Here is a 72,089-nt window from a genome sequence, read left to right as displayed (position 1 = left end):
TTTTAATATATTATCTTTGCTTTTTAGTACTTTGGATTTTGTTTTAACCAATGAGAATAATTTTCATTAATTTTGTTAATGATTTTTTTTAATTTTTGAAATAAGTCTTGGAGAATATAATTTATTTATGCTATTTTAATCCATTTCTAAACCTGCTGGGACAATAAGCATAAATTTTAGCACTTTTAAATTTTTTGAACTAGTATCAAAGCACCAGTTATTCTATTCCTAATTTCATCACTGTTTTGATGCTCAGAAACCAGTAGTTGTGGTCTCATACGTACATGATCCTGAAAATGTTTCTCCTTTATGAAAGAACTTTAAGATCATGACCTCAACTGCAGAGGAAATGAAATTTCTTAAAGTAGACAGATGTTTGCCAAGAAAATATTTCCTAACCAATTGTCAGGGGGACAAGGGAAAAGAAGAAAACCCAAACACTACAGAGGAACAATTGTTAGCAAATATCATTTTGCACAGGAATAGATCAGAGTTTCCATCAATATTAGAAACCTAAGTGATTTCCATGACTCAAGAATTTCCTAAAAAATTTCTTCCTTGTCTCTAAACAATTAGTTGCTCAAAGTTTTACACTAAAGACAAGTGTAATATTATTGAAGTGGTAAATGTCTCCGTGAAAAGTATTAAATTTACATTTTGTTTCCATATACTTTTTTGAAAAACGATTTTAAAAGATTTTTTTTAGTCTTATGCATTTATTTTATGTACAAAAATGATCTCATTAAAATAGAAGGGACACCAATATAGCAGAGGAAGTGGGTAGACTAGGGGGAGGAAGGAGGGAAGGGAAAGAAGAGATATTAGGGAATGAAAATGACTAAATTGTACTGTTATATTGAATGCATGCATGGATATTGTTTAGATACGAGGTGTTTCCTAAAAAGCTCATGTATAGGACAATGTACAAATTTTCAGAAGTGAAATAATTAGATTTCAAGAAGTACAAACTAATCAGTGCCTTAATCCACTGGTAGGGGTTAACCCAGAGGTAATTATAGGCAGGTAGGGTGTGACAAGGAGGTGTATCTTTGGGGTTTATATTTTTGTTCATGGTGAGTAAATCTCTCTCTGCTTCCTGGTTGCCTTGTCCAGAGCTACTTTCTTCTACCATGCCCTTCCATCATGATGTAATGCCTCACTTGGGTCCAGAGCTATGGAATTGGTTAATCAGGGACTGAACCTCTGAAATTGAGACAAAAAAAATAAGCATTTCTTCTTCTATATTGTTCTTGTCAGATTTTTGGTCACAGTGATGAAAAAGCTGACTAAAACACATTCATAATAAGAAATCCCATTATTATGAAAAATTATAATGCACCAATAAAAAGAAAAAATTAAAGAAATAACACCACCAACAAAAAGGAAATGTGTATCAATAAATGTAACAGTTAAAATTCTGTAAAACTCAGTATTCTGTTTTTCTTTTGGGGAGAGGTAAATTTACCATCATCTGCTCTATGCAAAGTAATATCATGCATTAGTAATTCATATTAACATTTTCAGCAGGGCATTCTTGATTTTTAATATAATATTGATTATATAGACGTTTGTATGTGTGAGTAGATAGGTAGGTAGGCAGATTTGAAATAAAATATACATGAACACTGCTTTTAGAGAAAGTGGGTTTTGGGAATTATTTTAAGGTGATACTTGATTTGTGAGACACATAGAAACTTAGTCTATAATGACATGGAAATTTGAGATAAGATGATTCTTTTTTTTTATAATAATCTAAGGCACATTGATTTCTTGGTCAGTTAAATAGAATCTTGACAGGGAAGAGGGCAAGAGAATGACCTGAATAATAGCTGAATAATATTGCCTGAGCCTATTGTCTATTTTTACAGGATTGTAAATTTCTGAGAGACAGTTTAAAGTGGACATGGATTCATGCTTTTTTCATAGTTTTCTAGGTTTACAGATTGGCTATCTGACAGCTTGTTGCTCTCATGATGTATATATTTTCCTTCTCCAGTAGACAAAAAGCTTATTGTAATTACATAATCTGCATTGTAATTGCTAGAAAATATTACCTATGTTGTATTCAATGTTTGGTAACCATATATAAGTTAGATTTATACAACCATGTTAATTAGTAAGTTAGTTTGTAAGTAAGATATTTTTAAATACCCTTTTGATGTATTCATTATATTTTGGGGACAGTAAAAAATGTATTATTCCTTTTGTCTCAGTTTTCATTCTTTAAATGATTTTATAAAGTTATCATTTTTATGAATATTTTTTAATATTTATTGTTAATGAAAAAAATGTGTCATTTATATAAAACAGCATCTAAAACATTCAAAAGTTAAAAAAATAGAAGAGCTAAGCATGGCATGTGCCTTTAATCCCAGCAGCTCAGGAGGCTGAGGCAGGAGGATTGCAAGTTCAAAGCCAGACTCAGCAAAAGTGAGGTACTAAGCAACTCAATGGGACCCTGTCTCTAAATAAAATACAAAAATAGGCCTGGGGATGTGGCTTAGTGGTTGAGTGCTCATGAATTCAATCCCTGGTACTACCCCCCCCCCCCCAAAAAAATATTGAGAAGCCAATTTAGTTGTATTAAAATTTAATCTCATATTTAGACCATATATTCCAGTGACTATTTTGTCTTTGTTTTCTAATCAGTGTTATCAATTAGTTCAAACACAGAATCCAAACATTGTGGCTGAACATGATCTCATTGAGACAATATTCTGCATTTCCATGTTCCTGTACTTGAGTAAAAGGAATAGGAAAGACTATGGGAAAAGGAGAATAAGGAAAAGGGGGGAGGGAACTAAATATGATAGAATAAAATATGAAAAGAAAAAAATGTTACGGAATAGGCAATACCATGGGTATTCCTCACTCAGTGCTTATGGTACATTTAGGTGAATTTATAATCATGAAATAAATATATGTTATTTATCATTGTAGGAAAATGTATACTAACAATAGAATTGTATACAAAATATATGCAATCATCAGGAAGATAATAATTTGAGAAATACAACATGGTTACAAAGATTCTGTAAATAAAGTATAATTAATTATAGACTAAAACCAGGAAAATAAGTTATTAGAATTAAACACTAAATAAAATTCAGGTACAAAAGGCATTTTGTTTAAAAAAAAATACAGACTCTGGAGTCAATCTGCTTACATTTCAAAAACCGTTTTCAAAACTTAAAAGATGTGTTTTTCTCCACTACAACTCTTCAGAATTCATTTTAAACACAAGAAAAAAGATAATAATTAAATACAAAATCATAGGGTTTTTAGAAGATTTTTATGTGCACTGTTAGTATAAATGTGATTATGTGATTGTACATGTGTATGTGATTATCTGTAGGTAAATGATTACATATATGTATTTGATTGTATATATACATGTGATTATGTCGGTATATATTATTGTATATATAATTGTCAGTATGTGTATAAATATTTATTAGTAAAGGCATGTATGTAGGTATTTGGATTAATGGATGTGATTTTGTTTGTGTATATAAAATTATGTTGATAGATGTGATGTGTGTGTATGTGTGTATGTGCATGCAAGTATGAAAGTATGCATAAAATTTTTAGAGTAATTTAAAAAGCTGCTAAAAATAAGACAAAGAAACAAAAGTAACATCTCAGAGGGAGGTAAATTCTAGTTTCAGATACAAGCAGTTCATAAATGAATGAATGAGAAAATGATTTAGATCTCTCAAAAGAAATTCTTAAAAATTTTATTCTAGGTCCATTACTCTAACTTCTCTTAGATGATTTTAAACCATTGAGCTTTTTCTTCATTTGTCCAGTAGGTCTGTATGTTCATGCTCCAAAAACATTTACATTATATGGAGCTAATGGGGAGCTTCTGGAACTTTTCAGCAATGCTTTAGTAATTCTTTTTCTTTTTGAAGCAACTTATGTGAGTGTATTATGCTGGCTTGTGAGCTTTGACATTAATCTTGGAAAACATTTATTACATGTTTGTACCAGAAGACTTTATGTCACTAGGAGAAGGGTAAATATACAAGTTAAGATGGTGCACAATTGGTAACTATCTTTTTTTCTTCTATTTGCAGCAAACTTCACATATTACATATAATCTAAATTCTAGATGAAGAAGCAAATCTGTAAACATGGTAAAATGTGTCCCATTATGTTTCTAAGATACAAATTCTTCTTGATCTTTTCTAATGCACTTTGAAAAATAAATTTTCTGTTTCAAGAAACTCTTAAAAGGAGTTCAAATGACTTCAATAGGTCTATTTATAAAGATAACCGTGGAGGAAGAAGTTAGTACAATGATAAAAAATATATTTGCTAATTTTTTAAGTTTCTAAAATATGTTAAAACCACTGACCAATTAGTTCACAAATTAGTACATCATAGGCAGTATTATTCTCTTAATCTTTTCACCAAAGACAAGACTTGTGATTATTTAAACATCTTTCTTTTGAAGAACAACGTGACTTGCTGAATTCCATATCATCGTCATAAATCTGGCCAGATGGGAAGCATTAGCATTTTCGTATCATGGCTAGGAGCAGAACTCAATTTGAAGTGGAAGAACTAGACCAAGTTCTGCAATGAACCAGTGGGACTATGGTGATGTGGGTTCCAAGTTCAGTCATCATCTGAGTTAAAATATCATTTTGAGAAGGACAATGAGGAAAGGATTCATCAGATTGATTTAGTGTAGCCTGGGTCAAATTTTACTTTATATTCTTTTATAAGTTTCCTCAAACATGGAAAAATATTGCCTAGAGATTTCAAAGCCAACCAGTTAATATTTAAACATTTTGCATATTTAATCACCATACACAAAGTAAAACATATTCCTTGGCATTGCCCAGAGATGTTAGAATAAAAGTCAAATTCTGTTTCTTTTATCTAACAGCACCATTGTGTGTCCAGAGAGATACTTGGGAAGATATATTTATCTCTTATATCTCAGAAGGCATGAACTTCTAATCACCTTTACAACTGAGGCTTCTCCTAAAGAAATCTTCCTTATGGCGCTTTTCTTTATCTGTCCAGAAGGTTGGAAGTTCAGCCTGTGTGTATAAAATGGGTTAAGGGTAATTCAACACACAGCTCACAGTCAATATTGTCTTTCATGGTGGTGATTTCCTTATAATCTCATTAATTTTAGAGAGTATTAACTGAGCATTGAAAGTCAGACTCCAGAGGTATTAAGTAAAAGAAAGGCAGGACTTTGCTGAGTGGGCTTATGATTCATCTTGACAGTGACAAACTATATTTGAAAATAGAGCTACTAAATGAATTGGCATATGTTAAGCACTGAATAAGTGGTCGAACCAATGCAGGTCACTAGAATTTAATACGGTGAAATTAAAATAAATTGAAGTAGTTGGTGGAAAGTTACATTTACAAAGGTAACAATAGGCTTGTCCTCAAAGAAAAGTATCACCTAGAGCTGAATTGACAATAGATTTCAACTTGAGTGAGATGTCTATTAATAAGAAATGGCTTCCTAGAGTCCATGTTGAATATTGCAAAACTAAATCAATATATTAAAATATCACATTTATTGATAGGAAAATTGGATTACAAAATGTGGCTTATACTTGAGGTCAAAATGTTACTTCCTAGTAGTTCTCCCTTAAAAATTAAGCCATGAGAACTGGCTGTGGAGAGATGTGAGTACAGAGAAAAAAATTCTCATCCAGTCAGTGGCATGGAGAACTGCAAAACCCTGTAAGGTCAGAGAGAGAGAAATTCAGAGAGAGTGACAGTAGAATAAGCATGTGTTCTATATGTGTGTAGCCACTGTCATCTTGTTACATGTTTGTATGTGAATGCATTATGATCTTTCAAATTGTGACTGTAATACTGAAAAATCAGGGATCTTAAGCAAATCATACGTCTCTGAAACTCAGAGTTCATATGTTCACTTATATGCTAGGGTCAACACAATCTGCCTTGCCTACCTTAAAAGTTTTTGTGAGAATAAAATGTAACAGTGGAAAATTAGAAACTGCTTTATAAATTTAAGTAAACTTTTATAACATGTCTCAGACAATTAAAATAGTCTATAAGATCATTCATGATCTAATCTCTAATTAAGAAATGCCCTTTCCTGCAGGAACTGTATTAATCTCAATTCTGTATTCATGCAAAACCATCCTCTGTGTTTGAAAAGATCACAGACAATGGCGTTGTCTTAATTATCAACAACCAGTGTTGATAGCCTAGTGGTTTGCAACCAATAACAATGGTTGGTGCTAATTTAGACATACCATTGTCTGTGACCTGTGCAAACAGAAGATTAAAGAAAAATGCACGTTTATGGGGCCAATTGGACTTCATTGACAATTAAAGTATGTAGAAGTATTACGACTAGAGTTTGTTTTTGGTAGCAATATTTTCTTTGTTCAACTATGGAAAAAATGTATGAGTTTTATGAGTGCTAATCTTAAGAGTCTTTTCTATTTATACATTGCTACTTGATAACCTTGGAGTATAGAACTTTTATAAGAGGTTGGATGTTAGTGTTGAAATGGAAAATATAGCTCATTTGTGTGTTTCATAGCACACTTGCCACTCTCTGTGTTGGTGATATTAAAGTGTCAGTGTATCAACTCCCAACTGCTTTCAACCATGAGCTGTATATTCTTTTAACAACTAGCCTTTATTCACACCTCTATTTTTAGTAGATACTGTTTAATCTTGAAGAGTAAAAAAAACCATAACACAGTCATTATTCTTAAGTACAGCTTTGAAAACACATTCCTGTGAAAATACTCTCCCCCAAAGTGGACTTTGGACACAGATGCATTGACTTGGGAACAGATTGATAATTGTGTTGCCCTCACAGAGAATTATTTGATAACTAAGTAAGATATGTTGATTATGTTGTATAAACACAGCAGGATCCAAAGTCTGACATTTATTTTCTATTAAAATATTTTTCAGTAATGTAATTAATAGAGTTTAATGTGCTAATAGTTGATCAATATAATAATGAGTCAGGTATATAGCCATTTCAAACACACACACAGACACACACAGACACACACATGCTTGTTGTAATTGTAAAAAGTTATGTTGTACAAATTTTTTTTTTAAAAAAGAAAGCTACATGAAAATAGAAAACACTCTGGTCTTGCTTAGCTTTTTGCCTCACTGAAGATTGTCATTTTGGCATTTAAGAAATACATCTGGTTCTCAGGTCCTGTTCTTTACTCTTATCAGCAAACCTTAACACAGGTCTATTTTCTCTAAATTGGTTACTATTCATTCTAACTCCTTATTTCCCAGGTCCTTATTGACCCAGTCAATATTGTCTATGGCAGTGGCTAGTCCTTATTTTTCCTTACTCTATGAGGCCTGGTGCTTCCTTGTCTACCACCCTTCTTTTCCTATATAGAATGATATATGTCAAATCATTAAAAGGAAAAATGCACCACACCAATGGATCTGTGAGAGGAACTCCATTTAATACAGCTTTCTTGTTTTGAAGAAGACACGCAATTAAATAAGAGCTGCTGGAATCACCAACACAGAGAGCCAGCTCTTTGCCCTATACTGGAGGCAGAATGTCACAACTTCTATGATATAGCAATCGCAACAGGGCAAGCCAGCAAGGGGCTGGGTAAGACCTTTCCATTTTCAGAGGTCACCATTACCCCAGATCCAATCCTGGCTTATATATTACTGTATCATCACATGTACATTTAAAGGTAATAAATGTTCTCATGTCAAATCAATTTGTTATGGAGATTGTTACTATTATTTTAGACAAAAACATAAAGAGCAAGATCGAATCCATATTTTTTCATGAGAAAGAAATATTGCTGCATATTAATACCTCCTTTATTCATTTAACTAATGTGTGTTCCCTTTTAGAAACATTGTACTATAACTCAGTTTTATTCTTCAAGGAAGGCATTTAATCTATTTTGTATAAAATCAGAAATACTTGTTGCTGTTGTTATCATTTTTAATATTATTACTAAAATTTATAAGAATATATGAAATCTAAAGAAAACTTTCATAATAAGTAAAACCAATTTTTTTTCCTATTCTTATATACCACTTGACAAAACACTCTGGCAACAAATATATGGATTTTTTCTTCCAATATACAAAGCAATACTTCAGGAAACATTAACTGTGTCCTATAATTTAATTCAGTTCTGATACTATCTACTTGAAGATAGTTTTGAATCCCACAGACTGAGGACTCACTCCCCAAAGACTGCTCCCTTTCAGATTTCAACAGCAAACTGCAAATGCCAACCTCTATTTGAGACCAACTGATTGGAAATCAGGTTCCCATTACCCACTCTTTGAACAGCTCACAGAATTCAGAGAAACATTCAACATTTATCCCTTTATCGGAAAAGACATTGCAAAGTATATAGATGAGTAGCTAGGTGAAGAGATATCTTGGATAAGGTGTGGAAGGGAAGGGTCACAGAGTTTTCAGATCTTCCCTGGGCACAGCACCCTCCAAGAACATCCAGGTGCTCTGAAAGAGAGACACTCTCTGGAACACTGTCCTTTTGAATTTTTAGAGTCCTTATTACATTGACATAATTTATTATACTACTGGCAATCGATGATAGACTCAACCTTTAGCTCCTCTCTCTACCCAAAGATTGGGGTAGGACTGAAAGTCCAAATGTCTAATACATGGTTAGTTCCTTTGGGAAATAGCCCTTACTCTGAGGCTGTCCAGAAGACACCCTACCACCCCATGAGCTACCCCATTAGAACAAAGGGCTACTATCACTTAGGAAATCTTCAGGGATTCAGGAGCTCTACATAAGATGCTCCTACCACTCAGAGAACTACAAAGATCTTACCAGCACTGTTTCAGAACCATGTGTCAAAGACCAAATACTAGAACAAAAGATTCTCCTAAAATCCCTATCTACAAAGGTTTTAAGAACTCTTATGTTAGCAAGTAAAGGCAGACAAAAAAAAAAAAAAGAAAAAGAAAAAAATGTATTTCACATATGACAATATCATACCCTTACATATAAATCTACTAAAGTTATTTAACTTTAGTCAATAATTAATTTCAGAGATATATCACATTTTAATTCTGGGTAACAACACATCTTTAAGATTTCTTGGGATGGATTTTATTTCAAACTCACATAGTTAAGTTCATTCATGTAGATCCACATGAATTCTTCTACTACTAAGATATCATTGAACTCTTATGAATACAAAATAAGGTACTTTAGCATGATCAGTGCAGGAATATTTGAGCCTGGTTAGCCTCAAACAGAAACTGGAAATGTCGTCCACGTCCACTGAGGATGATGTTAAGATGTTAATAGACAATGATATCATTTCAAGACTATGTAGATAGAAGCCAGACAAAGAAAGAAAGAAAAAAAGAGCTGAATCATGCTAAGAAAAGAAAATCCTAAATAATAAGGCAATGGCCTCAAAGCAGTGATCAGGAAATTACTTTCTGAGTAAGATGCTTTAGGGCAAATGTCTTTCTTTAACAAATACTTTTTAAGGCAGTGAAATCTGTTTGCCATCATTTCTATCCTTCCAGGTGATTAAATGCAGAAGAAAAATAGTTATTTGATAGCCACAGAAGCTATTTACTCAAAGTATATTCAATCACCATAAACATTATTTTTACAACAAGACTAGCGAAAGATACTGTGGGGGATCCCATAAAACATTTTTAAAAAGAATAAAGTGATAGTTCCATATATTTTTATGAGGGTTATAGAGTGATCTGTATGCAGCTGTTCCTCCCAAGTGCTGCCCGACATTGCAAGCTCTCGTTTGGGAACCAGATGGCATAAAATTCAGTTCCCAAATGGGGAAAATTTTTATAGGCTAAATAATAGGGTCAGGGCTTTTTTGTTGTGACTTAAAAATGATTCTAGGGAATCTATTATAACACAAAAGGTAACTAATTGTAAAGCATTTTATGAACTATACATTTTAAATAAATAACCTTCCTAATATTTCCCCCAATTGCATTTTTGTCTCCTCCTGTTAAAGTTTTTTTTTAATTAATTTTTTTTCCTTTTAATGATTTGACATGTATCATTCTTTATAGGAAAAAATGAGGACACTGAATTCTCCAATGTTTACAGGCAGGAGCTGAAAGACTTAATGTGAAAGAAAAAGTTCAGACCTAAACTTTGAAGATATAGCCTGGCCACATCTCAGCTAGCAGCATCCAGAAATATGGAGTGATTAAGGAAAGTTGCTGTTGGATGCAGTGAGGCACACCAGCTAGCACAGTCCCCTGTGGAGGTGATGAAGGACATTCATTTGTAGTGCTGGGATTCTCTACTGCAGCTGACTTAAGTGACGACTCTGCTCCCTAATGCTGGATCAATTCTCCTTTCATGGTCCTTGGGCTCTGACATATCTCCATCATGTACTTTCATCCTTGCCTTCTCTTCTAGGTACCTCTTCATGTCTCCTATCTTTTTCCAGTGCAGAGGTAGGAGTTCCCTCTTTAAACCTTCAAATTTTGCCTTACAGAACTAAACTTTGTAAGCACAAAGAAAGGAATAAATTCAAGATTACTGTTTTTCTTTTTTTTCTTCCCTGTCCTGCCATGTTACTTTCTTGAGGCAATAAACAGATAATCGTTTCTTTTCTTTTTTTTTCTTTTTTCTTTTTTTTTTAGAGAGAGTGAGAGAGAGAGAGAGAGAGAGAGAATTTTTTTATTTTTTATTTTTTTTTATTATTTATTTTTTAGTTCTCGGCAGACACAACATTTTTGTTGCTATGTGGTGCTGAGGATCGAACCCAGGCCCCAGGCATGCCACGCGAGCGCGCTACCACTTGAGCCACATCCCCATCGTTTCTTTTCTCAACAGTGGCTGCAGGAAAGAATCATCTGGGGGAGTTTTTGTATAACCCCATACAAAAAGGCACATTGCAGGCAGGAATGGTTTTTAAAAGTGTTATAGTGAAACTAAGTTGGAGAATATCCACCTAGCTATTTGATCAGGGAGGGCAGAGATGAGAAAATAAACGAATAAGAAAATTATTTTGCATACAGTAATTGTTTTAAATTATAAACTATGTTTATGGAGTTCTTTTAAAACATCAAACACACCTTCATAAAAACTGTCACCACTCTAAGTACTCCAAAGAGTGGTGCTTGGATGATGTTTTAAGGGCACTTTGAGTCTTAACAGCATGACTGGGATATATTGTATGTGACTTTTACCAATGTAACCACACTGAAGAAGCAATATAGAGCTGAACCCACAATTCTGATATGTTAAAAAAATAATAACATAATCTTATTAATTTAAGCTCATGTCCAATTAGCAAACATTGTCCAAAAACCCCAATGTGCATTGGGTAAAACTTTCAAAAACATCAATGACAAAGTCTTTTTCGTTTGAAGATAAAATGATTATTTTCTTACCTTCCTTTCCAGGTTTATTACACTGTGACTTGTCACGGAAGTGAGGAACCCTGGAAATTTATCTGAATTACTCAAAGCTTCACACATACTCTGACACATGGATTGTCTGACACAGTAGGTGGCATTCCCCAAGCTTTAGACATTAGCCTAGTGGTTTTCTTTTATGATGTTTGTGATTGGAATTTTTTTTTCCTTTTCAATACTTTCAATTTTACTATTAGGTAGATGACATTCAAATCTGATTCAACTCCTTTATTTTACAAAATTTTCAGTCTTCATTTTCAATTAGTTGCTGGATCATTCTGGATGAAATATATTCATGATATGAATATAGGAGGGCAGTCATCTCTAATTCCTTTTCATATGGGAAACTTAAGAAAGTATATATTGGATTTTAATGGCCTCTTTTTCTCTTTGATGTTGTTATTGAAAACAATATGAGTAGCAGAAAAAAAAAACACATAATAACCAAATCAATGTGTTTTTCTTCATTATATCAAAGGAATCCAGGGACAATCCTAAGTTATACTTCAAAATATTTATGATAAAATTAATATTTTAAAAGTTTTTTCAATGTACTTAGACAGTAGAGTATATTCATAGTATTAAATAAGCTCAATTAAGTGTAAAATTTTATATTCACAAAAACTAAGTAACCATTTCTTTTAATATGTATTACAAATTTCCTACAAAATTGTAATAGCATGTTTTTCTCTTGAGGATATGCTGAAGTACTAGAAAATAACTGATAATTGACATAGTACTTCTATCTCTGATTTTAGTATATGGGAGTTAACTTTAAAAAATAACACAAAATGTGGTCTCTAGGAAACTGAACTGATAGCTTTTTTTCCAAGATATCTTAATTATTTTTCATGTAGAATGTCACTTCCCCTATCTTGCTGCCCCTAATGCCTAGCTATTGTTATATGGCAAAAATAAAATAAAATAAATAAAAAATAAAATACATTATTTCAAGATTTTTACTTATATACAAATGTATGTAATTAAAACACTTTAATAGGGACTGTAAAATTATACTGAGACTATATGTGTGTAATAATATCCCTAGCTGCTAATACACTGAATAGCTTTAAAATAATAATAATAACACAGACAAGATTAACTCTTAGGAACTTAAGACCTTGATATTTCACTTTCAATATTTTAAGCTCTAATTATTTGAAGGACTTACCTTTATACAAAAGCATACTTCTACCAATGAAAAGTTAAGACAGACTTTTTTTTTTAATAAACAAATTGATTTTTCATGTTCTATTTGCCTTGAAGAAAGCTCACCATATTTCCAGAACTTTTCTGACCAAGGGCTGTTATTGAAGGTGTGGTGTGTACACAGGCAGTATGCAAGCTGGACTGGTATGCTTGCTATTTTGCTTTTTGTATGGAGATATTTTTTCAAGTGATTGAACCATTTTTGATTTGATTAAGTACTGATTGCACAGTGAGGGTGGAGCCACACTACCTACCTTGGCATGCTTTTTGAACAGCTCGGGAAACAAGATGGACAATTGGGAAGTTTTGTTTTCACTGCAGAAGTGTACATTATGAGGCTATTCCAAAGATTCTTGGCAATAATCTGAAAGTATTCCCAACATCTTAGACTAGCTGTCCTCCTTTTGCTCAAATGGATCTGTGTTCTTCTGGTTTGCTCAGGAGAGTCTTCTTTACCTTTGATTTTGCTGGAAAATTTCTCAGATCCTGTGCTCAGAGTCTTTAACTGGCATCTCAACTGTGCTACAAATAGACACTCATGTGTTCCAAACACTGTTGAGTCTGAAGAAGTATGAGATATTTTCACTTCCTCAAAGAAATAATAATAATAATGCTTATGATAGACAGGGGAAAAAAATCAAGCTGTAAGCTGTAGAAACCTATATATTAAACTTGCAGAAGACATAGAGGCCCTTGGAGAAAATTTTTTAAAAAATATTTTATTTTTTAGTTGGAGATGGACACAATACCTTTATTAATTATTATTATTATTATTATCATTATTATTCATGGTGCTGAGGATCAAACCCAATGCCACCTGACGTGTGCTAGGTGAGTGCTGTCCACTGAGTCACAACCCCAGTCCCTCCTGAAGAGTCTTGGACTAGCTGTGGCTGTACCTGTATGAATAGAATGAATATGCTCCCCAAAAGAACTAAAAATAATCATAGATGGAGTCCAAGGGGAGCCCAAAAAAGGTATACTCAGGGAAACTGGAAAATGAAAAGCATAAATTAAAAAAAATTAAAAAATTGAAAAAAAAAGCTTGGTCTTTATATCCAAAGAATAAGAATCATATATAACTAAAGAATAAACGTTACTGATAAATATTCAGGAATAATTTTAGAAACAAAAATGCCTCAGTAATGTGTTAAATTCAATTCATATAATAGGCACTTATACCAGAAATACTTATATATTTTTTAAGTAATTCCTATAATCATTTTGGGAGGTGATCTAATAGAACTCTTTATGTGCAGATGAGATGATGACAAACCATAGTGGTTAGTAATTTTTTAAAAGTCTGGAGAAGTCTGCTTAAGCTTCCTGTTCCTTAGATCATTTCAGAAAGTCACCCCCCACCATCACAATTATTTCTTGTTAACTTGAAAGAAACTTCCCACTTTCTTTAGAAATATCACATTAACAAATTCAAAGTGTTTGTTAATTGAATAACCACTAATTAGGCTTACACTGAATTCTCATTTTGCTAGAAGAACGTTTTCATGAGTTTTTGTTTCCTCTTCTTTTACTTCCCTTTTTGAGGTTTTTCTAAGAATGAACATTTAGTAGTGCTCTCAACATGATACAGTCCTGAAAAAGACATATACTATAACAATTGTCTTGCTGAAACACAGTGAAATAAAAGCTGTTCAAAGTTTTCAGACTTTGCTTTGTTGTTTCTTGTTATCAGAATTTGATCCTTCTGAAAATGATGTCTGTATCAGTTTACTGGGGCTGCTATAACAAAGTACCACAAACTGGGTAGCTTAAATAACAGAAATTTGTTGTCTCCTAGTTCTGAAAGCTAGCAGTCTGAAATAAAGATGTCAGCAGGGTTACTTCCTTCAGAGGGACCAAGAGAAAATGTTTCCTGCCTGTTTCTAAGCTTCTGCTAGTCTCTGGTGTTTCTTAGCTTCTTGTTTTCACAACATTCTCTCCCAATTATGTGTCTATCTCTATGCCCAACATTCTTTTTATAAGGATACAGTCATATTGTATAGGGCACTTTCATCTTAACTTGACAATTTGCAATGAATCTGTTTCCAAATAAGATCACTTTCACAAATACTGGGTGTTAGGACTTTAACATCTCTTTTAGGGACACAATTCAATTTATAACAATACCCTATGCTGGTATAATGAAAACTTAAGAGAATCTTCTATGCTAATATCTGTAGAATATTTCATTTGTTTATTTCTAATAGCTTTAAACATACTTAATATTTGTGACAAATCTTTCCCACATTTCAATATCTCACCTCAAGCTGTTATTTCTGTACTTATCATCTTATGTTTGAACTCAGATAAAAAAAAAAAAACATTTCTGTGCTTACAGCCCCCATTTTCATACTCCACATTCATCTTTAACTACAATATATTTTCACATCATACCACACTTGTAAAATATTTATTAATCAGATTAATGATCAGTATTCATTCGGTTACATTCATTTGAAATTTTTTTATTGTCCTCACTGATACAGGGATCTTGAGCCTTCCTATTTGATTTTGCTCGATATGTTAAAAATGTAAGACCATAACCATACTTATCTTTTCTGCTTTTAATAATAAAGTTTGGTTTTTTAGTTTGTTTCTTTTCTCTCTCTCTCTCTCTCTCTCTCTCTCTCTCTCTCTCTCTCCCTCTCTCTACTGGGGATTGAACCCAGAGGCACTTTACCATTAAACCATATCTCCAGAACTTTTTGTTTTTTAAGACAGCGTCTAACTGAGTTGTTTAGAGCCTTGCTTAGCTGTGGAGGCTGGCTTCAAACTTGTGATCCTCCTGCCTCAGCCTCCCAAGTTGCTAGGATTATAGGCATGCACCATGGTGCCCAGCTTAAAGTCCTTCATTTCTAAACCAAGTCATGTGTATTATATCAGCTTTCATAAAATTATAACAGACCAAAACTGTATTATGTGTATTAGCTTATACATAAGGAAAACCCTCAGACTCTTCACAGTGCTTGATAATCACTTGACATTGTTTGACATTTCCAAGAATTACCTCTATGGCTGTGCCTTTCTGATTTGCTCTGCAAGCACTTCCTTTTCTGCTTAAACCTTAGAAATAGACTTTTTCTTGTAGTCTCCTGCTAGGAAATTTTACCATATACACAGTTCTAGTTAGTGTGGTGATGCTCAGATTTATTTCTCCAATCCAGAGTTCTTTTTCAGTGTATCAGTTTATCTAGCAACTGACTTGACCTCTTAGTTGGGTATATTGAAGACATCAGGAATTCATGATGTATATGACCAGAGTCATGGTACCTTCCCTTTAAGCCTGTCTTCTCTTTCTCATAATTCCTTCTCATAGTAAACAGAATCACCACTTATCCATTTTTCTCTGGCCATTCTCTTTTATGTCCCTAGCATTTGCTACTGAATCTATCACCAGGGCCAAGTACTGTTATCACTTCATATCTATAGAATCTGTTTTTCTCTTTATTGACGCCTTCACTCTGTCCTTAGTTATCATCATCTCATTAGTGGACATCCTTAGATGTCCCCCTACATTCATTCTGTTTTTTCTCCAATCTATTATTGAACCTAAGCCAGAGAGAATGATCACTTTAAAATTCACATCATCCAGTTTCACAGGAGAAATAAGTTCAAGATATCTATTAACAATATGACAAGTCCAGTTAATAACAATATAATGTATAAGTGAAAATTAGAGTGTAGATTTTAAGTGTTGTCACTACAAAAATGATGGTATGTATGTGATGTTAAACATATTATATATGCATTTATATATGCATATGATAATTGGCTGAATTTAGCAAATCCACAATGTATATATATTTCAAAACATTTTGTATACATTTTATTTTAAATATATATATATATATATATATATATATATATATATATATATAATCTTTGTTAAAGAAAATAAATGACCAAGAAAGACCCTCACATTGAATCTTATCAACCCACCCTCATATTTAAACCTCATTAAACTTAGGGTAAATGTCCCTGGTTTATGGCTATTCAGCTTTTTGTTGTAAGGACTTCATTGACTTCCCAGTTGGACTTGGGTCCATTGTTACATGGTCACATATAATGCTTATTATATCTCCTTAGGTCATTTAATTAACATCTGTGTCCCTTCTAAATTAGTGAATTTCACAATTCATGTTTGAGATAGGCCAAATTATATTTTCAGCAACTAGTATGGTGTTTATCCAAAAATTGGCACTCAAACTATACAGAATATACAAAAGAGAATGAGCACTTCAGAGAAGAAATCACTCATTTTAACTTACCTTAAAATTTTTGTTTTCCTTTATCTACCAATTCTTACAGAATCTACCTAGATGTTTTAAAATTATAAATGGAATCATTTTAGCCCATACTTAAAACCCATCTCACTTAGAGTGAATCTAAATTCCTTACCTTGGCTAGTTCTCAAGTTCAAAATGATTCCTGCTGTCTAAGCGATGCTCCTTCTTATAGAGCCCTTTTATCTGCTATAATAAAGCCACACTGAGCCTTCCTCCCTTATTCCTACCCAGATACTCTGTGTCAGTTGTTCCCCTTAATCTTCACACCTTTGATTCATTTTGCCACTTAGATCTTTGATTAAATATCACCAAGTTTCCTTATCCATCAAATCTTAATCAGTGATTCAATCATTCTCATCTCAATTCTTTCCAGTTTGATGAATTTGTTCTACATGTTTATTGATTTATTTTGTCATTTCTACATACACACATGCATGCACACACATGTACACTCTCTCTCACACATACACACCTAATCCCTGCTATATCTCCAGGATTCATGCGTACCCAGTACATTGTGGTAACTCAATACATTATCATTGAATAAATGAGAACATTTTACATTCAAGGGTCAAGCAATTTCCAGCAAAGCTTCTGATTTAAGAATCAGCACTGCTCCTCATGTGAGCAAATATGAGAGAAAGGTAATTTTTATGATGGCTCAAGGCGTTTTTTTTTTTGTTGTTGTTGTTGTTTTAATATTTGGTGTTTGCCTTCAAATCAGTAGAGGATCGGTACATCCATGATGTTTCTGTTTTCTTCATTGATTTACATGGAGACCAGTTGTCTGTTCTCCTTTTAACAAAGTAAAATCAACCAAAGATTTTCACTAATGTGACACAGTCTTTCAATATCCAATCTGAGATTAGTGCAAACCCTGAGAAAGCAAAAAGTCCCCCAATAATCCTTGGTCTAGGAACACACTTTCTTTCTGCACTCTTCCAGCATTATGATTTGAAAGCCACAGACTGTACAATCACAAACACTTTATAATATTGTGAAAAGTGGATCTTAAAATATTCCATCCTCTTTACCTTTAATATGTGGGTTAATAATTTCTTTTCTCATTTTTTGTAGTTCTCTAAATGTACTAACTTGACAAGAGCCACTTATAGCTCCTCAGTTTCTGCTTTGAATTACATTGACCACAAAACTGTGAAGTAAAGTTTAAAACCTAAGACTCCTAGAAGGAAACAGGATTGTATTTGGAAAAAAGTTGGGAGGAAAAAAAAAAAAAAAACCCTTGCCTTTATTTGATTCTTTCACTCACACCATGGGGGGAAACATAGCTCTCAAATGTAGTTTGACATTCCACTTTTTACTTACTTCTTTTAGATAAAATGCGGTATAAATTCTTCCACACTGTTGACAACATTTCTGAAATCTGTTTTGGTTTTTCAGGGTTAGCCTTAGACAAGATTCTGAATCATCTAAAATTATTAAAGTGGATCTTGTCTTAGTGTTTCCCTTTATTTTGACATGGCCAATTCATGACATCCAAGGGTCTGACATTTTACCTCCCCATTCTTATCTTTCCTTGGCAGTGTGCCATACTTTGTAACTTTCTCTTCTTCTCTCTCTTTCTGCTCTATCAATGACCCTGCCTAATCTGTTTAACAAATTTAAGCTAGTAAGAAAGAGCTAAAGGTTAATGTATGGCCCTTTCAGGAAGTAGGTTTCTCTTTAGGGCTATCCTTTCATTCAGGGTGTGATCTTAATGATCACTTTGCTCAAAGCTTTACAGATTATTTTTTCACAGACAAGTAAGAACAAATCATTTAGGCTTGAATTAGCAAAGATGTATTATGACTGATAAGTTAATAAACCCAGAGTCTTGTGCCACGGAAGTTTTTGACTTGCCCAATGCATTCAATAGAAGTGCTAACAAATTTTTGAAACGGGCAGCCTCCAAATGAGCTTTGAGGCACTTCATGTTACATAACCAGGTTTGTCATTTCAGACATGGAGCACAGAGATCTTGTGGCCTAATGATAAGAAAAATAAAACCGGAGTTTCTCTTTTCTTTCTCTTTCTCTACCTCTCTTCCTCTTTTTCTGATTTTGAATATCAGCAAGACAACAGTAAGAAAATAAAACCAGTTCCAATTATATGATGTAATCATGAAGGCCAATATAAATCATTTTCATGGGAAGTTTTCAGAGCACAATATCATGTGCCACAATTAGGTGTCTCTCCAGGAAACTATAACCCCTATCTTGCTTATTATCCATAGCTGAGATCTGGGATTTTGGAAAGAGAAGGCTCTTGGGAGATCTGGTCCACCAAACTGTAAAGCAGAAGTCCCTTTCATAAAACTCTAGATCAAAGATGCTTAATGAGAATTAAAATGCTCATTGTACTTTATGCGGCTTGTTTAGTTTTCAAGGACAATTTAAGCGTAAGTGTCCATGAAATGATTAAATAGCAAGATCTCTATGAGTCAATAAGTTGCCTGAATAAAATAAGCAAGATCATACTTGCTCACTGCAGAGCATTCTGTTTGTCAGTAGTAAATGTTTTATAAATGGCAGCAATTGCCTAAATATAGCATTACTATTAAAAATAATGTGATCTTTAGCTGTGGGAAGTACAGTCTTCGGTTTTTAGAATCAATCATCAACCATATTTTTGTTAAGTAAGTGAATGGTCTTATAGTCAGCATTCTAGAATATACAGTATAAGCGATAGAACTCATGATGATATATGATCAGGTTTATAACTTCAGACATGAGGAGCACAAACATGTCATGGCACATTGGTAAGACAGGAACTTACAGCAGGCAAGTATGGCACTGCAGGAGAGTATGATGGATAGAGGTGAATGGTTTGGTTTGAAACAATATGGATTGAGGATAAACAGGCAGTATTTACATATGTTGGCTAACAATTATATCCTAAGCACTTTACACTCACATGTATATGGATAGAGGTAAAATTATAAACATAGATATGTAGATGTATAAATCCTTTCAGTGAATCCATAGCTGTTTCTATCTTTGTATCTATATGTCTCGCTTTAATCTTCATGACTATTTACAATGATATTTTCATCATTTTAAGAAAACTGGGGCTTACATAACTTCAGAGAGTCCTAAATCTGTATATAGCAGTATATTATTTTTGAATTTTCTGCCACCAAAACTTGAATCATGAGCTACTTTAAGGAAGAGATGATAACAGGATTAGAGATATTCCTTCAGAATATAAAACAAGGAGACAGCTAAGTTCCTTCTCTAAAAGAAGGAGAATGCAGTGTTGAGGAAAGGAAGCAGGAGAATTCCAGGGAACAACATGAACTCTTTGGATTATGGTCTATGAAGATGCTGCAACTTATTTTCTTATTTTTCACTTGGACTTTAGAAATTTCAGTAAAGATTTTGGATCTTCCTCCATATTCTCAGAGACTTAGTGGATATAAAATTTCAAGTTTTATGTTCCCAAGTTGATGTTTTTAGTTGTGGAAAAAGAATGGGAGTGAGGGCTTGAAGTGGTAGCTTCCGTCTTAGAATTTTCCTAGGTGGATGATGGCTCCCTTAAAGACTTCCTGGAATATGTTAGTCAGTGTCGTTAATCATTGTGAACTTTCATTTCTTCCTTGTTGACAGAGCTAATGATACTTAATGTGGTGAGAATTTTATTAGATAAAGTGTGTAAATTGCTTAGTAAAAAAGTAGTGGATATTCAAAGATTGAAAGAATACAACAAAAATGGTATATATCATCAGTATAACTATCAATAGAGCTGCTACTTACTAAATTGCATGTAGATAATGCCATATTGATCTCAGTTATAAGAAATTAATTATTTTGCCAGAGAAAAACTAAATTCTTCAAAATTAGGAAGCAGTATTAAAATTATCGGATGTTCAACATATTTCTGGTTACTTTTGTGTTGTCTAGCATATTTTATAATTTATTTGCTGATTGGAACTTATCCTTAGATACCTTTCTAGATAAGATGGACTAGATACAAGGCATTAGTGCCAGCATATAGATTACTCTTCATAGGTATCTATGGAAAAAAAATCATTCAAAGCTAGATTTAAAAATATAATTTTCATATTATAAAAATACAATACTGTGTACTTGTGATTTGAAATGAAAAGATATTGCAAATGTGAATTCTGTTTTCTGTATAACAACATTAGTAAACAGCACATTTTATCTTAATTGTCTATGTCGTTTGAACTTTTACCCCTTTTGGACTGAATTTCCTTTTTTGTATCATAAAATATTTAGGACTTTTTAACTGAATTGTCATAAATCTTGGAAAGACAGAAGAGTCTTAATTTATTTAGTCCTTGTAATTCCTATTACATGATTTTTCTTCTTCCTCATCAGAATATTTTTTCACAAAGAATTCTAATGAGGATCAGTTTCACTAATGTGCCTCATAATTCCACCTCCATCACATGCTATATATCAGGAATGCACAGAACTTTGCCTTGAGAACATAAAATATGGAGACCTGCCTAGTTTCTTCTCTAAAAGGAAGCATGGTTGATCTTGACCAAAGGAGCACAGAAGAACAAAGAAATCTTTTCCTGTTAAAATCTGTGATGGTTCCACAACTCGTTTTTTTACCTTGACCTAGAAATTTTAGTAAAGTTTTTGGATTTAAGTCTATCTTCTCATGAGTTTATATTTTAGTAGTGGAGGTAAAATTTCAAGCTTTAGCTATCCAAGTCAATACTTTTAGTTGTGGGATAATCCAGTGTGTGTGTGTGTGTGTGTGTGTGTGTGTGTGTGTGTGTGTATTTTTAAAAAATAAACCTCCTAGGTTCTTTTTCTTATTTTTTCAACCAGAGGAATCTCAAAAAAATGTTCTATTTTATCAAAAACATTTTACTAGAGGAAAAAAATCACAATACAGTGTATTAAGAAAGAAATTTGTACTCAAGCTTTCATGCCTTGTGTTGGATTCATTCATATCATTTGAAGCATTTGCCCTGGGTCAGGGACTAGTCCTCTCTTGTCCAGCATGGTATCCAAAACATGTTATTATGTAATAAATATATTATTACTGGACTGGAGTCATTATATGTAGATGGAGATATCAAGATGTGTTTGCCTTTATTTGTACATCCTTTAAAGGTCATTGGTAAAAATTTGGCTTTTCAGTTCAATCTTATGTTAATGTCCTGGGACCAGGAGAAGTCTTAGTTCTGTATTTCCTCTCCAGAAAAGGAATATTTTGGAGATGAATACAGAATTTGGCATTTGAGTTCTTTTAATTTTAGTACACTACACTTTATAAAAACCAATGATATTCTTGGATTTAGGATAAAAAAGATTCCAGGTACTGAGGGTAAAAAAAGAACATTCAAACACAAATCCCCAAATCCTCAAAATAAATAGAAATAAAGGAAAAAAAGATACTCTGGATTATGTTTTTTTTTTTTTTTGGTGTGTGTGTGTGTGTGTGTGTGTGTGTGTGTGTGTGTATTTCAAGGGTTCTCCAGAGGGAAAACTGTTCTTTAAGGAAATAATTTTTAAATTCAGACTCTTAAGTGGGCATTGCAAACAAAATTGAAAATTCATAATCTATGTTTTAGCAGGATGTTTTCTGAATTAAGTTTTAGACTCTCTAATTTGTATCTTTTTATGAAAAAGTATATATTGGAAATTCATTTAATAAAAAGGCTGATTGATATTGACTGAGGACTTTACTTATTTACAGTTGGCTTGGACAAGTTTCTTTGAACAGTTGATATAGGTTGAGACAGTGGTCAACATTTAATTCCACAAATATTTATATTTTATGACCTAAGTACTCTTTTGAATGACCTAGTTTCAAAAGATGAGGGCATAAAATGGTGGGGGCAGTTGTATTGCTGGTGAGGGAACAGATTATATTCTGCTTGAGACAAAGCTTTTTAAAAAGTAAGCATTTTTAATATTAGAGAAGATCATGCATCAACCCAAAGATGTGTACTTTTATATTTAGTCAAAGTTCTGGATTCTCTACTTGAGCTTTGATCTTTAAAAAACTTTGGTGGTTCAAACTGTGCACATCTTTGTCATGGGATGAAAGAGGAAGAGTAACTCTTTCTGATATCTAGTTCTGTAAATTTGGAAAACATTATACCTCTGTGTGTCATGTGTGCATGTTTATAATTATTCTGTTTCTGATTTTTAAACATGTTATACTTATAAATCTTAGGGCTGAGTTTTATTCAGTCCTGTGGTAGATTACTGTAAGCATGACTAATAATTCTCCTAATACATTGTTCAAGCCCTTTGCAATATGACTTTACCACTTTTCTAGCCAAAAGGCAAAGTATACTTTCCTACTTCAGGAATCTGGGCTCATGTGACTTGCTTTGATCAGTCAAATATGGTAAAAGTGACATTGTGTAATTTCTGAGCCTGGGACTCCACAGGACTTGCGGTTTCTACCCTCTTATTCTTAGATCACCTCTGCCACCATGTGAATAAATTCTGTTTAACCCACTCAAAGACAAAAGGTCCCAGAAGAGATGTCAGGTCTGACGGGTTCCAGAAGCAATCACCAGAAATGTGATTGATGAAAAAAAAAAATATATATATATATATATATTTTCCCCCCAGAGGCTTTGACAGTGGTTTATTTAGGAAAACAGATACATATTCAATATGGAGCAAATCTAAAAAGAGAGAGGTCTTTAGAGGTAAAACAAGAAATATACGTGCAAGGGAGAACGTGGGTTATCTCCAGAAGGAGAGAGATCTGAGGGTGTTATATCTTCTAAACTCAGTTCAGCAGCTGAGCTCTCTGATAACTTCATCTGTTTGAGTGACTCTAGAAGAGACCAGTGGAACTTCCCAGATGAGCACCTACCCTAAATTGATAAACTCAAATAATGTAAAGTGGTTGTAATTTTAAGCCACTCTATTTTGTGGCAGTTTGTTATATAGCATAAGTGATTGAAACATATTTCTACCATTTAATTTATTGAATATCATTCATGTGGTCCCTTTGGCAACAATCTTACCTTGATTTTTACTTTAAATTACTATTGTACAAATGCATTAAGCAGCAACATGTATTGAGCACTTTCTGCATGTGGTGTGTGATTACAAACCTTTTACTTTCTCAGGCTTTACAAAAGGAAATAACCAGAAGAGATTTTGTCCTTATACTTAAATACAGTAATACAATACTATGAAGAAAGGGCATTTTACTAAGCATATATGGGATAATTTATAGATTAGTCTGTTCACTTCTATGAACATATTTGCTAAAGACAGAATATTAGAAATCCACAAGGAGAAGCAAGTGAACATCAGAAGTGGGATTCTCAGGATGAATCATGGTATGAGATTGGAGAAGGAAAGTTTAGGGAACTGATGCAATTCTGAGTAATAACCACTATCCAGGAAAAAAAGAATCAAAGAAATCGCAACATTAATTAAAAATTCTGTGAATAAGTTTTTAGCACCATTGTTCATCATATAAATTTTTGTTATTGCTCATTAATGTTTCAACCATTGTTTCTACAGTTAAGAGTTGTCAAGATCCTAAGTAAATGTTCCTTTGGAATAGATTCTGCTTCTAATTTGGAGAATTTTTGTTTTCATTTAATATTTCTCCTTAAATATTTATGATAATCATTAAATACTTGTGATATTAAAATACTTTATATTCATTTATCTTTACTTTCTGATTTCTTTCCTCCTTCCCTCATTTCCACTTTCTTTGTTTTTACCATCTCAGTTTATTTGCTCTTTGTTCTGAAAGATATTTGAAAAGCAGTAGGATATTGCAATTATTTTATTATTAGTGAAAGATTGTCTCCTTAGCAAGCAACTTACATAGTAAATTGTTAGTTAAGTGATAACAGAAAATATAGACCAGAAACAACCTTATCCCCTGATATCAAAATCTAAAGCACATCCAAAATAATTATTTCTAATCTGTAGTCTTACAGAGAGATTATTTACAAAGAAAGAAATATAAATGGAGCCACATTAATTCAACCATGCTTCCTCCTCAATTAATTCATACTTTTCTTTTATCCTGATTCAGGCACAAGTTGTGAACACTTAAATCTGAAAACTGATTCCAAAGTGGGAAATAAGTGTTGCCCTTATTTGTATTAGACAATAATATCTGCATTGCAAATAATTGTTGTTTTTCTAAATGACTCTTATTGCGAAACTCCAATTTGATACTTTGGCTCATCTCTAGAAGCAATGTGTTGCTAGACCTTATTGCTAAGCAACACTGTACAGAGGGAAAAGCCGAATTCTAAGATCTTAAATGGCAGATTCTAAGCAATAATTTAATATTAAAGAACACATGTCTAAATGTTTAATTCATATAAAAAAATAACTTATTTCAAACAATCTAGAAATTTTCCTGATCAAGATATGTTTTCTTTCAAGTTACAATGATCTTAAACTGAACAGCATAAGTCACCTAACAAGCAGTTACTGCATCATGAACAAATCTAATGCTTTCTGGTTGTGCAACTATTGGTTATACTCAATCGCCATTTTCATAAGAAGGATACTTATGTCAAACATCTATGAAATACAGACACTGGGAGAAAATTCTTCATTTGTCTCTTGGGTTTCTTTATGTCTTGCAAACAGGGTCTCCTGCAGCTTTCTTTGCCAGGTTATCTTTTCATGGATGCTTATATAACAAACAGACTTAAGGTAGAGATTGCATCTTGTTCTAGAACAAAAGGCAAGTTTGGAAAGTAGAAAAAGTGATCTTCTGGAGTAAAAGGCAAGCATATCTACTGCTCATTATAAAAGGTACTGGTGTGCTCAGTTTGGGTGTTCCTTTCAGGTACTCCAATTTAATGTGTAAAAGTGTCATCTGGCCTTCTTTGCATCAGTTCTTTCTGTGAAACTGGGTCTTAGGGAACATGTATTTAAGAAAAAAAAAAAGCTGACCCTCTGGCTACTATTATGTCTCTGAATAATAAAGTCCTCTGTCTCTGACCTAGGAGTCTTGTGACTTCTGAAAGCAGCTATAAAACTGATAGGCTAACCTGTTAGCCTGAACCTAGGGTAAAACCTCAACCCTTTCATGGTTCTTGACAAAGAGCACACTATGATCAGTAGTTAATATAAGTATATGCAATCAAACAGATTAAGAAGAAGAAAGAGAGAAGAAAAATAAAACTATATATCATAAATAGCAGCAAGGAATGTGGGTTCTAGATAGTGTGATAAAGAATTTATAATTAGTTCTCTGTCCTTAATTGTATGAAATAAATTGTTTCTTGTTTAAGAAGTTTAGCTATGAACCAAAATGTCAAAGAGAAATTCTTCTGGGTAGGCACAACTTTCTACAATTTGTATTATCATTCATTTAGGTATTTTTCTGCCTCGTTAATATATATTTCTGATCATACCTCAATTAAGGAAAATCAAATTAGTCAAATCATATCTTAATGTTAATATATACCACTAGTTCAACCTTTTAATATGCACCAGAATCATCTGGGGGTTTGTTAAAACACAGAATGTGGTGTTCAATTTGTAGAATTTTTGTCCAGAGATGAGGCTCAAGAATTTGCATTTTTAATGAGTTGCTAGTACTTCTGACCTGTAGAGCAAACTTTGAGAACCATTGATATAGAATGATAATTGGAAATGATACACAATATTTTAAAAACTTGTTAAGAATCATACTAACAGACTAGAATTGCATTCTGCCAATACTGGTTATTTATACTTGAGAAATTCATGTAACTTCTTTAAAAATCAGTTTTCTCATCTTTAAGATTTGACTAATAATAAAATATCTTTCTCAAAGGAATATTTTGAGTGTTAAACAAACTAATCCATGGAAAGTGGTTTGCATGGTATATGACACAAGGTACTCAGTAAATGCTATCATTATATTATTGCATTTTAAAGTAACCTTTGTTTTATAATAATAATAATAATTCACAAAATAACTCTCTATATTGAATTCCTTATGAGTTCATTTAAAATATTGATAGAATTTTTATATCTAATATTCTGATTAGAATGGTACTTATAAGTAAACCTATATTGTAAAAAATGAAAAGAATCCATTTTAAATATCAGAGAACTGGATAAATATGTTTTCTTAAATCAGCACAGAATTCTTGTCATTTACCTGGTCAAATTATTTGAGTTTTTATTAAAATGTCTCATGTAGGTATTCATATCAACAAATCTTTTGTTATGGAGCCCTGCTCATTGATGTGAATGGTATCATTGCACACCCTTGTTGTTGGACATTACTGCAAGATGTCTATGATATCAAATTGCTTTGATTTTTCAAAAATTGCTAGGAAGTCTTAGAAAGTCCATTATAAATAATAATAGAGAATCATCATTTTCAATATGATATTTTATGACTATTTTCCCCCAATTGACAGCAAAGAAATACTATATCTTAAGTGTCAGATAAAGGAAATCCATAAGAAGTATTATGTTCCTTTTATAGAAAGCCTCATTTTAAAAATGTCTGTGTGTGTGTGTTCCGAATATGCTTGCACAATTTTGTAAAGTAAGTTATTAATAAGGCACATAGTTTTTAGAAGTCTACTTAAATCCTTGAAAATCAGTTCAGTGCAAAGATTGGTAGTGCTATGATTTAGTTATGAGATGTCTCACAAGAGCTGGGTGAGATAGTGAAAGAAAGTTTAGAGATGAAATTATTATGTTATGAGCTTATTAACCTAATTAGTTCATTAATTCAGTTAATGGATTAACTAGGTGGTAACCCTAAGCAGGTGGGTGTAACTGGAGGAAGTAGGTCATTGGTAGAGTGCCTTTGGGGTATGTTTTGTTCCCAGTGAGGGGGTCTCTCTCTGCTTCCTGATTATCATGTCCTGATTGGTTTTCCTGTTCCACACCCTTCTGTCATGATGTCCTGCCTTGGGCACAGAGCAATGTATGGCTGTATATGGACTGAAACCTCTAAAATCATGAGTACCATATAAACTTTTCCTTTTCTAAAATTGATCTTATCAGAATTTTTTTGTCACAGTGAAAAAGCCGACTAAATCAGGTATCATTAGAATCACCCTAGAAATCGCTAGAAATACAATTTTAGAACATACTTCAGAACTACTAAATCCAAATCTGAATTTGAAAACCACTGACCTAAAAGCATTTCTGATGGTATGAAATAATTTTATTTTCTTCAGTTGGTAGATATGTCTTCTAAATAAAACAAGTGTATGACTTATGATGCTGTAGTAGAAATAAAGGAAGAACATATTTACACAAAATTACTATCAACTATCTTTATTACAAGACATGTCAGAGTGAATATCTTCATCATCTTTAAACTCACACTGAATTATAGCTGATGTGGTTGAAAAGCAAAACTTTTACTTGTACTTTAGAATAGGTAAAAAGTGGTGCTCTAAATATTGATCAGTGTTAACTTTTTTTTAAAGAGAGAAAGAAAAGAGAGAGAGAGAGAGAGAGAGAGAGAGAGAGAGAGAGAGAGAGAGAATTTTAAATATTTATTTTTCAGTTTTCGTTTTGGCGGACACAACATCTTTATTTTTTAAATTTTTTTTTTTTATGTGGTGCTGAGGATGGAACCCAGCGCCCCGTGCATGCCAGGCGAACGCGTTACCGCTTGAGCCACATCCCCAGCCCCAGTGTGAACTCTTGATGTCTACTTTTTTCCCCAGTGAAAGAAAGTTTATTTTTCCCAACAACAACAATGATAAGTATAGATACTTGCCTAATTATTCCAGACTGACACAAACACAGGTATTGGTCAAACAACAGCACATTCTGTTACAGGGATAGTTAGTGCTATGGTTTGGGCCCACAGAGAAAATATCCCCAAATCATATGAATACATGGTAGGCATTATCAGGGAGCTTCTGTGAACAGCAAACTTTATACCACTGACAAAAGCAAGACTCTAGGCAGAAATCAAGAATCTTCTTGTGATTGTTAGCAAGAACCTCAAAGCAAACTTGAAACCACTTTAGGAAGAATTACATGGAACACTTACAAGAGAAAAAGTACCAAATTAAACTGGTCTAGATATGAGGAAACCTCTAAATCTTCTTGTGGGTTTTCATTAATTCTGGGTCAAGAGAAATTCATAATAAATATTAATTAATTTATAATTAATGGAATTCATAATTAATGGGATAATAATTGATACTATATGAATTTAGCATTCAGTTTTAATAATGTTTTTGAAATCTGTCTCCATAATGAGGATTTAATTGTCTCCATAGAGTCAGTAGATAGATTTTCTCTCTAGATATTTTCATCTTCAGCCTTCAAATTCCTTGGATCACATTGACAATAGCATTCCCAGAATGGTCAATATCAGAAAACTAATATCCTGCTTACAAAACTCCTTTATGAATAAGGGAGGTGCATATTACACTGCATTTAGAACAGATCTGCATCAAAGTGGTTCCACTTAAGTTCCTGCTAGCTGATTTTTCAACTTCAAAGTATTTCCTTACATTCTCAGCCAATACTTATAAAAAGTCAGCAGTCTATTTTTCACATTTCTTTCCTTTTTTCCTCCCAGTTTCTTGTTGTTATTTTCTTTCTTTTAAAAATTAAATTTAGTAATGTTCATATCCATAGCATATGTGCAATATGTGCACTCTTCTTTCCTGATTATTCATCTTATAGCCTCAGTTCCACAGTTAAGTGTGATCAGTCCTCCTCCTCGACCTTATGCCTGAGATTTTCTTTGGTTCCCATTCAGGAATATCATATACCCCATGTGTTTATGAATGATTTCCTTGTTATTTCTAATCAGTTCAATACAGTTTAAACCATTAACATTTTCAAATATATGTTCATTTATTATATTTTTAAAGCTATAAGTAGCTGATTAGCTATAACTTTTTTTGTTGCTTCATGTTTTTTGCTCATTTAATTCTTCTAATTTTTTCCATTAATTTTCTCTGAATATTTCCTCTTTGTCCAGAAGTAACTTACATGGCATTTATACCTTGTATTATAGGGCTTTTTCATTTTTGATTTTGTTTTTCTGAGGTGTTGGGGATTGAACCCAGGGCCTTATGCATGCTAGGCAAGTGCTCAGCCACTGAGCTACATCCCCAGACCTTTCAAATTTTTATTTTGAAATAAATAAAATAAAATAAAACTTGCAGTTGCCCAGGCTGGACTGAAACTTGCAATCTTCCTGCCTCAGCTTCCATAGTAGCTGAGATTATAGGTATGTGCTACCATGCCTGCTTATTTTTTGTTTTCGATTATTTGTGCTAGTACTTACAGAATTATATAAAATAAGAGTTGAAACATTATGAGCATTCTCATTTTATTTGTTTTAGAAATTTTGGAAAAAATGTTTCATGTTAGATTTTAGTTAGTTTTTTAATCACTGTGACAAGAACATTAAAAAGGAAAAAAATTTTTTTCACGATTTCAGAGGTTCAGTCCATAATTGGCCAAGTCCTAGCTCTGGGTCCAAGCTGAGGTTGAAGGATGTGAAAGAAGAAAGCAGCTTAGGACATGGTAACCAGAAAACAGAGAGAGTGTCTTTATCAGGGACAAAATTATAAACTCCAAAGTCACACTCCCAGTGTCCCAGTTCCTCTAGCCACACCCTATATGCCTATAATTACTAGTCAGTCAATTCATCTCAGTGGCATAATCCACTGATTAGGTTATGTTTCTCATAATCTAATCATTTCCCATCTTACGATTCTAGAATTATCTTACACATAAGTTTTGGGGGGACACCTTCTATATTAAAAATAATCGATATTTTTCTTTTATTATATTTACATGCTATATTTAATGATAATGTCTAAAGAATTTATTAGATATATTTGGGGAATGTATTAGGAAAACAAAGCATTTATCCTTTAGTTTATGTATGTGATAAATTATATTAATGAATTAATAAGTAATAAAACATTCTTGAATTTCTATAATAAATCCTCTTTGGCCATGAAATTTCAGAATATTATTTAAGTTTATTCTTATCCAAAAATGAAAGGTTTTCAACAAAACAACCTGTTCAGTCAATTCTATTTGATTCTTAAACCTTGAAATCTGGTGCATTCATCACTTTGTGATTGGTCACTAATGCTGAACTATTTGTTAATCTGCAGTGCAGGTAACCAGGTCATCTGAGTAAGGAGAATTCTCTCTTCTAAGTTTACACACAAACTTCTTTTCTACAAACAACAACAACAAAAACTAGTGGAGAGAACACTATTGTGGCTAGTGGACAAAATGAGCTTTTCCACCATGTTAACTTGTTTATCAAGAAGAATCTGTCATTGTTCATCAGAGACACAGGATCTGCCATACATACACACACACACACACACACACACACACACACACACACATATAAACTCATTAATATTTACTTATATATAATTTGAAGTTTCTGTTTTAATTACTTTTCATTTCCCCAGAGTTATCTATAAATATTAATCAATTTTTGAGTAGAAAGTTGATTTCTAATGTTATTTATTAATTTCTAAATGTTATTTATTAATTTGTAATGTTATTGAATTATATCCACAGACTGTGGCATACTGCTTTCCATTATGTAGAATTTATTGATGTTTTGGCTATTTCATAACACATATGTGTGCATGTACAAATACACTTGTTAATTGTATTTTCCAAATTGTCTCTATTTCCAGCTATTTTTATTGCCTCTGTGTTGTTGAACTCTGGATTTTTCAGATATAAGAATTAAAATCTAATATTGTGTACTAATATTCAATGCAATATTAGTACACAATTTAGATAATATTCAATTCACTATTATTATCTCATATATTTTCAAGTTATATTATTTCATAAATTTTAAGTTATGATTATTTTTGAAATGGAATACATCTTTTTACTGTATTAATGGTTTTCTGCCTGAATTCCACTTTACTTGACATTAGAAATTTTGTACCCAATTTCTACTAACTACCTTAGACCTCTCAAATCTTTTGTGTCTGCTCTTTATTTTAAACCTTTCTGTGCCACTCTCTTCCTGTGTAAGTGGTATACTGTTAAATTTTTTATATGAGCAAAACACTTTAATATGAGGGTATCTCAGTAGAAAATTAACTGCATTTCTCATTATTATGAATATAATTTGAACTTATCTTGCTGTATTTTAATGATTTTCTATTCTAAATGATTTATAATTCATAATTTTTTTCTCTTTTCTATTCATCAAGATTTCCTGGTAAGACATTTTATTATAAGTTTTGAAAATTTCTAGTTTTTCTAGTGACTGGTCATATTATACATTCATTTGTAATGGAAATTATTTTTATAAAGATACTTAGATTAGACTTAAAACATTAAGTAAGACTCAACCATGAACCAGTTACTGCATTCAGTGCTTTCTTATAGCTGCTTCCAAAGTGTACTCCAGTTGTATGTGAGATAGTTTTAAGTACTACTCTATCATTTAGTACTTTAATCATTTAAATTTTAGTATTTAATGCATATACAACCAGAAGGTAAAATTTAAAATTTCACATGTATTTTTTTCAAGATGAAGTTAAGTCGTGACAAATGAGTCAATTAAAATTAATCAAAATATTGAGTCATGCTACTACAACAAAAATCTTGAAGGTGAATATATAAACAAAGACACCCTGCATTATTTCTTCACAAGATTTTTCTTTATTTTGAAGATGAAAATTTGATACTTAGTGACAAGTATAGTAATCAAGACTTTTAGAAAATTTTGGTATATAGAATCTTTGACCTTGTGGATACTATCTCCTGTGGGGTAAGAAAAATCATGGGCAATAAGTTATATAGTAACCTATTTATTAGAAAGCAATACACTTGATGGGCTAAAGATAGAAAGTAGGGAAAAGGGGATTAAGACTGGCAGGGCTCGTTGTTGTAGTGGTGGAAAGAGACAGTTAAAACTTCTCAACTTTTCATTTGGAGGGTTTTGAATCTAAAAAAAAAAAAATATAGCATGAAAAATACATGTGCCCTTCACTTAGAATCCTTAATTCTTAAATTTTTATCTTTGCTTATCTTTCTACATATGCGAACACAAGCGCCTGCACAGACACACATGCCCTCACTTTTAAATAAACCAAAAATGAGTTTCAGAGATTATGATGCTGTATCTTTAAATGTTCATAACATTCAATTACGGATGACCAAATGTGGGTCCCACAATGGTTATGTTACCATTACCAAGTACAGATATGCATGCTAAAAATATAAATAGAGCCTTCCTCTGATTCTAAAGCAAATTGGGGCCCAGCTATTTATGCTTTATGAGCTCTCCACCTAGTGTTTCAGATGCTCACGTATGTCGGAGTCAAATAGCTTGCATGTAAATGAAAAAGCAACAGCAGAAAGTCACCTGAGACAACAGAGGCAAAGCTCACCCAAGCAAGAACATCTTGTACTTATTTCCTACTATGATAAAAACTAAAATGGAAAAAAGTGATTTTCCCAAGTTCCAAGTTTTTTTTTTTAACAATTTAAGATTCTTCGTCCTCTTCTTTTTTAAAATGTATATATGGCAGCAGAATGCATTACAATTCTTATTACACATATAGAACACAAATTTTCATATCTCTGTATACAAAGTATATTCACACCAATTCATGTCTTCGTACATGTACTTTGGATAATAATGTCCATCACATTCCACCATCATTTTTAACCCCATGCCCCTTCCCTTCCTCTCCAACCCCTCTGCCCTATCTAGAGATCATCTAGTCCTTCCATGCTCCCTCTCCCTACCCCACTATGAATCAGCCTCCTTATATCAATGAAAACATTCAGCATTTGTTTTTTGGGGGGATTGGCTAACTTCACTTAGCATTATCTTCTCTAACTCCATCTATTTACTTGCCAATGCCATGATCTTATTCTCTTTTATTGCTGAGTAATATTCCATTGTTTATATATGCCAATTTTTTTATCCATTCATCTATTGAAGGGCATCTAGGTTGGTTCCACAGTTTAGCTATTGTGAATTGTGCTGCTATAAACACTGATGTGGCTGTGTCTCTATAGTATGTTGTTGTTAAGTCCTTTGGGTATAGACCGAAGAGAGGGATAGCTTGGTCAAATGGTGGTTCCATTCCCAGTTTTCTAAGGAATCTCCACACTGCTTTCCATATTGACTGTACCAACTTGCAGTCCCACCAGCATTGCATGAGTGTACCTTTTCCCCCACATCCACACCAACATGTATTGTTGTTTATCTTCATAATAGCTGCCATTCTGAGTAGTGTGAGATGAAATCTTAGAGTGGATTTGATTTGCATTTCTTTAATTGCTAGTGATGATGCTTCTTAAAACTGTTTTGGTTTCTTTTTTGTAACCTGCAAGTATAATTCACTGGAAAAATAGAAAGTATTCAATTGGTATTTGTTAAGTGCATGTTAAAATTACAGAGTTAATCTTTTATGTTTTTGTGTCTTAAGAAATTGCTAAGTATTAATAGGAATTTTACTACTCTGTATACACTTCAAGTAAAATATTTTTGATTTTCTCTATATCTATAAATTCTTCAAGTTTATAGATATTTAACATTCCTTATTTTTTGAGGTAACCATGGAATATCAAAAACTAATATATATTTTCCCCCAAATTAAAAATAAGAATATTGTGCTATGTGGCCCAAAATGGTGGGCTACATTTCCATTTTGGAGTCTGATAATTGACTTTAGCATTTTGAACATCCTGAGTGGTCCTGCAGTTAATTTTGTTTCTCTAAAATTACCAAAGCTTATTTGACTATTTAGCTATTTGAAAGGGGGTCACTTTCACATATTTTTATTGGTGTAGAGGGAAAATGATGTCTCTGTGCATTGGTTCTTCGGGATCAATATCACCTGACAGTTTATAATGCAGAATCTCAGGCTTCTTTGCTGACCTACTGAACAGAATCTACATTTAATAATATACCCTGGCCATTTATATGCATATTAAATTTAAGAAGCACTCAGGTAGAGAGCATAAAAGAATAGATGTTATGATATTCATTTATTGATCTGCAATTCATATAAGGCTCTTTTATTGTACATTCTTTGATCAAATACTGGTAGAAGAAAGGGAAAGTGTCCCATAAATGTTATAAGTGGCATCAAAAACATCCTTTGCATTAAAAAAATTTATCACAGACTAATGTTTAGAATAAATTTTGCTTTCAAATGCCTAAACTCAATTTGACACAATATGCTGTTTTGCATGATTTATTTTGTTTTGAAACTTAATTTTTTAATTTTATAAAGCCAGATAGTACTATTGGTCCTATGAAGTTAAATATTATACAAGTCTCCACAATTTTTGTAAGTATCCCTTAGAGTGGTTTTCTTTTTGTGTTTTGTTCTAATGGACACTTTAAATCTTCACAAATGCCTTGTGAATTCTCAGAAAATTTCTTGTATTATATTTCATTATTTCTCCATTTTTCTCTGTTTGCTCATTCTGAAATCCTTTTATTTGTATGCTGAAATTCCTAGATTGACCCTTGGTCTTAGCAATTCTTTCAATTCTGTTTTCTGTTTTGAAATCTTCTACTTTTCAGTTGCATCAGCAACTTTATGATGCAATTTATTGATTTTTCTTTTATATTACTTCTTTGATTTCTTAAAATTCCTACAATGTTTTTAGACTTTTATTTACATTTAAAAAAACATAGACTCTTATTCTTGCTTCAAGGATATCATGTTTTATCTTTGAGGACATTGATGAAACTAGGATTTTCCTTGTTTTACTTTAGCTTCCTCTGATTTTATCTTTGTTTTTGTCTCTGTAGTGATTTTATAATTTAGTTTAATTTAATTTTCAAATCAATTCCAAGAGATAGGAACAATATTAAGTTTAATTTTAAATATGAATGAAATAACTTTAAATAGATTATACCACATTGCTTGAAAAGAAAATGATGAAGAGAAGGTACAAACATGACTCCAGGGTTAACTGCTGCAGTTCCTAAATTATGTTATTGTTTCCATTTCACATTGACAATGGGGGATTGGTTATTCAAAATAAACTATTGCTGAAAAAAAAACAACTCTTGTATATTTTCCAGCAGAAAAATATGGTTTAGTTAATATCTTTTAGAAATTCTGTAATACTATGTTTTTTTTAATTTAAGCCTTTGAAAAGATCATTATTCCTATAATAAATACTTATATGATCATGTCAACTATCTGTGGAACAAATGATTTCCAGCAGGCAGAAAAACCCTATAGTGCATTCTTAGGTGTATATTCCCTAACAATTGAAATATTGGTAAAAGACAGAATTATATTGGTTTAAATTAGTGGTTGAAAATTCAGATATGTATATCTTTCACATTTGATTTACTAGAAAATGCAGAAGTATCAATCCCAATCTTATCTAAATTGTATAAAACCCAGCTGCATTATGGAACATTTTTACTTTTTAGAAGCTGACTTGGAAACACGAAGAAACCATTAAATCTTCATGTTTCTTAAAGAATTCCAGGAAGCTGCATCTATACGAGCATTAATAGAGTTGGGTGAAAAAGGGTCAATGGACAGATGCTTGCACAGAATCCTGAAATAAATCTAGTTTCTGCCTTAGATAGGTCGATGTGTATAATAACTTTACAAGAAAAGATACTGAGAGCATTTCACAGGATGCAGAGTTTATTTTACCACTTGTGCTGCCTGTATTTGGTAGAAAACTATAAAGTGCACCATCCACAGTCAACTTCTGCAGGTGAAGAAATTAAGGTCTTGAAGATATTAAGAGCATCACTTGCATTTCCTCAGATGGTTATCAGTATAGATATTTGAATACTATAAAATCTGGTCCAAATTCCTTTTCATTGATGTACTTTCTTTCCCAGCAGCCTAAAAATTACAAAATTTTGATGTGAAAAATTTAGAATTAGTTTGAGAAATAACAAATAACATAACAATAATGGGTGGAAATGAATGAAGATATCTATGTATAGGGCTAAGTACAAAATGTGGGGGTCCTGTACAATCTAAAATTTTAAAGTAATTTAAAGTAAAAGGAAAAAAAGTTTAGTTAACTACTAAAATATAAATATCTTCTCCTTAGCAATATTTTGTTGCTCATGAAATATAATAGGTATAGTATTGATGCATGAGTAACAGTATAAACTTTAAAAATATAGGAAAAATAGTACTTTGGTCTCATAATTTATATAATAATATTGATATATACTGATATAACTTGTCATATTTGAACTATGATGATAATAATTTATTAACATTCCATTTTGATTTTTCTGGCCTACTTTCCTAAACTTGATTAGGTTACTGAATTTACATTTTTAGCCACCTTATTTTTAGTCTACATAAATGAAAGGAAGCTTGGTTGAATTTTTTTTCAAATAAGTTTTTATAATTTGTAAATTTTAGAAGGATCTTTCTGCTGATGCAAGTGTTACTGAAGCTGGAATGTCTTTCTGATAATTTATTTCAAAATATAAATTTTAGCATATACAGAGCCTATGATTTCTGAGAAAACATTTTCCTAAAAATACTTAACATTCATACAAATTGGCTTTTATGTAAGTCTAAATTTACCTTTAAGTGCAAATTAGTACAGTAACATTCTAATTTTTCCTCAAGCATTACCTGTAACTTGTGGGAGTCATGCAAAAACCGCAGAAGTAGCTTCATGATTTATTTGTGGTTTAAACATTCCTATTTATTCTTTCCACAGCTATATCTTTAATTATAAGAAAAATTAATTTTAAAGTTTTTGTCTCATTAATCATTGGTTCATTTGAAGCTTCATATGAAAAGAGTGTTCTTTCCTATCAAATGTGACAATCTTTAAATTCAATTTCTACTTCTCTGCCTGTGGATATTTGCTTTGCCATAGCTCCCTGATATGCTTTATTGCAATGTCATGGGCTCACTTTCACTTTGTAATAATTTACTGACAAAATTTACTGCCTGAGCACTGGTAGTTCCTGTCTCAGCACTGAGTGTGGAGAGTCAATATTGTGCAGTTGTGGCAGGAACAGGCTCTGGAATGGACATCAAGCCAGTGTTCCACCCCTCATTCTAGCCTCTGTAGCGGCTGCCTCTGCCATTACTATTATTGTTGCCACCAGGCTGGGTTCAGATCCCATTCCCAGTTTCCTCCTTGGTGACCCTGTGGTGCCTTTGACTGCCCCTCTCATTCTTGCCACATGACCAGGTCACCTGGTTGGTGGGCCCAATGCCCTCCAAGTGGGCCATCTGAACTTCCATGTGCACTCAGTGTGTCTCCTCTGCTCAGGGTGCTCCATTGTTTCATCAGACGTCATTTACAGAACAAGAGTTCACAGTTAAAATTGTGAAGACTTTCAAGACATCAAGAGCAGAATGTTAAACCCAACTGAAGGGCTCTGAATAACTGACTACTCAGTCTTGAAATAGTGGCTGACTCTCTATATCCTATTTATTTTATCTTTATGTTATCTCATGTCGTAGTGTACTGAAATCTTTGGAGCTTATTCCAAAGTCTTAAAAAATGTCTAAATTTCAGATTTAAAGTTGGAGTATTAGAATACATTCAAATTTCTCCCTATAAAAACATTTAGTATTTTTTTTAAATGACTGACATACTGAATAATTTCCCAACTTTTCAGTGGGTAATTTGGGTGTTCTTTATAGGCAATGGATGTACAAGCACTATTTTCATGTAAAAGCTATGCCTGTTGGTTTAGAAATTGTATTGTTTTCAGGGACTTTTTAATTGTGACAATTGCTTTCTGAGAATTTGGTAAAGAATCTTTGAAATCAATTTGTGAATTTCTACTAGATGATAACATTAAGCAAATTATCTATTTAAATGTACAAAAATGAATATAATTATTAATGAAAGTTATAGAGCATTTAGTATGTGGTTTGTGAGTACTATGATTATGCACAGGGACTTTTATACCGGTTATCTGGTAAGGAACCATAACAATTCTAGAGGAAGTACATGATAGTCTTCTTCATTTTATAGAAGATGAAGCTCGCTCTGAGAAATTTTAAAAAATATCCTCAAGTAATTCAGCATGTACATTGTACAATTGAAAAATGGATTAAAAACCAATTCTTTCTGTCTTTTATGCTCAGTCCACTGTGCTGGCTTGTTCTTCCTGCTGCTTTCTGAAGGTTCAGACTAGAATGGACTTTCTCAACAGTGCACTAAAAATATTTTTCCAGGGATGTTTACTAAGATTTAGGGGGCGAGGGCAGCAGGTGTGAGAAGGGGAGAAATTTGTGCTGAAATATGTTTGATTAATGCTGGTCTCTTCTTACCATTGGAAATTCATAAAATATATCATGTTCAATGAGCTAAGATGCTTTGCAAAATAAAAAGTAAACCAATTCTATTTGCTCGGCACATAAATCAAAAATTGCCCAGAAACAGAATAATAGTGTACTTCTCATGTAAGTATGGCAAATATAATTTTGAAACATACTATATTTTTGTATAACTCATATTTTAAGTTAAATTTTAAAATATATGAGTCTGATGTATCTTTAAATAAAATAGTATTTCTCCCACTTGATTATATATATATATATATTTCGTTAATACCAATTACTATACAATAGAATGTTATTTCATCAAACAAATTTTTGGTATAAATGATCTGAAAATGTAGTTCCAGAGAGATACATGGCTATTTAGAATCATGAACCACAGTCCATGGACCATAAAAATCCCCTCTACTAATCCTCAATTTTAAGACCCAGATTTTGTTTGTTTTATTGTCATTATTACTGTGGGGAGGGGAGTATTGTCTTATAATTTATAAATAGGTTAATAAAAATTATATTTATCTGAAACTTATCATGCAGATAGAGAAGATCAGTCTTACATAAGATGCTTTTTGTTAGCTGATCCATGAAATCATGGAGTCAGCAGTGCAGATTAGCTGAACAGTAGTAAAATGTGTGTGATGGTTCTGCTAGGTGTAGGAGGTTTGACCAGAGGACAAAAGGGGCAGTTTGAATTGAGGGAAAAACATCAGAACTAGGTTTAAATCTTAAAGGTCTGTAATCTAAGTAAAAAATTAATGACAATTTAAAAATCGGAGGTGAATCCCCAAATAAAAAGCAAAGGCAAAATCTGGGCCTTAATCGTTTATAAAATCATATAACAAACGATAAGAGAATATTAATCATTTTAATCCATACATTTATTTTGTTTATGTCCTTATTTTTAAAACTCAACAATTGTTCTCAATGTGGGGGAAACTAAGTCTTTATTATTTGGTGTATCTGGCAGGGCTTCTGACTGGTTGCCTCATTAATCTGCTTAGGAAAGCAATTTCTTTTGGAAAATCAGGAGACCAAAATAGTTTGGTTCTCAAACACAATTGAAGTTAATACATAAGAATGATGACCTTTTGTTTCCTTTGGAATTGTAAGCTACCATTTTTAGAAGTTTCCACCCAACTGCGACTCAGTCAAGTAGGTCTTTCTTAATGCCCCTGTTGCTGTTCTCTCAGCTGAGGATCTATAAAGCAAAGATTTGAATGCTAGATATAGGGAATGTTCTAAGACACCCTAGGATTTAGTAAATAATAAATTTTAAAAGAGAGCACATCTTCTTTGGCAAGTAGCTCCGCATTTTCCATGGAGTGTGTCATGCTGGGCACCAGAAGGGGCAGGACTTGAAAACGTTCTACAGCTTCAGGGCCCTGAGGCAATCTTTTGATGGGGGCAGGTACTTTCAAAATAACACTTGCCAAAAAGAATCCACAGTCTTTGTAAGGAGTTTGAGCAGCTTGAAAACTTCTGACTTGGGTTTCATTACTGGAACAAAACAAAACAAAACAAATAAAACTTCTGTTGAGAGAATATAGCCTCAACAGGGGTCCTGATGTGGGTCTCTGTATAATAGAAATGAAGGTAGGCTGCATTTTTCGATCACGTTAATTTCCCAACATCTGCTTCTTATTTAGTTTCCTAGATTCAGGATTCTTTACCTTAATGCTAAACGTATATTAACTTTGTAAAATAAGCATGGAACAAGATATTCCCCTGTGTATTTCATCTGGAGGTAAAGACAAGTATGGCAATCAGAGCAGAGCAATAAAACAACTTAATTTTTGTTTAATTTTAAGAGGAAGAATTTAAATGGTTACACTTGAACATAGCTCCCTATACACATTCCAAAAAGCGTAAATCTAAATAACTCTCTTCTTTATTGTTGGATAAGTGTCCTTTTGACTTAGAATTATTCCCTACTCCATCATCACCACCCACCAGAGACATATAGATAAGGGTGTTTTTCAGAGCAGTATTCTCAGTGTATGGTCCAAGCATCTCAATTCCACAAGGAGCCACCAAGAAGCCTACTTCAGTGCCTCTTCAATATTCCTCAGTCTCTCCCAGCACTTATTAAATCAGAATCTGAATGGGTGGTACTTTACACACTGTATCTTATAGAATATCTCTTGTTAATTTAATGTGATAAGCTTCGACTATTTCTGCATTAATCTTGAAGCAGAGTAATTTCTTTCCTTCCTCCCTTCCTTTCTTCTTTCCTTTCCTCCACCCCCTCTTCCCCGCTTCCTTCCTTTCTTCTTTCCTTCCTTCCTTTTGTTTCTTTACAGATTATCAGGTTTCCTTTTTGTTGTTGATGTTTTTTACATGATGATGTCTGGATTAGTGTGGTAGGTCTGTCATAACAAAAATACCTGAGAATAGGCAGATGGAACAACAGAAATTTATTTTCTCACAGTATTGGGGGCAGGAAAATACAAAATAAAGATTCTGGAAGTATTTGGTTTCCAACAAGAACAAAATCTCTTCCTGGCTTATAGATGGTCACCTTCTATCCTTCTTGATTTGACCTCTTTTTTTTTTTTTAATGGAGAAAGAGAGAGTCAGAAAGGGAGACAGAGATAAATAGATAGATAGAGATAAAGAGAGAGGGTGCGCATACAATGGAGAGAGAACAGCAAGAGCTAGCAGTGAGCACATGCGTGCATGCACTCTGAAGTATCTTTTTCTAAGGACACTGATTGTATCCACTCTCGTGTTATTTAATCTTAATGATGTTGAGGCTCTGTCTTCAGATACTGTGAGAGTGAAGTGGCTAGGGCTCAACAAAAGGATCTAACATAAACATGGGACATAAACATGTGTCCATAACAGGATACAGTATATTTTGTTCCCTCCATATAACTGCATAAATATAACAAAAACACCCACATCATCGCTGTCAGTGCAGATAGCAAAATTTATCCACTTTTGAAAGTCATTCTTTGCCAGGAAGGGAGAAACTTCATAAATAGTTCTGTTAGGCTTTTGCATCTTGGAATAAAAATTGAATTCAGAACTTTCCAAGTTGGTAATTTGTGGACTTTTGAAGCACAAGGATAAACAATGAGAAAACACCTGACCTGGTTTCAGATTTCAGCCAAGCCAAATGGGTGTCCAACAGGCCCCAAGACTGAGCCCTAGACAGGCGTCGTCCAGTAGATAGTCCCAGAGTTTATAGGAGTAGAGTGTAATGCTTCTACAGGACAATTGAAATTTGAGAAGCAAGAGGAAAAAGCAAGATAAGTGTAGAAGGCCCAGAGATTGAGGCTTAAGGACAGGAGTAAAGGTTTACTGGCTGATCCTGTAGAGGAGAAGAGAAGAAACACAGAAACACAGCGTTGGCTCCTGGACAGAAGCAGGTGTAATTCCTGTCTCTGGATGGTTGAGGATGCTTAACCTGTCAGATAGCAAGTTTCAATTCGAAATAGAAGAGTCTATTATCTTTTTATTAATGGATAACAAATTATCACCACCAGGTGGCTTATCATATTCATTCGTCACCTCTTAGTTTCTGTAAGTGAGGAGATACTATTCAGCTTATTGGGATCCTCACTAGGGTCAGGCAGGGCTGCAACCAAGATATTGGCTTTTCTGCATTCTCATCTGAAGGCGTGGCTGTGGCTTGAAATGCTTCCAAGCTCACTCACATAGTTGGCAAAATTAATTTCCTTGCTGATCTGTGACTGAAGGCCTAGCTGTTTGCTGGCTGTTGGTTGCTGACTGTCCTCAGGTCTGGCAGTTCCTGCAGGCTGTCACATACAATGAAGGCTGCTTACTCTGTCAAGACTGTAAGAACAGACTCTGATTCTGTTCTGCTCAGACAGAACCTAATGTGATACTCAATCATAGAAGTGACATCTGATGTAACTATTTAAAGAAGTGAGAGCCATCACTTTTGCTATACAGTAGGAAGTTTCTTCTTATCTGAAGTAACACTTTCTCCAGTTTCAGTTCTTGGTGTTCAACCAAGGCCCAGAAATATAAATCAGAAAGTCCAGAAATAAACAATTCATAAGTTTTGAATGAATCTTACTCTGAGTAGCATCATGGTCCCATGATGTCCCACTCCTTCCCTTACTGGAAATGAATCATTCCTTGATCTGGCCTATCCTACTGTTACACTATCAGCCCATTAGTCACTCAGTACCCATCTCCATTGCCAGACTTCCTATTGTAGTACTGCAGTGCTTAGCATTTAGGGTTCAGTACTATAAGCAATTTCAGGCATCCACTGGGGGTCTTAGAATCTATCCTGCATGGATAAGAGGAAGCTACTATATTTTATTGGTCTGAACCCAGGCACAGATTTCAATTGCACTCAGATGGAGGCAATTACACAAAGACATGACTCTGTGTATCCATCACAGATAGTAAAACATACCCACAGCTGTGTTCAAATTAAATGATATGATACACCTAAGAGTTTCAGGTGCATCTCATGTATTCCATATATAGTAATTATTTCCGTATTCTGCTGACAGGTCTTCTGGACTAAGTCTTCTCTGAGGATCTTTTTACCCTGCTTCATTTCAGAGATTCAACTGGCAGCAAATAAGAAACATATATATTGTGCTTGTTTTGACAAGTGTTCCATGAATTTCTCTAAAGACACTTAATATTTTCAGAGTCAAGGATAACAATACAAACTAAAAATGTATTTTAAAAACTGAATGCAGCCAGGTGCATTGGTGCATGCCTATAATCCAAGTGGCTGGGAAGGCTGAGGCAGGAGGATCACAAATTCAAAGCCAGCCTCAGCAATGAAGTGAAACCTTAGCAACTTAGACACTGTCTCAAAAATAAAAAATAAAAAGAGCTGGGTTTATGGCTGAATTTAATCTCTGAAACAAAATAATAATAATATAGGTTTTTCAGAAAAATATATGCAAAATCTTTTTGTTTCTTTTAGTCCATAGTTTAAATTGAATACAAATGGATGTAAGAGTAAATGCTGAAGGGATATTTAAGTAGTTTTTGGAAAGGAAGAAGAGGTAAAAGATCTTTGGCTGGGCTGAAATGATCTTTGTATTAGAAAGTTTAGGAAAAACTAAACTGTAATGAAATTTCCAATGCCCTCTAAATTAAAAATATCTGGGAGATAAATGTGTAGCTGGGCATATAATGCTCTATTTGTCTCTAAGGGCTTTGAAAAACACGTAGATAGCTTAAGCATCTTTGGCATACTCAGACACCAACTCGTAGCCCATGGTCTCCCCTGGAATATATCCTACCAAGCATGGAGACTCCCTCATCAGACTGTGCTTCTGTGCATGACAGGCTGTCTTCAGGACTGCAGGGGAAACAGCTTAATTGAATCCTTTTTCATTGCTTGAATCAGTCTCACTGAACTGAATCGATTAACTGTAAAAATTGAAATATCAGTTTGATGAAGATTAAGGCATTTTCCCACTTTTAGTATACATTGGGTTAAAGGGATAAAACAGAATACAGTATGTGGTATGGATATGGACAATATGGACAGTGCATCCTACTGTGGAGACAGCTAAGGGTCACTCTTCTCACCCTCAGATCCTCTTTCCAACTTTAAGCTGCAACTCCTAATGTGAATAAAGCCTGACAATTCAATTAAAGCAAAACAGAAATATGTAACAAGTGAACTTCAAATCAAGACCCAGGGCTAGCTACATAATTTTCAGAATATCAAGTAAAATTAAAATGCAAAGGTTTTTCAAAAATCATTAAAAATTTTAAGATGGCAATAGTAGATCATTAAAACAATTGCACAGTTCTTCTGAGCCTGGGCCCCTGCATGACTGTGCAGGTTGCACACTGTGAAGCTGGCCTGGCAAGATCACCTCCTTTGTCCCTACCAAAAGGACATCAGTAGATGAGTTGTCCATAGGGTGGAATAAATACTAGTGACTGACTGACCTCTAGCTTCTCTGAACTTCTGAAGGAAGATCAGAATCAAGCAAGCTGAGGGAGTGAGATGATATTACCTATGAGCTGGTTTCCAGACACTTGAGGCCCTTATGTTGACCATGGCTGTCTGGATCACACCTAACTCTACACATGCTATTCTCTGCTTTTGCCTTTTTTTTTTCCCTTTATCATTTGTTACTTGTCTCAGTCCAAGTACATGTGGTTAAAAGTGTCAGCAGGCAAAATGACATTTTCCCATTTCCTATGCTGAATCTCATATGTGGTCCAAGACTTTTAAGGGAAACACTTATTTTTCTTTGACACTTGGAAGAGGATACATGGTTTTGTCTTTGAAGTTGTTATAAAGTGTGGCCATGAAATCTCTAGCTTAGAGTCAGCTTATAAAGGTTTAATAGGTTCTTCTACTTGCCAGTTGGATCTTTGGCAAATCATTAGCTTTCCTGAGTCCCGGGGTTTCCTAACCAAAGTGGTAATGAAAATACCTACTTCATAGGGTTGCTTTGTATGTTAAGTCAGATATGAATTGCAAAGAAAAATGTGTAGCATACTACAAATACTGAAAAAATGACTATTGTTATTTCTAACATACCTTCCAAATATATATCAATTAGGTTGGTCTTGACATAAAGATATCTCAATCTAAACAGCATAAAATTCAGAAGCAAAGAACTGGAAAGAACCTCAAAGATTTTCTGGCTGGATAGCTCTTAAGTTTGTTGAGATCATAGATCCTTTTGAATTGTTATAGAAAGCTGTAGATTGTCTTTTCCTTCAAAAGTTACACATACATTTAGCATTCAAGTACAGGGAATTTTTTTGTTTGTTTGTTTTACTACTTGAAGCTCATCATTGAGATGTATGATCATGGATTTAAAACCAAAGTGCATCTACTCTAAATTGTGGCTTCCAATTCATACAATGGTGGAGGGACTTTACTTTAAATATCCTGCTCCCATAATTCAAATCAGATTCCTTTCATAGCCTGTTCTGCTTCCTAAATATTCCTCATTTTTTTTCTTTATGATAGAAATGCTGAGCACTGGAAAATTAATGGCAGCATCAGATAACGGTGAAAAGTTTTATTTTAAAGGGAATCACTACAGTAATTTTCCTTTTGAATGCATCTGTTCTTCTGAAAGATCCCTCAGTGATCCAAAGTCCTTCCTTATAAGTAGCTACCATAGCCCTCTCTCATGTGAGGGATGTGTTCCAAGACCTCCAAAGAATATCAGAAACCATGGATAGTACCAAATCCCATATATATTATGTTTTTTCATACATATACATACCTATAATAAAGTACAATTTATAAAATAGCTACAGTAAAAGATTACCAACAGTAACTAAAAGTAAAATAGAACAATTACAGCAATACAGCATAATAAAAGTTATGTGAATGCAACATCTCACTAAAATATTATGTTTATACATTTTTCTCTTAAAGGAAGTACTTTATGGTTTCTTTTTGGAATACCTGAATTGCCAGTATCACTAGTCTCATGCATTAGGATTATAAGTAAGTAAAGTAAACACAAACACTGAGATACCATAACAGTTGATCTGGATAACCAGGACAGGGACTAGTTGACTAATGAGTAGATAGCATATACAGTGTGGATACTCTGGAAAGAGGGCTGATTCACATTTCAGGCAGGATGGAGAAAGATGGTGCTAAATTTCATCAGGCTGCTCAGAATATAGTACAACAGAATACAACTTATGAATGCTTATTTCTAGAATTTTCCATTTCATATTTTCACACAATACCTGTTTGTGGGTAACTGAAATGGGAAAAGTTTCTCACCAGGAAAAAGGGGATACTGTATATCTAATGTACTGCTTGTCACAACACTAATGTTTTTATTTTGGGTAATAAAATAGAATATTAACTCTATTCTAAAAATAATAGAAGTTATGTGGGCTTTTGAACCTGATTTAGGGGTTGACTCATTGATCCCTGTTTTTTGTTGTTGTTATTGTTTTGTTAGAATTTTAGCTCTATTTCTTTTTATTTGCTTCTCTTTTCCCATTTTCTATTATCACCTTAGGCTTTTGGCCAAGTTTTAAAGATGTAAACTGAGTGGCTAGGTTTCTAGTGGCCACTGACATTTGCATTTGACTGTTCTGCATTTTTCCCATATTATTTCCTGGTTCTTGGCTACTTCTGCCTTCACTTATTATATCCAGAAGTTTACCACACAACAAACTTCTGGAAGCAGCAGACACTCTGATGGTACTCCAAGAAGAGACCATAAAAGTAGAGCTAAAAGAGAAGAGAAAGAGGGTTCCACCATGTCAATTAAGTCCATAGCCTGGTTTTCATTTTGTCCTCTGCCTGATTATCTGGACCACACTGCTATCTTCTCATTTCTAAGTACACTTCCTGGGGTTTATTTTCATGACTGTGAGACATTTCTAGAGAGTATACAAAGAGTAACTTTCAAAGAGTAATCCCAGAAAGGGCTTTCAAATTTCTCCTTTTGTATATTTTGGCTTCTAGTCATTTTTTTGTATTTCTCCTAGCTCCAGATCAAGCTGGTGCTGAAAGGTAGCATATTTTGATTTTCCATATTTCTTACAATCGTATTGCATAGCAAAATCCAGAGGGAATTGAAACATCATCTGTCTTGTTTAGCCAGGATGAAGCTGTATGACACGTAAGGTGCAGGAGTGGAGAAAGTTCCTGCCAACCTGGAAGTTTTTAATCCCCATTCCTGAACACTGACAGAGTTGCCACGCTAATCCCACAGTGCTGATGCCCTGTCAGTTGCTGACACGCCATCTGCTCTTGTTCACTTTGGATATAATCAGATGTGAACCTCAAAGACCTTTCTGTAGCTAAGTCTTATTTGAGTCCTGAATCCTTAACTTTCATGCAGACTCATCACATTTTGCCTTCTGCCCACACTGATTTTGTTTAATAAGAGAAGTAATTGGCATGTAGTAGATATGAAACACACACTAAGAAAAAGACAATCCAAGTCAAGTGTACATTTATGCAGGGTCAAAGGACTTCTATAGAGTTGTCCAGCTTTCCATTACTTAGCATGCTTTCCAAATTTATCACTATTTATTTTTAAAAGTTGTGTGGGAGCATACTCAGATTTTTAATTGCTTTGCTTCCTTGTAATATAAAATGAGAAACACTTCATATTAAGAGACTCAGTGGTGGCAAGAGGCATAAATGAAGCCCTGGTCAGTGCTGACCTCAAGAGAAAGCAGATTGGCATTCTACCTGTGTTTCAGAAGCTGATGGAATTTTGAGTAGGACTCATTGTACCAAAATAAGTCCAATCAGCTTGTCCTGCTTTTAGAGTCGCCTTTGGTGTGAAAGATTTTTTAGTCTTCAAAAGTACAGTTATCACATTGAAAGTTATCTTAGAAAATATTACATTTTATTTATGAGTACAATTGGAAGCTAATTAGGCATAGTCTTCTGTAAAAGTAGGCCGTCCAAGGGGTGCTAGGATGGGGAAGGTTGGAGGGGAAAGTAACTCTGAAAGTTTGAAGTGCAGAAACCCCAAATGCATCTGTGTCATGATCCATTTAAATTAGATTCTACTCTTAACCCAGGGAGACTCATGGGCTGGACAGAACTGACCAAAAGCAGTATTTACAGTTAGCTTACTAATGAATGTTTGCCAATTGCCCAATGCATACTGTTCTTATTTCCTGTTAAATAAATAGATTTAAAAAGTGCTCACAGCTCTCTACAGTATGCACAGTTTTTCACACTCATGGTTTCATCTAATTTTCTTTACAAACATTTACAGTAAAACACCTGTTATTTTTGCTATCATCTGTGGAAGAATTATTGGTATCGAACACAGCACTTCATGCTGCATACCTGAACAGAAAGAACTTTAAAAGAAAGTACTTCCAGAAGAAAACTCAAGCTCAGGAACTGAGTTACAACTAGATAAACAATTTTTCCAAAGTTGCATTTTATGTGCCCTGTGAAATGTGCATTTTTCATTTGACTAGTTTATTTTGCTTAAAATATATGAATCATTTATAGTGTCTTTGTCACTATGGCTACATTGGATCATGCTTCTCTTGAGTTTCTAATATCTGAAGTAATCCTTTGGAAAGGCTTTTCTATTTACTGTAAGTCAATAAGGAAGAAGGAAATACAGCAATGTTACTGTTTAAGTAGGGGAAAAAAAACACATGTGGGTTTTCTTTTGGACATCATATTTTTCATGGTTCTGTCACAACGTTGCTTCCAGAATATATTTCTGAGTAGAAGAATAATCCTAATTTTACTTAAGCCGTGAGAGTATAGGATGCATCTATTTTTCTAAATATTTCTGTGGTTGTTTTTGGATAACGAGGACAGTATGATATATTCATGATTCTAACATGCTTGAATCAAGTGTCATTATGTATCCTTGCTATGATACTTATTAATATTTTAAGTATATGGAACTTATTACATTTATTTTAATATTTAAAGAACCTCATTTACAAAAATAAGAAAAATACACAAATTTTGGGTTAATCAAGAATATTTGAGATAAATAACTGCTATTATTGAAGTAATGTTTTTGGATTATGGCAAATTGAAGAAAGTTCATATAGGAAAATAAAGAGTATCATATGTGATTACTTTATTCAATATTGTTTTCTTGGTTAATCAAAGCATATTAGAATATACTCTTATAAAAGAATCCAAACTCATATAAAATACACTTGACATAAATGGATTATTCCTTTCAAATTTGCATGGTTACATAGGAAGTACTTATCTGATGGTACTTTTTAAATTATAACCCATTCTTCACAGAATGTTTACTATTAGAAGTCAAAGATGAGTGGGACCATGGTGTACCCCTATAATCCCAGCTACTTGTGTGGCTGAGGCAGGCGGATAGCAAGTTTGAGGCTAGCTGGGCATCTTAGGGAGATTATGTCTCAAAAATAGATTTTTTTTTTGAGAAAGGTTGGGGACATAAATCAGAGGTAGAACTCTCCTGGATTTAATACTCTAGTGCAAAGAAAGAAAAGAAATGAGAGGAGAGGAGAGGAGAGGAGAGGAGAGGAGAGGAGAGGAGAGGAGAGGAGAGGAGAGGAGAGGAGAGGAGAGGAGAGGAAGATAGTTTGGATGGCCAGAACACAAAACAAACATTTTTTTCCCTCAGATGTTTACTATGTTTACTATAGATTTTTTATTTTAAAATTATATGTTAAAGATGGAATTGTACCCCTTCCCATCAACCCTTTGGCCTTTCAAAGACATTTGCTAACCTCTTATAGTTCTGAACAAGTTGTAAAACAGGCTGCAGAAATTAGTTGACCTTATAGTTTTAATAAACTGATGCTTAATGGATTCACCTGGTTTTTTGAATAGTTGAGGAATTAGGGGAATGTAAAAATGTAAGAGTATAAGAATGTAAGAGTAAAAAACATGTTGTATAAATTCCTTATTTTAAGAATGATTGTCATTGGGAAGTCCTCCTGTTTTTCATCAAAAGGCATTCATTTTAGTTCTTCGAAGGCAGTTGTAAGATTGATGGTGTCAGCCACTGAGTAAGGCTTTCCAGGAGGGGCTGTGTCTGGGAAATATCTCCAGCAAAATGCAGTTGTCTAACCTTAAGCCAGTTAGAGACCATGACAGCTAGACTGTTTCTTTTTAAAAGACAAAGTGGTGGAAAATGTGTATTGATACAGCGATGTCAGTGGGTTAAGAGTCTTTGGCGCTTAAAATTTAGAAAATGAGGGTTGGACTTTTTATGCTTTGTATCTCAAAAATGTAATTGAGAACAATTCCACTAACTCTCTTCATCTCTTCTAAATTCATGCCTGTGCTACTTAGGACACCTCAAGTATATGCTGAAATCCAGGAACCTCAGGACTGGGAATGCGTTTCAGTTATTTATTGCGGCATAAAAGCCATAACACAATTTCTTAGAATACAGGTTCTTTTTTTTTTTTTCCCTCTGATGATTGTGTGGGTTGATGCCTACATTTTTGAATGGTGTAATTTGGATCATTCATATTGTAATTAGCTACAAAGTTCTTTAGTCAAATGTCAAAAGTCCCCTAATATCACTTCTGCTACATGTTATTGAGCAAAGCATGTCACAGATGTAGCTCACATTCAAAAAAAGGTACAAAACCAGTTCCATTCCTCCTTGATAACATTAGTAGCAATGTCTGTAGAAAGCAGAAAGATGGAAGATACTATGATAACATTGGGAAATAATCTACCAAAAGAGTTGTAAAGCTACAGAGACAGGTAATAGTACCTTTCAGGTAATAGTACCTACAGAAACAGGTAATAGTACCTACAGAGACAGGTAATAGTACCCTCTGCTGTGATAGAAATCTAATGGTTCAAGTTGCAATGTCCAAAGCCCATGCCCAAGCAGGGATTATGAGTCTTCTTGGATAAAATAATGAATTCTAGAAATGAAACAACATTGAGGTTAAAATCAAGCTCATCATTTCCTAATCGGTTTAATTCTTCTATACCCTAACTTTCTCATCTGTAAAGTGAAAAGAATAACAGTTTGTACTTCTTCATAAAGTTATTATTTTGAATACTAAATCATCACTTTTGGAAAAAGACTTAGAATCATATCTGGAAAAATGTAATAACCTCAAAAATATATATATATTATTATTATTGTTGCTATTAATAAAATATTTTTTGATGAACTTTGTGCGTGAAGACTTTAATGAAGTTAGCAAAGAACTTCAATCACAGCAACAAGTGGAAATTCAGGCAGGATCTGTCATTGTCAAGAAACCAATCTATATTCCTTAGTAACTTATAGAGCAACACATGAGGAAAACAGAAAAAAAAAAGGAGCCACATCTTGGGGGGAGATCTAAGTGTGGGTAACTTATCTGTTAATAGCTGGGAAATGAGGCAGTTCTCCAAATCTAGGACCATGAAGTATAGAGTCAAGTTAAGAGGAAGAACTAATAAAGGGGAATTTAGTCAATTGTACACAGTTTTGGAAAGAGGTCAACTCTCCAACTCCCAGCTATATCTTTATAGAGACAAGATTATCTTGCTCTTTCTTTTTAATTTGGATAATTCTGTAAATTTTTAATGTAAATTGTAAAATTAGACTTTAATTTATAAATTAGCAAAAAAAATCAAAAATTTACATGGAGAAAATAATACAATTTTATAATAACATCAATGTACAAAATAGGGACAAATATATCAAAAAAAACTGTATCCTTTTTTTTTCTTTTTATAGGTTCTTGTTAGTTATGCATAACATTAGGATTCATTCTGACAAAATTGTAAAGATATGGAATGTAATTTGTTCTAATTCAGTCACTAGCCTGTCCTCCTTTCCTTCCTTCCTCCCAACTTTGCCATTTCCTTCTCTCTACTGATCTTTCTACTATATATATTTCTTGGGACTGGTTTATTTAACTTACCATGATATTCTCTGGTTCCATCTATTTACAGGCAAATGCCATAATGTCATTCTTCTTTATGGCTGAGTAATATGCCATTGTATGGTTATATGTATATGTGTAGATATGTATATCTCCTAGTTTCTTTATCCATTTATCTGTTGAAGGCAACATAAGTTAGTTCCATAGTTTGGCTATTATGAGTTATACTACTGTAGACATTGATTTTGGATGCATCACTATAGTATGCTGATTTTAAATCCTTTGGATATATACTGATATCCATATGTATAACATATATCCTCATGCTCCTCACCATAGGATTATTGATATCTACAGATATTTGGGAAGTGAAGGACAGTCCAGATGACTTGAAATGAAACATACTCGTTTTCCTGCAGAAAGTAATGTGACGACACTCCATCTGTACCACCTGTGTCCTCAGTGCTTCAGGCCATCAACATCAGCCCCAGTGGCTCCTGGCTGGCAAACTTCAAATTTAAATCCATAAATCCCATCCTGTGGCAATTTCTCTTCTTAGGGGTCCTCACTTTGTCCACCTTGCTTTGTCACTCCTCTGCACTGTGACCACAACCAATACAACTGGTGTTCTCTTTGTCAAAATAAATAAATAAATAAATACATAAATAAATAAAATAAAATACTGAGGAGCAGAATAGCTGGAGTATACCAGGAAATCCAGATATCTTGTCTGAGTCACTGAGACTAACAGACATGATGGAATTCTAACTTCTAGCAAAATATTTATGACACCATTGATTGGATCAGAACTCAATTCAGCCTTGGTCTGTAAGTGAGGCTTAGAAGTGGATTATTCCCTGGAAACTGAGGAGAGGAAAATAAATGTAGGGGCTCTTACCGGCTGACTGCTTACCTCATAGGATGGTTATGATGATAAAGTTCAACACTGAATGCAAAAAGGCTTTGTAAATTACTATCATCAAGCATATCTCCTGAGGCAAATCATTTTTCATTTAAAAATAAATGCACTTGCCAAATATTCAAACTAAATATCCTAGGGTATAATATACGATGTCGTGAGTGAAAGCTGAATTTGGTGTCAGTCCGTTTATGACCCACAGAGAGTTTAAGCTTCAAGACAGTTTAGGGCAGAGCACAGGACTTGGGCAATCTTTAAGGAAGAAGTAGAGAGTGCGTTGGGACCAGAACCCTTGAGTGTGTGGGCGGGTGCCTCAGTCATGTGTGCCATGGAACTATGACAGCAAATCCCACGATGAGGTTTATGATTCCCCTGGCTCAGGATGAAGCAGTCTTTCTGATGTGGAAGGATGAAAGCTCACAGGTGTGTGCTGAGCCCCAGAATAAATTTTGCAGGTGCTGGTGATTGCAGTAAAGGTCTAAGTCCCTTTAGAGTCCTCACTGAACAAATGGAATGATTTTGAATGCTTCTGCTTGCTACAGGGAAATTTGTAAAAAAGATGGAATGATTTCATGCTCTTTTGGACAGGTTTTTAAGAGATCTGGGCCAAGAAAATTATTCTCCAAAAGCCTGATAAATTTTTATAATGGAAACAAATTTATTCCTTAATATAAGTAACAGTAATTTTATTTTAAATTCAGGACATGGGAAAGTTGTGCCTCTCTATCACTTGGTGCTTTAAAATTGGGTCTCTTTATATAGTCAGTATCTGGTAAAGATTTCATCATTGTACTCCTTAAAATAGGATGTTTTTAAAAATGACATCCTGTTCATTGTATTGTTTTAGAAAGTATTGAGAATTAGTTAGAAATTCGGGGCTCAGTTACTAACTTATTCTATAACAAAATATGAACTTATTTAAGACAATAAATTTTACCTGGAAGGTGACAACCCCCTAACAGTCGAGACTATATTCAAAAAACAAATTGTCTTCTTTAATTTCTGATCCCTGCATTTCTTTACTTCAAGTACCAAGAAGATGACTCCTTGGGCCTAACTACTCTCAGCTGGGCTCAAATAATATTCTAGGTAGGAGCTGAGGTGAAAAGTTAATCAGCCACCTGATTATTTTTCCAAAAATTACCATTAATTCAGATAAAATCAGTTCCAGTTTTGGAATTACACCATATGTTCAGAGTCATCTTTATGATTTCAGCATTTACGATGAAGTTATTCCAAAAGTAATTAATTTTTTTTCATAATTTTACAAGTTCATGCAATGACTTCAGGGGAGTCAGATGTTTAAGTCCTGATAGGATGAGGAGGCAGGAAAGTGAAATGCAAAATCGTAGACAGGTGGGCAAGAGCAGAAGTTAACAGTTAATGAGGTAACAAGAGGGGAAAGGAGATGGAGTTCAGAGGGATTCTGAAAGGAGTCACTGTACTTTAATTAGATGATGAGAAGGTATCTTGACAGAAAAAAAGTTTCATGGACCATTCTTTTGGATTATACAATAGAGGAAGCCGGTGGGACATTCATTTTTCTTGAAAAATCTCTAGTACATTTCCAGTGAGTTGCATGTTAGATTCTTCCCATCAGATTGTTATTTTCCCGAAACAAAGGTATTTTTAAACCATGTCTCGGTGTTAAATTAGACTAAGTTCAAATTGTGAGAAAAACTATTTTTCAGATTTGAGGGCCTCCTATGAAAAATCATAAACCACCCAAATGCTCAATTTCAAATCAGAACAACTTGAAAATCTGTGTCTCCTGCACGCTGCACTGAAATCAACAGAAAAAAATAAATTAATAAAGGCAAACCCTGCATCTTACATTTTTGTAAGAAACTAACTCAAGTGCTTTGCCAGCTTTTAACGAAATATTAAAATAATAGAAAATCTTTACTGCCTTTACTGTATGCGATCAAGACACAATGTAGTCTGCAATCTATCTCTTTAAATCAGGTCAGAATAATCTTATGGTAAGATAAATGACTCATTTCTTCAGGTCTTATTTGTCTTATTTAGTAAACACAGGGTCCTCATGATGGGTTAGGTACTGCTGTTAATGAACTATTAAATTCTCATTAAATTCTCACAATATCCCTATGAAATAGGTATCATTGCTATTTCCAGATTGCAGATTAAGAAACTGAGCCACAGAAGTAATTACTTGAGGTCATACAGCTCAAAAATAACAATGTGAGAATAGGGATTCCAGTAGTTTGGATTCCAAGATTATATGGTGAGTGAAAGAATGTAATTGATTAGGTAGGATTCTCAAATGCTGAAGGGAATTCCAACTCTCCCTCATCTATCTTCACTCCTTATTTCCTATGGTCACTTTAAATTTAGGATTTCTAGTCGTGGACTCACTACCTTCCTACCAAAATGTGTTTTTTTTTTTCTATATGCTGAATTGGATGATGACTCACTAGTCATCCAGTTGCTTGGGTCAAATCCTATATCCTCAATGCCTGATAATTAATCATCAAATCTTGCTCATTTACACTTGATTTTTCCTTCTTTGTTTTATTGCCACTTTTAGGGTGTCATCACCTTATGATGAAGCTATAATTCATTACATCTATAGTTCTTTTGTTTTAAATTTCTCCCTTTCTAGCCAGCCTCCACATTAATGAAACAGTAATCTTAGAAATATATCAGATTTTTATTTTCCACTGAAGGCACTTCACTCTCTCCCACATGCCTACATAATAAAATCCAAACTCTTTAGTAGAAGCTACGAGGTCCTTTTAAATGTGATCCCATTCAGATCTCTTGCTGCTTCCTTAATTGTAGTACACGATGGTGTGTCAAACACCAAAAACACCAAGCATTATGTCTTTTCTTTTTTTTTTTCTAACCTCCTATCTTTGTATGTACTATTCCCTCTGCCTGGAATGTTCTACTCGCCATTTGTCCTCCAGGCAAACTCATAAATGTGCAATAACCATCCATCTGGATGTGACCAGTGAGCCTGCTGTAGTGTAGAAGAATGAGTTATGCATGGATGCCACCTCTGTACTTTGTACAGATTTCTGTTTTGCATTTACCACAGTTTATTGTAATTACTTGTTACACTTTGTGCTAGACTCGGAGCTCCTTAAGGGGACAGCAATTAACACGAGGTCAATAAATGTTCATGTAATAAATTAGTTATGAATTTCTATTCTGGTTCGTTGCACTATAAAAGATTTCACACAGTCAGAAGATGGAGAAATTTCAGAAATACTACACACCCACACTTAGTGATAACTGAAGAGGAAAGAGTAAGGTATAAATAAAGAAGAATACAATGTATCCTTTAAGGTAGAGGAAAAAAATCAGTCCTTGCTTGGACTATATCCATATTCTCTTCTAAATTGGTGAGATTTTAATATTTAAATGTTAATTTCTAATTCACTACATGTCTGCCTGATTTTTATATTCTCAGAATCTCAGTACTGGCATTCATTGCCCCTCAAGTTATATATGAGCTGTTCTACATGGTGCTTTTTAACACCTGAGAGAATTTCAATCATCTGCCAGATAGAACTAATTTTGTACAGGCACCACTTGAAAAAGAAGACTAAAGATATACAGGCCCTATCTAAAAAGCTTCTATGTCTTCCTTAATGACTATTTATCTTACTGAGAGATCACTGCCATGTTTTTACAACTAAATTCTGATACAGGGGACTGGCACATAATCAGTTTTGACTTTCATGTGCACAATAATATTATTGCAGACAGAGGGAATTTGCAGAATAATTCACAAATTATTTTACACTTGTTCACTTATATTTTGTGGACTTCAAGTCTAGATGTGCTATGCTATTTGAAAGTTTTTGTATTGTACATCATAATATATTTGTCAGACGTCAGGAATATTGGATCTAAACCACTTGTTGCCCTCCCTTTAATATTAAGGGGGTTTTACTCCATTAATGTTAAATTGGATCCTTTTTTTTTCCTCATGTGGTTCCCATTAATAGATGTTTTAAGAGAGTTTTAGTAAAAGTAAACTGGGGACAGTGGAAAAATGATTATTATAAGAGTGTTCTATAATATTTTCTTGGTTTCTGAGGTATTAAAATTTATTCTGATTGATTACTTGCATTCACTGACTATTGTTTTCTTTTTTATTTTGTGTTCCTTTGACCTACTACTGCTTTACAATCATGCTAACATTTAGTGGTCTAAATCAACTACTGTTTCTTTTTTATAAGCATGCGATTTTTTTTTTTTTTTTCCGGGCACAGCAGAACCGATGGGCTCTGGTCCATACTTTCTGGAATGTTTTCAGCCAGAACAAATAGTGCTGGGCTCTGTCCTCCAATAGCTCCATGATTTCTCCAGGATGTTTGTCACCTGTTTTCTCCATCATGATGTCTTCAAGGTATTCAGACTCTTTCAACTACAGTTCAGTACTCTACAAATGGTATTCCCAGAACAGCATTTGTGACCTCACCTCAGAAATTATACAACTATAGTAAGCCTTCTTCAATGTTTTATTAGTTTATCCACAGAAATCCCCAATCCATAGAATGAGTAGACTACATATGAATATGAAAATTAAGGATTGGGGATAGATCGTATTGGGAGCAATCTTAGGATTAAGACACCACATTTGTAAAAACTTCTCCTTCTTCCTCCTCCTCCTCCTCATCCTAGTTCTTTTTCCTGTCCTTTGGTATGATTTATATATAGGACAATTTTGAAATATGTATATAATGATATAATCACAACTACAGTGAAATAGCAAATAGTTCAATCACCTAAAATGTTCTCCTGTCTTTTTAGTCAATCCCATCTCTCCATTCTAATAAATCTTTTTTCTCTTTCTCTAGTTCTGCCTTTTTCATAACTTCATAGAAAAGGAAGCATACTATAATAGCCTTTTGAGACCAGAGAATTTTATTTAACATAACGATTTGATATGCATCAGTATGTTGCATGCTTCAGGGCTTTTTGATTCTTAAGACATATTCACACACACATTATTATTATTATTATTCATTCACCAGTTAGAGAACATTGAGATATTTTCTATATTTCAGTGATTATTTAAAATGTTTCTGAAATGGGGTGCTAATTTAACAAAAGTCTATAATGTGGAAGTAGCTGTAGACTAAGTAATGAGTAGAAGCTGGTGGTTTTGAGATGCATGCTGTAAAATACACAATTGACATAAAGGAACTATTGGGAGAAATATGAATGTTAAAGGTGATCATGATGATGAGGAGAGAAAGAGGAGAGCTAAAGAGGAAGACTCTATTGCCTTAGGAAAGACATATATTGTCATAAGCACAATGTTGGTAGAAATTTCTATATTAAAGGTCATTCTGGTGAGGACTCAGATGAAAATATTAGAAACTGTATTAGAAACTGAAAGGTGGGAAAGTATTAGAAACTGAAAGGTGGGAAAGAGCTTGGCAGAATTGTGTTCAAGTGTTTAGAGGAAGGTAAAAATTTTAAGCAATGAAATTAAATATTTAGCCTAGAACATTTTAAGCAGTGTGTAAAAAGAGCACTATGACCTCTCCCTATCTTTATTGTAAAATGCAAGGTGAGAGAGAGACAAACTGAAGGAGAGAAGAGAAATAAATAGCTAAGCAAAGAAGAACTAGAACTTAGGACTTTCAAAGTTCTCATTCATATTAAAAAAATAAAAAGGAGGAAGCATATTTTGATGCGAACTCTGAAAGGATAATGGTAGAATCATTTGATAAAGAGATCCTTGTCGGGGGGACACATAGATTAATTAAGCATTTTAGGAAAATCTAGGAGTAGAGATTGAATTATACAATCAGAAACTGCTAATATGAAATAATTGGGGTACAGAAAAAAAACAGAGGAAATAAAGGAGGGCTGTCAGAATTCTTTGGTTTCACAGGATGTGACAACAGAGAGATTGGGTGGAATATATGCCTCATCTTTTAAGAAAACAGATAAAGGACCCTGAAAGTGATTCAGGGATCATTGGGGCTATTATTCCACTGCAGCCTGGGAGGTACAAGCCCTTGGTTTCATACAGTGGAACGTTCCCTCAGTTTCAGCAGGACAGGCACCAACACCATTGAGAGCTATATGGTGGAGCTTCCACATGGACCCCAGGAGGCTCCCACATGCCTCTGAGCTGAAGGGGCAGAGAAACCCTGTAGATCTGTGTATGTGGCACTGCCACCCAGAAGACTTGAAGAAAAGTCTAGAAACCCAAGAGAATTATTGTGAAACCTTAAGATCCAATGCAATTTGCCTTGCTGGGACTTGACCTTCTTGGACCTATCAACCTTTCCTTCCTTCTGATGGCTCCTTCTATAATGGAACTATTTACCCTGTACTGCCCACATTGTAATTTAGAAGGATACAACTTATTCAGTTTTAAAGATTCTCAGTTGGAGAGGGATTTTGCCTCAGAGTGAATCACACCTTGAATTTCATCCATTTATGTTTTAGATGATATTTAGATGAAATTTTGAACTTTATACTTGGAATTGTTGCTGGAATGAATGAAGACTTTGGAAACAGTTGAGAGGGAAAGAATGCAATTTTACATGTGGGAAGGACATGAATTTTGGGCAAAACAGATATAAAATGTTATAGACAGTATTTTTGTCATATATATGACTATATATATGACTATATATATATATATATATATATGTACATGCATATATATATATATATATATATGATCTAACTCCCAATATGACTGTATTTGAAGATAGTGACTCTAAAGTAATAACTAAGATTAAATAAGATAACAAGATTGGGTCCTGATCCAATAGGATTAGTTTATTAATAAAAGAGAGTAATTTTCTGTCCTATGTACTTGCACCTAGAAAAGACCATGGAAAGATATAGCAAGAAGGCAGCTACCTGGCAAGCCAAAAGGAGCTCCTTCTCCACATACTGAATGTGCCAGAATTTTGGTATGAAACATCTAGCCTCCAGAACCCTGAGAAAATACATTTTTATTATCTAAGTCACCTGTTCTGTAACATTTTGCATATCAATCTAAGTTGATTAGTACAGATGCTATAACTTTTGAGGTACAGGTATTTGTGTATATCAATTTTCTCTTACTTGAATATCTGGTAGTGAGTTGGTGGGTTTTCTATTAAATATGTTTAACTTCGTAAGAATACGAGAAATTGTTTTCTGAAGTTATTATACCATTTTGCATGGCTATTAGCAATGTATGAGAGTTCAAAACAATGTACTTTTCACCATCACTTTGTACTCTCAGATTTTAAATTTTATCCAGTCTATAATGTAGTAATATGTAGTAGTATCTTATGATGGTTTTAATTAATTAATTGTATTTCCATGATAACTAGCTATGTTGAAAATGTTTGTACTTATTTATGTCTTTTCAATCAAAATCTAAATATTTTGCCATTTTTGCTGGATTTGGGCAGTTCTTTTGTTATTAAGTTTCAGTATTCTTTCTGTATTCTGAACACATTACTTCTTCAAATAAATATACCAAATATTGTATTGCAGTCTGTGGATTTTTTATTATGTTATTAATAGTATTTTAAACAGTAAACATTTTAAATTTTGATGAAGTTCAGTGAATACAATTTTTTCTTATGTGAATCTTGTTTTGGTGTCCTAACTAAAAAGTATTTTTGCCTAACTCAAGGTCACAAATGTCTTCTTCTGGTTTTTTTTTAGAAGTTTAATTTGAGGTGTATATTTAGATTAATAATCTATTTGTATGTGTTGTAAATGCTGCAAGATAGGAAGCAAAGGTTAATTTATTTGCAGAGGGATGTTCAACATTTTTTTGCACTATTGCAAAAATTATACTCCTTCATTGAATTATCTCTGCAACCTTATTGAAATAAATTGTCCTCGCTGGCTCTATTTTATTTCATTGTCCTTCCTATCTATTTATTCGTCAATTCTATATTATTGATTATTTTAGCTTCATAATATGTTTTAAATTAAGAGATATGAGTCCTTCAAGTTAGTCCTAACTTTTCAAAATTGTTTTGTTTATGCTGGGATTTTTGCTTCTCTATGTTAATTTAGAATCAGCTTGTTAAACAAAACAAAAAAGAACAAGCCTGCTGGGTTCTCTTTTAGGATTATATCAACACTTTAGTTCATTTTCAGGACAACAGTGCCCTAAAAATATTGACCTTCCATAATCATGAACATGTTCTATCTCTTGATTTATTTAGCTTCTTTTATTTGTCTCATATTTTTTCATATTTCAGAATACAAATCTTGCAAATACTTTGATAAATTTAATCCTAAACATCTCATATTTTATTATTTTTGTAAATGATACTTATTGAAATTATTTGAGTTATCTAAATTATTTCCATTTTTGAAAAATACAACTAATTTTCATTAAGGATTTCTGTCTTTTATCATAGCTAAATTCACTTGTTCTAGTAATTTTTATAACTGGAAACTTTGGAATATAACATGTAGACTCTTATGCATCTTCAAACAGAAAGCTTATTTCTTTCTTTAAATCTTTTGGGCTTTTTGTTTCTTTTTTCTTACATAGTCCTGGCTAAGATTTCCAACACAATGTTATTCCCAGTCTTAGAAGGGAAACATTTGGTCTTCCCTTCTATTCCTAATTTTCTGAGAGTTTCAATCATGAATGAATGTCAAATTTTGCAAAACCTTTTTTTTCAAAACCTTTTAAGGAGAGACTATAATTTTTCCTCTATACTCTATTAATATGATGACTATTTAGCTTAATAATATAATATTGACCTTAACTTATCAATTTGGAATTTGGCCCATTTGAAATCAAATGCTAGATTTCATCTGCTAATTTTTTAAAGAATATTTGTGTCTATGTTCATTAATAATATCATTAAAGTTTTCTTTTTTGACAACATATTTAAAGTCTTTGATATAAGATTATTCACAATTCTTCTTACTTTAAAAAGTGTCTTTGGCACAGTTTTTGTCTTGAAAAGGGTTATTTTTGTTTTGAAACATATTTTGATTGGGTGTAAGATTCTGGAACGACAGACTCTACCTGTAATACTTTGGAAATGTGTTCTGGCATGCAGAATTCCTGGCAACTAGTCTACTCTAATTCTAGTATTTGATCTTTTGTACATAATGTGCAAATTCTCTCTCCACCTGCCTCCCAGATATTTTTTTTGTTTGTGTACGTGTGTGTGTGTGTGTGTGTGTGTGTGTGTGAGAGAGAGAGAGGGGGGGGTGTTTGCTTACAATAGGATTCTTGAATATATCATGTATGTCTTTCATTGTTTGGGAAACTTCACCACCATTTTTATTTCAAATAATTCCTCGGCTACATTCTCTTTTTGCTCCTTCTATTACTCAAATTACACATCTGTTAGGCCATTTAAAATTTTCTACAGCTTCTAGATACTCATTTTCTTTCTACCTCTTCTTTTTCCTGTTTTCATTTCAGTTTGGATAATTTCTATTGACCTGATTTTAAGTTCACTAATTCATTTATTAACTTTTTTAAATTTACTTATGAGCCTGACAAATGCATTTTTTTTCTGTATAGCTTTAAACATTTTTTCTACCTTTTGCATTTGATGCTTACATGTAGTTTCTCCCTGTCTATTGATATTTCTTACCTTCTCACTGTTTTTATTTTTTTATCATTCCTTCTATATTAAAAAAATTATCATAATTAATATGAAGTCCTTGTTGGATTGTTATAAGATTATACCTTATTCTGGCTTATAATGTGTGTGTGTGTGTGTGTGTGTGTGTGTTTTCCTTTTGTTCGCTTTTTTTTTTTTAAATAATCTTTCATGTCCTTGGCCCATTTATTGATTGGGTTATTTGTAATCTTATTGTCTAATTTTTTGAGTTCTTTGTATATTCTGGTTATTAGGGCTCTATCTGAAGTGTGTGGAGTAAAGATTTGTTCCCAGGATGTAGGCTCCCTGTTTATCTCTCTTATTGTTTCTTTTGCTGAGAAAAAACTTTTTAGTTTGAGTAAGTCCCATTTGTTGATTCTAGTTGTTAACTCTTGCGCTATAGGACATGCAATCAATCAATAAGTACATGAAAAAATGCTCACCATCTCTAGCAGTCAGAGAAATGCAAATCAAAACTACCCTAAGATACCATCTCACTCCAGTAAGATTGGCAGCCATTAGGAAGTCAAACAACAATAAGTGCTGGAGAGGATGCGGGGAAAAGGGCACTCTTGTTCATTGCTGGTGGGACTGCAAATTGGTGCAGCCAATTTGGAAAGCAGTATGGAGATTTCTTGGAAAGCTGGGAATGGAACCACCATTTGACCCAGCTATTCCCCTTCTCGGTCTATTCCCTAAAGACCTAATAAGAGCATGCTACAGGGACACTGCTACATCGATGTTCATAGCAGCACAATTCACCATAGCAAGATTGTGGAATCAGCCTAGATGCCCTTCAATAGATGAATGGATAAAAAAAATGTGGCATTTATACACTATGGAGTATTACTCTGCATTAAAAAATGACAAAATCATAGAATTTGGAGGGAAATGGATGGCATTAGAGCAGATTATGCTAAGTGAAGCTAGTCAATCTTTAAAAAACAAATACCAAATGACCCCTTTGATATAAGGGGAGTAAACAAGGACAGGGTAGGGACGAAGAGCTTGAGAAGAAGATGTACATTAAACAGGGATGAGAGGTGGGAGGGAAAGGGAGTGAGAAGGGAAATCGCATGGAAATGGAAGGCGATCCTCAGGGTTATACATAAGGACATATAAGAGGAAAGGAGGGGTAAGACAAGATAATACAAATCGAAGAAATGATTTACAGTAGAAGGGGTAGAGAGAGAAAAGGGGAGGGGAGGGGAGGGGAGGGGAGGGGAGGGGAGGGGAGGGGGGATAGTAGAGAATAGGACAGACAGCAGAATACATCAGACACTAGAAAGGCAATTTGTCAATCAATGGAAGGGTAACTGATGTGATTCAGCAATCTGTATATGGGATATAATTGGGAGTTCATAACCCACTTGAATCAAATTGTGAAATATGATGTATTAAGAACTATGTAATGTTTTGAACGACCAACAATAAAAAAAATAATCTTTCATTTTTTATTTATCTTCTAAGTATCTTGTAATCTTAACTGAATGCCAGATATCAAGTTACAACAGCAAAAGTAGAAGTCAATATATTTTATGCCTTGAAATATTTTGCCTCTTCAACTTGTTAGTGAGGCTACAATTAAGTTCATCTAGTTGGTAGTTGAGCTGAGCTGAGTTAGTAATTGAGCTGACCCACAGGTCTTATCACTATGACTATTTTCAGGGAAACACTTGCTTCAAAATTTCTTTATTTGGGCTGATTTTGGCTTGTTCTTGGGTTTGGGTAGGATTTCTGGATGCATTTCTCAGTTTAATATTCCATCCTCATGTCTGTTCCTGCATATCTGTCCCTCAGCTAGAGCTCTCTCCCCTTGTCTTGCACCTCTCTCAGCAATAAAATGCTATTTCTTGTTGCTTTGTAAACAGTTCACTTCTGGGTCAGAGTTTGCTTCTCTGTTTTCTGATCCAAACAGTTACTTATGGAGGCACTGTGGGCCTTTGGTGTTGGGAATGTGATTTTTTCAGCATTCCAGCCCCTCTTGTTCATGACTGTCAAACATTGCTTTGTACTTATGGTTCATTCTGATGGAAGTTTCCTTTACCTCAACTAGCAGTGATAGATCACTTTGATGTCAAACAATATCTTGGATAGAAGATGGTTCCCTGCCTGCTTCTAAGTAAAGAGTTTGTTCTGTTCTATCCAATCATAGGCTCTTTGCCTGCCTTCTGGGTGTGAAAGACTCTGATGCTCCTATAATAGCAGACTTCAGAGGAGTAGTGCTTCATAGGAGATACAGATCCAGAAAATGGTACAATAGACAATTTCCTTTTCACCTGCTAGTTACATTCTGCATATCTGCATGCCTTCTTCTAGCTAAGCTCACATTCTCCTCCCAGCTTTCCTTTTTGATCTGAAAGAAGATTATATCAATGAATGGAGTCTTCCTTTGTGTCTGGTCCCCAGATATTTCAAATTGACAAGCTTATCTACACTTGGACTTTCTATGGTGGCTGGGAACTTTTCATCAGATGTTTAGCACAGATACAAAGATTTTAGCATATTATCTCTCGTGGAGCCACTTGTCTTTCTCTGGCATCTACTTGGTCAGGTAGGTGCCTTGTGAGTTCTGCTTTTTGATAGTTTTTTTTTTTTTCTAATTGCAATTGTGTTTTTACCCCAACTCTTTTATTATGGGATGAGAGCAACTTCCTTTTCAGATATTCACATATAACTAAACAAAAAGAGTAGTTTTATATTTCGTAATGTTTTAAGAGAAATTTCTTTTAATATTAATAAAAAGTTGTATTGAAACATTGAACATCATGGATGTAAATCAACAGGAGCTGTACTCAATTCTTTCCCACCCCAACAGCTCATCCTTGCCTTTTTTCTATCGTTAAGATGTCCATGTTCCTTGGGTCTCACAAGAGTCATTTTATCTTCATGCACATTTATTCCTACAGAGATTCTGCGACTGGCCAGCAGCCAGTTACAGATCTTTTCCTTAAAGCATATTCATAAGAGCCTCATTTTCCTGCTACAAATCTGGGAGACTTGGGGAAGAAGAGTGGGAAGCCCTTAATTTCCCACTGAGAAAGCTTCTGTAGGAAAGGGAACTGGGAGAAGTCCACACTAGCATTTCCATGCCTCTGCCCATGCTCTTTCCCTTGGGGAGTCCCTGTATTAGATGCTCTTTGATTGTCACTGAAATCTCCTTTGGATTGAACTCATTGCCATAAAGGTTCTCCCAAGCCTGGAAGAGCTAAGCTCTGTGTGATCCTCTCACTGCAGGCACATACATCCATTCTAACAATTTGTACTTTGTACTTTTATTCTCATCTCTCAACCAACATCCACAAGGAAACTGAGTTAATTGATTAGCAGTCAGAATAGTTGAGTATACCAGTGGTCAGTATTTAAAATTAAAATCTTAATAAAAACCAAAAATAATGGCAAGTTCTACCAAGTTACAAACATAAGACTAAGCACAAGTGAGTTCTACCCTGATATCAAAACTTCTCTTTTCTTTACCTCTTGTAAATGAATGCAGGCTCACTGGCCAAAGTTGAATTACATAGTAAAATTATGGAAATATTGAAACTAAAAAAAGCATTTACCCAACTATTTTCTAACATGACATAATAGCACTTTCCATATGCTGGGTTATGGTAGTTCCCACCTATAATCCCAGTAGCTTGGGAGGCTAAGGCAGGAGGATCATGAGTTTAAAGCCAGCCTCAGCAATGACTAGGCTCTAAGCAACACAGTGAGACCCCCTCTCTAGATAAAGTACAAAATAGGGCTGAGGATGTGGCTAAATTGAGTGCCCTGAGTTCAATCCCCGGTACCCGCCCTCTGAAAACAAAACAAAACAAAACAAAACAAAAACTTTCGAATAATGAAAGCTTGCATATACAGATAAAAAAATTATGTTAATAGTTATTATCACCACACTATTAGATAAGTGTTATAAACTCTGTATTGTAGATGACTGCACTGGATGGCAGGTTGAATTATTTCCTTATAGTTAGTTAAAGGCATAGGAGATTTTTAGGCAATCCCTGGAATATTCCAAGTGAGTCCTAAACTAAGGGAGGCAGAAAAATTGAAGAAATAAGCATGGTTTCATAGATGTTTCTCAGATAAAGTTTTAGATAAATTGTTGAAAATTTACCTGGACATAAGAAAGAGGTAGTTTCAAAATTTGGAGTCATTTCCTATTTGGAAGATAAGGTGACACTATTGAATGAAATAACAATCTTCACTAATATCAAAATGAAGGCAATTTGCAGATGGTTGGTAGGGTTAATAAAATACAAGGCACCATATTACTTTGAAAATATTCACAGAAAAAATAAACATATATTTATTGGTTACTTATTGAGTGCGGAGAAATAATGCAAGGTAATTTGAAAGACACACAGATCCTCCCCCGACACACACACACACACACACACACACACACACACACACACACACCAACAACTGTACCCTCCAACTGTACAATTGAATTGGGAGGATAAAAGAAGAACGTGTGATTAAAAGCAATACTGGAAAACAATAGAAAAGATTTTCAAGGCAGTGCATGATTAATTGCCTAATGATTTACAAGATTGAAGAGGAAGGAGGTTAATTAGAGGTGGCCAGGAAGGAAAGAAATAGAAGTTGGAGAAAGTTTACAGTATATTAGCTTTCCTCAGGGGATTAGCAAAGGATTCACTGACTACTGCTTTATTGGAATTATATGCATGTGGATGCATGTGTGTGTGTTTGTGTAGGAAAAATTAAAATGCTAAAGCTTGAAAACTGCCATTTTGAAGTTTGCCTGTGCATATGTAAAGCAAATATCTACTCTGTCCTTATGGAGTAATCCTGAAGAAGATAGATAATTAAAATGCAACTGCTCCAACCAAGATGTGTTCTGTTTAACGATTGAAGTTGTGTTTATCTTATGCAAAACTGTGTCCCTACTGAGATTCAGAAATGAATTTTTTGTTCTTAAATTTGGATTTTTGCTAACCTACAACAAAGCCTATAACTTACCTTGGAAGATGGTGTTCTTACACCCAACGACTTCCTCACATTTGATGGGAGAACATGTCATTCCAGAAAGGACATGTAAGGCTGATAGGGTGTCATCATATTCTAGAAGAATACTTTGTGTCAGGATTGAGGCTGTCATGATGCAGTCTGTGCTGCTCTGCTGATGTACCCCATGCAATGCTGTTTAATGTTTTTTTAAAGCCAGAGATAGAAAACAGTGTCAAATAGTGTGGCTGTCTTGATTTGATTCTCAGATCCTATTTTCCAGGTACAAATGGTAATTTACCAGGAAAAAAATTTAAAACAAATTCTCTAGAGGAAGATTCAATATGGAATAAGAAATAATGAAGTCTTGGATCAGAACAGAGAGAAGTGCTTTTTATCTCTGAGATGGAGCCAGGTTTGTGCTGTGACACTAAATTGGAGACAACTTTGGTGAAGGTTGAGCTTCTACCAGGTGGATAATTTCCTGCAGGCACTGTTATATGGTCTCCATGACTGAGGACTGAGAGGAAATTAAAAGTAAACTCTATTTTGTATATTGTAATGGAAAAATATAAAACTTTATTATAATGAGCCGAAAGTTCAGGAGAATTTTTTTTTCCACCAAAGGGGCATTCATACATAAAAGCATATTAAAGTCAGTTTTTCTTACTCAGAAGCATCTCTTAAAATGAAGTGTGCTTTATAAACCATGTGAGAATTTTGTAATTATTAGGGCTCATGCAAGCAAGCAATTAATTTCAACTCACTCCCATTTTTAAAAATGAAAAAGCAGTGCATAAAAACAAATTATGGAAATGAAACAAAATACTTGAATAAATTGAAATGTGGAAACCCAATATTTTTCAAAACCTAAAGTATGTATTCTCCAGACTCTCAGGGGATTTTGTAGATGAACCTGATATTAATATCAGTCTTGATGAGAGTACTTCAAGTGTTTGCTTTTGCTCTTGATGAGACTATATCTCTATGTAACTGATTTAATTAATATTCTCCTCAGAGTAAATAGCATTGGAAGTGAAAAATTAGTTGTGGGTGTGGTGAATCATTGAATTGCTCTATCCTTCTAAATGGCACAAGCATATGATAGGATTATTAATGGTGCCTGAAAAATGTTCATCAGCCTACCTTGTTTAGTAACACTTGAGACTAGAATGCTTTGATATGTAATTTTCAAATCCTTCTTTACCCTTCCTGACTTGTACCTTGCTATCTGTCAGAGTCAGACCTGGAGAACTTGTTGAAGGAGCAAGCTCTTTATAACTCAGTTTGCTTTGATTTGAAATGCAGTAAACACCTCTTGGCTCTGGTGTTAATAAGTAGTGAAAAGAACTTACAAATTTTATACTGCAGACTTAAACAGCAGGGAAAATCTTGAGTACAAATTTACCCATTGATCATTTCCCTCGAATAAGTTAATCAAATTATGTAAAAACAAAAATAAAACCAAAAGCAACTTTAGACTTGTGTTCTTATTATTCATTAACATTAGCAGATTAACACAAATATATTGTATTTAAATTAAATGAATAAGGTTAACAACCACACACAATATAAAGTAACTTTTTGTCAAGTGTATTTAAAGCACTAAGTTGATCCTGGGGATACAATAGTGAACAAATGGTGGCTGACATTACAGCTTATTGGAGAAGACAAACATTGGACTAGAAATTAGAAGTGCAATGAGTTTAATAAGGTAATGTATAGGATAGCAAGGAAACAGAATACAATAGAGTGAACCTAGTAGTATCATTCATATAAAGCATCCTCTGAGAAAATACAGAGGAGAGAGAGAGAAAGAGGGGGGGGGAGGGAGGATTTAAAAATACTAAATCTTTGTTTTATATAGATAAGATTCTGGACTTTATTCTTATTTATTCAACAGAAGCCATAGAATGATATTTAAAAGGTGAGTGACAGAATTCAATGTATACATATTTTAAAAATATATTTCTGAAATAAATAAAGAAAATTGGAAAGGACCAAAAGAAGTATGGACTCATTAAGAGAAATGATAGTGGCTAGGACTAATATGGGAGAATGGGAAAGGTGAAAAATGTGACAGTTTGAGAAATAACTGTCAGGTGGAATTGATAGGTGATTGATTAAATGGTAAGTTGCAAATCTTTTTCTAAAACATAGTTTTACTTTTGGATGAGATAGTAAATTCAAGTCTAATCATGTTGCATTTAAAGGCATTGAAGATATGTAGGTGGAGATGATATTTCAAGTTTCATATATGTTTTGGGGTAGATTAAAGGGATATGGGCTTCAGATGCATGTTATTAGGATATTAACTGAGTGTTCTAAGAAAGCATGTGTAGGTAGGGTGATAAAAGTGTCAAGAAGAAATTTGTAAGGTACATTAACATTTGGGTCAAATAGAAGAGAAAGCATAGCATGGTAGACGGGAGAGAGAAGTTTGGAAGAATATGAGAAGAATGTCTTGAGCTGAAAAGAAGAAAGTGCTTTAAGAAGGTAAAAGTCTTTTGGAGCACTGCCCAAATGATGTCCACATATGAATGCATACATATGGAGTAAAATCCCCTCACTTGGAGTAATTGCTAGATGTCCAGGTTGAATGAAGAAGTAATGACTATTTCCTCGATTTCCACATTGTTAACCTCTGTAGTTTAGAAGCCTCTGAACCCCCCAACATCTGTTCAATTACCATCTCTACTCCTCCAATAGCAAATTCATTCTTCTCTTGTAGCTGCTTCACTACTTCTAAACTAATCCAGTTCTTTATGGTGTTTTTCTAAGAATTTTTCACCTATTTCAATTATATTTCCTCATCCTTTTCTTTAAGCATCCTATGTAGTAACAATTAGTCCTTCTAATTTTAACTCTGATTTTAGCACTATCGACTCACAAATCTTTAATAGTACATTTTCTACCTAATTTTTGATAAATTTTTGTGTGATAGGGTTAAAAGGTTACATAACAATTTCTAAAGCTTTAATTTCCCCTCTTCTACTACATTATAAGGAAAATGGGTTTTGCTTGCTGGTTGTCAGAGGCTGGGTCTGGATTCTCTTTCAGTTTATACAATGCTGCTTAATAAGTAGAAGAAAATACAAAGAGCATAATGCTGAAGGAGAGAAAGCAGGATGGAGAGTCACTGCACTTGCTTGCTTTAGAGAGAGTGACTTGGAGAGTTCAAAAGAAGGAAGAAGAAATAGATACTTAAGTGACAATATCGTTTAGGTATAGATGAGCAATGGAAGAGAGAGTGCCAAAGAAATTTTAGGACATTTAAAATCAGATCTATTTTTATATTCTTCAAGGGAATTCAGTGAATATCTGAACTGCATTTTAATTAAGTGAAGAAGTTTATGTATATTCATCTGTATATATGGTTGGTACTCATTTTGTTTCTTCAAATCTCTTTTCCTGAAACCATCATTGGCATCCATTTGGAAATTTCTGTTCATCAGATATATCCAGCATATTCTCCTATCTATTCTTGTTTTCATTCCTGGAACACCCCTTTCTCCCAATAGTTTTGTGGAATTCCGATTGCACTTATAATTATATTAAATGGCATTATCTCTCCCAAATCTCCACCACCAAAAAATTAGAATTTATGTCCATTTTTTGTTACAGTGCAAGAATTTGAAATTAATTAATTAATTAATTTATTTATTTAATCTATCTCTATGAGCCAACTCAATCTTTTTCTAGATTGTATTATTGTAATTTGTGTATGTGCAATGTCTCAATTCTCCCTAATACATCAACTGAATTAGGATTAGATATTATTTCTTAGTCCTGCCTATGTTTTATGTCATATCTAACACAATAATCTGCAAAGTATTTATCATAAATATATAGAAATATCTTACACACCAGCTTAGAAGTTAATAGAATGTACTGGAATTTATTGAGATTTTACTAATATGATTCTTTCAGTAGTATAGGGCAGAGGTTTGGAGGGTAAGGGAGGGGGCATGGGGTTATTAACGGTAGTGGAATGTGATGATCATTATTATCCAAAATACAGGTGTGAAGACACGAATTGGTGTGAATATACTATGTATACAACCAGAGATATGAAAAATTGCTCTAAATGTATAATAAGAATTGTAATGCATTCCACTGTCATATACAAATAAATAATAAATAAAAAATAAAATGTAAGAATGAATCACATTTTAAAAAATGAAACATATTTGACTGTATAGAAATTATGTATACCTAA

This window comes from Urocitellus parryii, chromosome 2 (assembly GCF_045843805.1).
Source record: "Urocitellus parryii isolate mUroPar1 chromosome 2, mUroPar1.hap1, whole genome shotgun sequence".
Lineage (NCBI taxonomy): Eukaryota > Metazoa > Chordata > Mammalia > Rodentia > Sciuridae > Urocitellus > Urocitellus parryii.
This window is presented reverse-complemented; position numbering follows the sequence as displayed.